At 38.6% G+C, this 72,089-nt stretch overlaps 2 non-coding genes and 1 pseudogene across 2 annotated transcripts; all 3 read left to right on the top strand.

Moving 5' to 3' along the window:
* The first annotated feature begins 11,449 nt into the window (after positions 1-11,449).
* On the top strand, positions 11,450-11,556 carry LOC123459680. The gene has a single exon (XR_006636438.1). It is a non-coding gene; the product is annotated as a U6 spliceosomal RNA (small nuclear RNA).
* Positions 11,557-41,954: 30,398 nt separating this feature from the next.
* Positions 41,955-42,877, top strand: LOC101610154 (annotated as a pseudogene).
* Positions 42,878-69,733: 26,856 nt separating this feature from the next.
* LOC123459689 lies at positions 69,734-69,838 on the top strand. Its single transcript, XR_006636447.1, has one exon. It is a non-coding gene; the product is annotated as a U6 spliceosomal RNA (small nuclear RNA).
* The last annotated feature ends 2,251 nt before the right edge of the window (positions 69,839-72,089 follow it).

The following is a 72,089-nucleotide window of genomic DNA, read 5'->3' as shown; positions in this document are numbered from 1 at the left end:
ATTCAGGATCCCCAATATATAAAACATTAATTGGTTCTCCAAGAAATATTTTCATTCCATGCAGTGATAGAAGTTAAGTCTAAAAATATTCAGTTCATCCAGAAGAAATAATGGTATATTTTTGTTTTTAAATTTATTTATTTTTATTTATTTATTTGAAAGTGACGGGGTGGGGCAGATAAAGAGAGAGAAAGGGCATGCTAGGGCCTCCAGTCACTGCAAACGAACTCCAGATGCATGTGCCCCCTTGTTCATCTGGCTAACGTGGGTCCAGGGGAATCGAGCCTTGAACCGGGGTCCTTAGGCTTCACAGGCAAGCAGTTAACCACTAAGCCATCTCTCCAGGCCATAATGGGATATTTTCAGCTGCAGTCTGAGTCCAAGCAGGAAAGGAACGATGGGTGAGGTCAGAGGCTCAGAGGTATTCCATGCTGCTGCAACTTTTTGTTGTGTTCAAGTGTTCAAGGCATTAGTTGAGAGCACCATCACTGTGGAGCCCATTCTGTTTCATCTGCCTGAGGGCTTCTTAAATTCTTTTCACCCTTGACCCCTTTTTGCCCAAGAAATTTTAATTTGATCTCAGCTATATGGATCTATTAAATTGGCATAGAAATCAAAATTTACTGATAGTAAATCATAAAGAAATTTATTTTCAAGCATATATATATATATAATTATACATATAATCATTATACATATAATTATATATATAATATAAATACATATTATATATTATATATATGATTTTATATATATACACACACACACACACACACACACATATATATATATATGTATATATATATATATATATAATTCTACCACTTATTAATAATGAAAATAAATTCAAACTAATAAGATGGATGTGCTTCTTCATTTTTGCATACAGAATTAAATTGTGGCTGAATAGTCAATAGTGCAGGTCCTAGAGCATTTTCAATGCTTTTCAGAGTTGACTGATATTTGATTTTATAATAATTAATGATGAGAATGTCACTTTGCATAATTATATGCTATAAAATGGGAGAAATATATTTATAGCTTTTTTAGAAGTGGCTGGAAATTCTTCTCTAATTACAAACCAAAATTCAATGAACAATGTTGTTTAGAAACTTAAGTCAGCATCTCATGTGCAATTTTTAAAATCAAACTTTCAAACACAATACAACCTAAAGATTAATTTGATACTTATAAGCTGAGAAATGGTGGTAATAAAAGATTGAAAGTCTTTGTTTTCCATAATTAAGTTGTGATGTTTATGTCACAGTAGGGAACTGTAAGAACACAATAATTCATTACCTCCAGTAGTCTTGATTCTTAGGAGAAATGTTTTAGGTAGTGTTTGTTGGCATTGCATTTGCAGTGCAAAGTGGGTGTTTTGTGTGTTCAGAGACAAGAGTGAAGTGAAGTCATGTGATGCAACATGTGTGAGTGCAACATGTGTGAATGCTGTCACATATCCTATAGATATGGCATATGTTTGATCTGGAATTGATTTGTGCCCATTGCTCATCCAAAAACCTTCACTTGACAGTATTACCATTGCATTTGTTTATATGATCCCTATAGAGAGCAGCAAATTACAGTATAAAACTCTGGAGTTTAGACTATTGATTCAAACATTAATCTCAACTAGAAATTTGCTCAGCTACACTAACAATACAAACCTTAATCAATTATGTAAGCATCTAAAAGTCAAGTTGACATAAAAATTATCATAACACTTCTAAATATATAATATTTCCAGTTTTTATTTATTAAATATGGACTTGCTGCAAAAATAAATATAAAGAAAAAAGATATAAAGTAATAATGAAATGAACATTTATCACCTATTGGCATAGATTGTTCAGGCCACCATCACAAGTACCCCCCCCCACACACACATAATAAGGTGGCTGAAAAACAGAAGCTCATCTAGTGGTTATGGGGGCTGATAGTCTAGGGTCACAGTGGTGCTCACAGGGTGGGTATTGCTGTGAGAGAAAAATGTTCTCCTGACCATTTTCTTTAACATATGGCTATCTTCCCCATCTTCACACAGATGTTACTCCTTGCCTTCACAGTGTTCAAATTTCCCCCATATTATAGAGTTCAATTTTTCAGTTCATGTCCAATCTTGATATACTCACCCTAATTTTATTATGTCTTTAAATAGTATACCTCAATATGAAGTGATATTCTGAGGTTCTGGAGATTAGAATTGTAACATAAGTATTTTTTCTTCTAGGGCACAATCCAATCCACATTACTTATTTTCCACCTTGTAAAGTTACAAGGATTTTCTTTCCTAAGGATAACTAATATCTCAAATTCAGTTATGAGCATTCCCAATTATCTGATCATTTTAGTAAATTATTTTTCCTGAGACTGATCCATGTTGGTGTTGGGAGCCATGAACCAAACCTGGGCCATGTTAACAGAGACTGCCACATAGCAAGCTAAAGTTTCTACTTCCTCACCTAATACTCAACTACCAGAAACAAAGACTGCCATATAGCAAATTAAGTTTCTACTTCCTCACCTAATATTCCACTACCAGAAACAATGGGATCGTACACCTGGCCAAACATTCCCCCATTCTGCTGGTAGCTATTGAAGAAACAAAGGCATTGCGGTTTAACCAGTAACTCTGTGATCTTTGCCCTAACTATGTCCCCTTCCCCCTACAACTCCTTGCTCTGACTACGTCCCATTCCCCCTACAACCCTACATAAACCTACATGTAAGACTAAACTCTCGAGGCCGTGACAAATGTCTAGCATAGTCTCCTTATTGTGTCTGTTTGTCTTTCACCCAGGTTAGCTTCTCCTTGAGTCCTTTGTTCAACTCCCTGCTGGCTGGGGCATGTTGGTATAGAGGTTATTTGTGAATGGTTTGCTAGAGTACCCCCAGAACTTGATATGTTACTCATTTACTATACAAGATTATACAAAGAAGTTACAAGGCAGAGATGTGTCAGTCCAGATACACAGGATACTTGGGTCTCATGCCTTTCTAAGGGTGCCACTCAACAGAACCTCTCATGCATTTCTTACTTGATAAGCTTTCCCAACCCAGGGATTTTGTGGATGCAAAATCACATGAGCATCATTGATTAAATCACTGAGATTAGAAATAAGGCCAATGTCAAAGCCCTTTTCTTTTCCCAAGTTGGCCAATAGATTGAAAGTTCCAACCCTTTAATATCATGGGGGTTTTCCACAAAAATTGGCCTCCACTCCCAAATTTGGGCACTTAAGGGCCTCATAGATCAGTTACTTCATACAAAGTTCTTATCATTGTGACAATTCTAAGAACTTTAGGAGCTATGTGCCATACTTCAAGGACAAAACATCAAAAACATATCTGATATGATATGATATATGATATATGATATCTTTTCAAATATATGATCAGTATCATAGGAAGTGTTTGATTCTCATAGGAGCTACCTCTGGCTGCAGCAAAACACCCAGCAGAGCTTACAGTGGAGAGGTGGCTGGAGGAGTAAGAACCAAAGTATAAGTGAATCCTGTTGCATTTCCTGACAGATGCTAGTCAAATGACATGCACATTTCTCAAGAAAACCAAGTCACATTTATAGAGTATGTAAACTGAATCATGACTAAATAAGATTTTCAACCTAATTTCAAGCACTGTTCCAGAGCTGTATTAACAAATGTTCCATGAGTAGTCAGTCTGTTTACCATGTTCTGCCTTCTATGTTATGACTAACTAGCTTCAAAATACTTAATATACCCTTTCCTGTGAAGTTACTGTTGTGGAACTATCTCAAGATTTTCACTTTTTCCTATTCTCTTTTGTAATGTATTTTCCTATATTTAAAGAAGTTATTTTCAAATTCAAGCAATGTTATATTTAACAAAAACAACTATGCAGTCATGTTGTATAATAAAATTTTAGAGAGCAACAGGTAATATATTTGACAGTAGTCCCAAATCTCATAAAGTTACTGAAATATCCCTATTGCCTAGTGATACTGTAGCTGTCAAAACATTGTAACTCATTGCATGACATTATTGTTTTTTGTTATATTTGTCAAACAACCCTACTGTGCTTCAATATTAAGAAATTCAAGTGCATATAAACCATGTTTAGTACATATGCCCTGATAATGGTAAAGAACATTGATGCTATGAGTCTATGGATTTGCTATACTTTTAAATAAAAATATTAGACAATCTTCTTTGGTTTGTTTAAAAAAAAATAAAGAGCATTGCAACCATTATATAAGTCTGACAGCATCCTTAACGACTCTAGTCACCATAGATAGGAAGTGATCTATATCATCTAGGATTGTGAAAATGCTAGGATGCTTGTGAGTCTATGAAATTGCTTAAAGATGCTTTTCTCAGAATATTAGCCTGTTATTAGGTGGTGTTTGACTACTTTTTTTTATACTAATACAATCATATGACAACCTCTCTCCCTTGCATGTGCCATGTGTTTATATTTCGCTAATTATTCTTATACATAATGGCCTAGAGTCACTTTTTCATAAAATCTGTATGCTGAGGTTGCCTTATTGACTGGGAATGATAGCTTTTCAAATATTGGAGCTTTTTTGAGTATGACAGTCAAACTTTTTGAGTTGATAGCATATTATATTTACATGTACAGTTTGTAGCTTTAACTTCAAAGTGAAAGCGGTGGTATTTTCACCTCAAATATCAGTAAAGTTTTGAGCTTACTTTGCTACTTTGTATTTATGCTTAAGAAGCCTCTAATTGGAATAGAATGAGGCTGAATTCTCTTACTTCCAGAGAAGGACCCATATTGTCTCTGTTATTTGAGTGTACAGAAGTTCCAGAAAAAATAAATCACAGGAATTAAGAAGCATTTCAGTTGCCAAGTTCTGTTCTGATTCAATATCAAGAATTTCTACTGTTTGTAGAGATTTAGGGCTCATTCTCTTTTGCTGGTAATTTTGTGACCTTGAACTGTCCTTTCCAAGATGCACATGGTGGTTTTTGTTTTGTCCATCTGGTCTCTTATATTTCCAGTTGGTCCTAAGGCATCTGATTGTCCATCTTCTCTATTGAGGTCATATAAGCCTTATATCTGTGCCTTAGGCAGGACTTAGGAGGGCTCTAGCCAATTATTTCCAATTCCCACTCTGAGCCATGAATAATATTCATGCATTTTGCTCCCACTGTTGATAGAAATAAAGCTTGCTTCTATTTCCATCATCTCTCTTGCCCTTTCATGCCTCAGGCTGATAGACCCCTCATCTCAATTTTAGATTCCCTATAAAACCTTTCTTGATTATCATCATTACCATATCCCTCAACCCCCAAATGCCAAGAAATGAACAGATCCTGAAAACCTCTGTATCCCACATTGATGTGAGAGAGACTTGGGACAACATTTCCAAAAGTAATTGTCTCTTCCAAGTTTTCCAAACTCCAATCATTTATATTTCTGATAAAACATTGGGCCAAGGGTCTGAAACAAATTTAAATATATTTTAAAGAAAAATCCTGCAAATTTTTACTTGAGAATTTGACACACAGATCACAAATTGTTTTCTAAATGGTATTTTGTATCTTCAATCAAATCTGAGAAAGAGTAACTCCCATATAAACCTTTCAGGATGTATTAAGGATAAAAGTGCCTAGACTTTCAATAAATGCAGTCCTTTAACTTGGGATATTTTCATAGAAAAAAATATGTATGTTTAAAGATTTTCAAGACAAACTTTTCAATTTTGAATAATCTATAAAAGGTGCTTAATAACAATTTTGACCATTTTGGTTATTGAATTCATTTTCAAATAAGTTTGGCAAGGAGATGACTTACAAAAGACTGAATTTTTCCCTACTGGATTCTGAACAATATCTTTTGAAATAGAAAAGCAAATTATTTCTTCCTTCATCTACCATTGATTCTTATTTAACTTATCACAAGTACCTCATTCCATTCATAAAACCCCAAAATTAAAGTATCACTTTCTTACTTGAGATATATTTAAATTCACTTTGCAATCCTATCCAAATCTAAACTTCCAAATACATATACTTTCATGTCTAAATTTTTACTTCAGTTAAGGATGGGGCCACTATTGTTTCTTAGGACTGGGTCACTGAATATATAAAAGTGCTAAATTTCTCTAGTCAAACATTACATTAAAAGATAAAACAATGTTATGTTGGAGAGATGGCTTAGCTATTAAGGTGCTTGCTTGCAAAGTCACAGGACCCTAGTTCTATTCCCCAGTATTCATGTAAAGTCAAATGCACAAAGTGGAACATGTGTCTCGAGTTCATTTGCAGTGTCTAGAGGTCCTGGCATGCCCATTCTCTCTTTCAATCTGCCTCTCTCTCTCTCTCAAATAAATTAATAAATAATAAAATAATATAAATCCAATATTACCCAAACTCCTTGATGACAAGGTTTATTTTATGTTTAATTCTAAGGCTTGATGGTGTTTCCTCATATCAGCTGGTGAGAGTAGTTGCATGCCTCTTTTCTCAAACTCAGTTCAGTAGTGTCACATGCATTGGTAGGTTGAAATAAGACATGGTGGCAGTGATTCCAATATAGGCCTTGGCAATTTCTTAAACCAAGGTGCTATCACTCACTCTCTCTCTCTCTTTCTGATTTTAAATAGTTTCTTCTTAAACATGTCACTTATCCTGCCATTTATTTGATTAGTGTGATGCTACAGGATATCAAAGATCAGGGTAAAAGATTGAGATACGTCTTTCTCGATCATTGTTTATTGAGTGCCTTGTTTGTGATATATCCCTTCATTTCTTCTCTGTATTTCTAATCATGAAAGCTCATTTCCATAGATTCAGATATTATAGAATGAAGTGACACTATTTCATTTATTCCTTTTTGGCCCACTTGTTGACGATTTCCTTCTTGCCTGTACCCACTTTACAGATACGTTTAATGTTACTTATAGCCCTATAAGTTGTGACACCATTAATCTTTAACTCAAACCTTCTGTCCGGTGTGAATTCTAATACTTTCTAAACTAGAAATGCTGCTGCATCAAGGCTGGTGGTGTTTCATTTTATTTATGTATTTCTTATTGACAACTTCCATTATTGTATAAAATATCCCATGGTAATTCCTTCCCTCCCACCACTTTCATCTTTGGAACTTCACTGTCACTCATATCCCCTCCCCCTCTCAATCGGTCTCTCTTTTATTTTGATGTCACCATCATTTCCTCCTGTTATGATGGTCTTGTGTAGGTAGTATAGAAGGTCATGGATATCCAGGCCATTTTGTGTCTAGAGGAGCATGTTTTAAGGAGTCCTACCCTTCCTTTGGCTCTTACATTCTTTCCACCATTGCTTCCACAATGGACCCTAAGCCTTGGAAAGTGTGATAGAGATATTTCAGTGGTCTTCACTCCTCTGTCACTTCTTCTCAGCACCATGATACATTGAGTCACCCCAAGGTCATTGCCATCTGAAAAGAGAATGTTCTCTAACCAAAAGAAAGAGTCACATTAATATATGGGTACTAACATTAAAAGAAGTTCTCACTGGACAGTTTGGTAAACATAGTATATATATTTAGCCAGACAGCAGTAGATGTTATGCCTCTAGGTCTCATGACTATCCCTGTTGTAAGTTTTCTGTATCAGGGATGTATTCCCTCCCCTGGAGCAGGACTCCAGTCAAATTATAGGGCAATGTGTTACCCCCATAACAGATGTGCCACTGTTGCACCTCTTGGCTCATTTGGCCTGGCCAGCCAAATATAAGGCTTGCAGTGTCCACTGTTAAGTATCTTCACTGGTGATTTCTCTCTCATCCATTGAATAGCATGCAGCAAGGTCTTTTCCAGCTTTCTGTCAGCTGGTCTACATGGAGGAGGTTTTCAGCTTAGCTCCAGCAGGATTTCTCAGTGACTTTGCAGCTCAAGTATAAATGTTGTCTCAGAATTGTGCTAAATAACTAATGTTAGTATGTCTCCTGACATTATATGAGATTTGACATGTAGAACAAAGTGCCTGCAGAATGCATGCTCTGAAATAGGGAATGTTGTGTGTCTATTCTTAGGTAGAAGTGAGTAAACATCTATTAACCCCCCAAAATACATTGACAACAGACCCATGAAAGGATTCTACCCAAGTCCAGCTTGGCAAGCCAATGCATGTACTGAGGCAACTTCTTGGAATCTTGGAGACAGATCATAGGAACCTCCTTTTCCCAGTAACTAAGTTTATTATTATTATTTTTTTTTATGTTACAGAGAGAGAGAGAGAGAGAGAGAGAGAGAGAGAGAGAGAGAGAGAGAGAGAATGGCATGACAGGACCAAAGCCACTGCATTTGAACTCCATACATTTTTGTCACCTAGTGTGTATGTGTACCTTGTGCTTGCCTCGCCTTTGTGTGTCAGGCTTAGGTGGGATCTGGAGAGTTGAACATAGGTCCTTGGGCTTCTCAGGAAGTGTCTTACCCACTAAGCCATATCTCTAGCCCCCTAATAACTTTTATAGCCTTTGGAAGAGGCTTCTTGTATCCTTTAGTTTCTGAACCTAATAATCTTCTTTAGCTAGCTAAGTCCTTGAGCCTTCCTCCTCCCTCCAGGAAAGAATGTTTTAATTCAAAGGAAGCAGCAGCCCAACATGGGATAATAGTTGTCCATTTATTGAAATAAGCCCTCTGCTCATGTTCAAATTGACTTATTAAAAGTTAAAGCAAAATATTTAACTTTGAGTTACAGGTGATCGTCCTAGCCAGGCATGTATGACCTTGTTTTCTCTTTCCTTCAAATCACAGTGGTTTCTACTTTGTATTTGATACTAAGCGTAATGTGTTGCCAAATAATTCACCTTACTGACACTATTTCACTAGGGACAAAAAAAAATTGAGGGGAGTATTTTGATTTATTTTTAAAATCCAGCCCTCATGAGCTGCATGTAAGGAATGCTAATGTCTGCTTGCCCTTCTATAACTGATTCATCATTAAGAAGTACTTTGGGCCAAATAAAATGCAAGCTGCAACTCACTTCCCACCCACCTTTGCTAGCTTTTAACAAGGCACAGTTTTATGTCATGGGAATTGTATCTTTTAGCATCACATTTCACTTTCAAAGGTTAACTTGACAGATGTTAAACTATTCACAATTTATTTTTGAGATAAAAATACTTTACCCAAAGACTATACATCAAGAGGAAATATATAATACACTGATTTAGTCATGAAATGCGTTTTCTTTCTTATATATGGCCAGTTTCCTTTATTTCTCACAATAATGTACTTATATTTGACGTGCCATCTTTTTCTGTTACTGGCATCCCAAATACAGCAAAATACTAAAAGCTGATTATTTCTATATACTGGGATGGAAAACTATTATATACTATAGATTTGGTACAAGAAACATTTTTTTAAAATTTGTTATTTTTTTGTTCATTTTTGTTTATTTATTTGAGTGTGAAAGAGACAGAAAGATACAGAGAGAGAGAGAGAGAGAGAGAATGGGTGTGCCGGGGCTTCCAGCCACTGCTAACGAACTCCAGATGTGTACGCCCCCCTTGTGCATCTGGCTAACATGGGTCCTGGGGAATTGAGCCTTGAACCGGGGTCCTTAGGCTTCACAGGCAAGCACTTAACCACTAAGCCATCTCTCCACCCTGAGAAACATTTTTTAAAACATAATTCTGTTGTTCTCCATATAGATATATTAAGCAATTTTGCCCAGTAATCCCACAAAAATAATTCAGAAATATTTATGGCATGTCATTGTGATAGAAATATTTATTGTATATTTCCAGAAATATATTTAAAATCATAATATATTTAAAATCATTGATCATTGGATATTATTAATCAATTATTTTTATGAGAATTCATAATAATTGGAACTGATATTATGTTTTGAATAAATGTTTAACATTTATGAGTATTTTACTCATGGATTTAATCAGAAGTATATGCTTTTATTCTTTACAATTTAGTTTTAATAAAAAATGAGTTTTCATATTTATGTATTGCAATATGGCATTTTGATACATGAATATATCATGTGGTGATCAAAGCAGAATTTCTAGCACACCCAGCATTTCAAAAACTTACAAATTCTTTGAGATAAGAATATTCAAAATTCTCTTTTGTATTTTGAAATATAAAACACGTTATTATTAATTAGTCAACCCTCTGTGCAATGTGACGCCAGAACACAATCTATAAAATTTTAAAGCATACTTCAAAAGCAAATTAAACTCTGATGATTCCTATCTCAAAGTTACTCACATAAGAACCTTGAATACTGAACCATCTCTCCACCCCAGGATAAGTATTCTCAGTAAGTCTAAATGATATAGAGTGCTCTGCTTTTTAATATTTACTTTGAGCCATGGCAATGGACAACATTCTTTTCATGATCATTGTAATGCACTTATAAAGCATGTGCTTGTGAAAGAAAAGTTAAAGTAATTAAGTATTAGATCCCAATAGGACATTGACAGAGAAGTAGTTATTTCTGTAAGCTACTTATAAAATATAGAATCCATAGCCTTTGTATCTTACTATTCTCTCTGTAAATTTTTTATCACTTTGGTAAAATGATAATGGATATAATTTTGACTGTTAGTGTGAATTGATGTCAATCCTACAGATATGGAAGACAACAGGAAAACCTCATATGCTTTAACTAATTAGTAGAGTAAGACCTGACAAAAACTTCAATATAAATACACATAAAATTTATAAACAAAAATTGTGTTATATATTTTTATGCAACTGACAAGGAAATCATTTACTCTGTCAGTTACTTCTCTCATTGCTGTAATCAAATACCTGACAAGAGAACCTTAGGAGAGGATGAATCTTGGCTCATTATTGAGGATATAACCCATCATTATAGGTCAGCCATGCAAGCAAGAGTGGTTCTTGGCTTTGGAAGTTGTAGGAATAAGAAGCTTCTTCCTCATCTCTCTGTCCAGGAAGCATAGGGAGGGCCAGAAGCAGGGAAGAACTATAAACCTTTATTGCCACTTTATTTATTGACCCACTTCTCCAGCTAGACCCCATTGCTTAACAGTTCTACAACACCTCAAAATAGTGCCGTGAGCTGAGTCTGTAAAGAACATTTTGTATTCAACCCACCCCAGAAACTCTATACTCTGCTTTTGTTACTAAATATATCCAAATAGTACGGAGCAAGTCAGTAGCCAGGGGAAGAAATACAAAACAGAAGTTTGAATAATCACAGTAAAGGGTGAAAAGCAATAAGGGCAAGGCTACATAATGAAGGTAGAAAGTAGAGGATATAATGGCTTATATCCACTATTCTGTTTGTGTTCCATTACCATCATATAAAAACTTTGTATGATGGGGACACTACAAGATATAACTTAAGTCCACCAGAACAACAAGTTCTGTCCAGCACCTACACAGAACCAAAACAACATGACTTACCCAGGGCAGATATTATGTGGCAGGGGCTGCTTGGTGCTTTTCTGTATTAGAGGAAAAGTGCTTGCTTCAGTAGCATATATACTAAAATTGGAATGATACACAGAAGATTAGCATGACTCCTGTGCAAGGAAGGCAGGCAAATTCATGAAGCATTCCATATTTTTCCAAAAAAGCAGGAACCCCATAAAGCACCCCATCATTGCAGGGTGCTTTATGGGGTTCCTTCTTTAAACTTGAATGGTCTTAATTCATCCATCCAGAGACACAAGTTAACAGGGTGGACCAGAAACATGGAACCTTCTATATGCTGTCTTCAGGAAACCCAATCCAACTCACCACTAAAGATAGACACCTCCTCAGTGTGAAAGGTGGAAAATGACATTCCAAGCAAATGAAATAAGAAACAAGCAGGTGTTGTGATGTTAATATCTGATAAAATGGACTTCAAGCCAAAAGTAATCAAAAAGGACAAAGAAGGCCACTTCTTACTCATCATGTTAAGGATTCAACATGAGGATGTCACAGTCCTAAATCTACATGTGCCAAACACAGGTTCACCACAATTTATAAAACAAAACTTAGTTGACAACAAAACAGAAATAAACATGAACATCATCATAGGGACTTAGTCATTAATAGCCAGATCATCCAGGCAAAAAATAAATCAACAGGGAAATAATAGAGCTCAATAACACCATAGATCAAGTAGATCTAAAGGATATCTATAGAATATTATACCCCAATTCTACAAAAGACACATTCTTCTCAGCAGCCCATGAGCTTTCTCCAAAATGGACCATATATTAGGACATAAAGGATACCTCCATAAATTCAGGAAAACTGAAGTAACTTCCTGCATCATATCAGATCATAATATATTAGAGGTAGAAATTATTAAGAGAAACATAATGAACTCCACCAACTGCTGGAGACTGAACAACACACTTTTAATCAATGAATAAGTTGTGGAAGAAATTGTAAAATTCCTAGAATTGAATGATAATGAAAACACAATTTACCAAAACTTATGGGACATAATGAAACCAGTCCTAAGGGAAAAATTCATAGTGCTAAATGCCTGTGGTATTATTTTTATAATCTACTCCTTCTAGACATAATTATGGAATTTGCTGACTGAGTTAACCGCAGAAGAGAAGGGGGAAGAAACTGAGAAGGACTGAGGTGGTATTTGTGGCACGCACAGGAAACCCTATATACACATAAGTTTACCTCTTAATTCTCCATAGTCTAGGATGGGTGCATCTTCTTTCAGGAACCCTGGACATAGTTTGGTACATTTCTATATTGGTTGTTTATGTGACTCCTACTTGAACACATGGACAATGACAACATCTCAGATTTCTTGTGCATAATGTGATAAACACTGCCTGCAGCTCTTTGATCCAACACTGACTATGTCTCTCCTGTGGTCTATGGCTTATGTTTATCAAACAATGAAAGTTCCTTTAAACATGGGAAAGCAAGCCTATCATATCAATGAAATCTCCCACTGCTGCTACCAGCCAAGATGCTGGTCCTTCTTAACATATCCATCCTCCTTACCAATATGAAAAGGCATGAACTTCCAAGAATAGTTACTATTTGTTGAAAGAAATTTCATTAAGTGCATATTGATATACATTTTCCACATTATTACATACTGAGATTTCAAAAAGAAGAGACTCAAGAAATTTTGAGTGTGATCCATCTCCTCTTCTAATTCATTAAGATATTTGCATATGTTGAGGACTTTTCAATTTATATTCAAGTAGACATCCTGATAATTATTTTTCTTTGGCCCCTCAGTAAGATTGTAAGCTATAAGAACCTCCTTTTAACATCTGATTCATTGATAAAGAGTAGTAATGCTCCTACTGTTTTTGCTAAGTAAAGCCTTACAATTCTAATGCTGATTTTGGCTTTTATTCTACAATTTATTATTTTTCTGAGGATGTTGAAAGCTCATTAAAAATAGTGCATTAAATTAAAATGTTACTATCCTAGTATTAAGACATGGGATTCCAGGAATTAACTGAAACTTTATTGGATTTCAGTATTCCTCTACCTTATAAGAAAACTGATGAGAAAGGGGATAGACATAAAAAAGAATGACTTATAGCTTGGTTATCTGATTATAAACCATGATATAGGATTCTTTTTCTTGGGACATTAAAAAAAAAAAAAAAAAAAAAAAAAACTTTCCCAATATGTGTGCATCTATTTCTGACAGTACAATATGTATTGAAGAAAACTCCAAGTCTTTTAGACTGAGACAAGCTTGGTAGAGGATACCACCATGTTTGATAGGGATGATAGTTTTTAATTAGTATTATATCTGAAAAGATGGCTAAAGTACATTTTGGAATCTCACCAATTTAAATATTATAATTCTTTGTTTAAAAGAAAGATGCAAGAGATTTTTCATTCTCTGATAATTAATTAATCCTCATTATATAAGACAAAATATTTTTGTATCAAAGTTAGATCATTTTATCTCATATATCTTTCCATGTTAGCCATGTTAGTCTTTCATATATATGTCATTCCAAAATAATGTAGATATAATTATTTTTGCAAACAGGAAGAAATGCAATTAATTTAATTGTAATTACCTGCCAATAGAGTATACAATGTCTGGAAATATATCTATTAGCAACCAAATGCAAATTCAGTGTTATCCCAGTGCATTTTTTTCTTCTCATATGAGTTTGAAGGCTCATGAAAGCAGAAGGGAGAACTACATGTAGGGAGGAAGAGCATCAGCAAGAGAAGTAGGGGGTTCAGGGAGCTCAGTGGGTGGTATACAATGTGTAATGATATACATGTATGAGAAGTGACACAATAATACCATGTGGGGCTGGAGAGATGGCTTAGCAGTTAAGCGCTTGCCTGTGAAGCCTAAGGACCCCGGTTCGAGGCTCGGTTCCCCAGGTCCCACGTTAGCCAGATACACAAGGGGGCGCACATGTCTGGAGTTTGTTTGCAGAGGCTGGAAGCCCTGGCGTGCCCATTCTCTCTCTCTCCCTCTATCTGTCTTTCTCTCTGTGTCTGTCGCTCTCAAATAAATAAATAAAAATTTAAAAAAAAATACCATGTGTATACAAACCAATAGGATATTTAAGAAAAATCTCAGAAATAAGCCAGATGTGGTGGTGCACACCTTTAATCTCAGCACTAAGGAGGCATAAGTAGGAGGATCACCAATAACTTGAGTCCACACTGAAACTACATAGTGAATTCCAGGTCAGCTTGGGCTAGAGCAAGACACTACCTTGAGGGAAAAAAAAAAACAACTCAGAAATAATTGGCAATTATTAATTATGAATTTAGGTTTGGCCTTCTCATAATGTGATCACTGAAAATTGCAGAAGTAAAGTAAAGCAGGATCAGTATATTAAAGAAAGGCAAATTAACATTCTTACCCTTTTACTTAAGTTATATAGGAACAGGATATTTTTATTTCTCTTTTTCTTCTGACTTATAAACATCTATAATACATTCAATGTTTCTTACTTGCCTCTTGAACAGAACTAAAACAAATATATACACATTGCTCTAGTTTTATAAACCACTTGCTTCCTATTTACTCTGTCATCCATTTCTAAATTGCCTTTTTTTGTTTAAATTCCAGGTGTATTGATCTGTATTTTTTTTTTTTTTTTTTGTGGAAACATTTATCTTTTAGGTGTTTGCCTTCTTGATGTTTATAAACCAAGGCAGCTATTCCTAAACTCAGCTGAAGCATTTTAATACATGATTATCTTTCTAAATCAATGACTTTAACTATCTTCAAATCTCCACTGAAAATCAATTTCATTTCTATTACCTTTGTAACTCTCTTTATTAAAGAATCTTGGAAATCGCTGATGAAACAAAAGTTCAGAAAACCTATATAATGAATTTATTAATGAACAACTCAGAATGGGAGTAGAACGGTTTTGTCTACTGACTAATACAGTACTGTTATTAATGTAGCTACACATTGAGTTGCTTAAATTATAAGGCTGATAATCCAAAACAACTATAAGTACTTAGGGATATCTGATTTAATTTTCTTCTGTGACACATGTGAAGCCATGTAAACTAGTAGTTAGAAGGATTTTCTGAATTCCTATGATGTTATAGAAGCAAGAGATAGTAGAGTAATGTGAAAGGGCTTAAACTTTAGCATCACATCAACCTGGCTTGCAGGAAGCATGTGTTTGCATATGAAATAACTACTGGTGTTAAGGCTCCATTGCTTCACTTCTATGCTAATAAGAATGTAAGAGTTTGGTTTTGACATTCTTCTGGCATGTGGGTAGTACATACTAGTACCCAAATATTCATCAAATTTTATTAGATGATAGAGATGATATAATGTTTTCTGACTATATAACTATTCAAATTGTCCATGGAAATAACCTATAAACACATAGAAATTGAATTTACACATAATAAACAGTAATAGGTTTCAGAGGAGATCTTATAGATTTAACACATATACATATCCCTGTACTTATGATGTTAATCATGATTTTGAAGTCTATGAGTATGTAAAGTTTTTTTTTCCCCCTGATCATTTGTAATGATGTCCTTTGCAGTTCCTTTCCCCAACCATAGCTGACGACATTTCTATTACCATGATTAGTTTTATATATTTGAGATCTTCCTGTATGTCTACTGATACATACACTTACACTCAACATGAAAATGCTGAGATTCATCTACTGCCACTATAAATTTGTTTTTCCTATTTCATCCATAAGTCATCTTTCAGTGTAAGGAAATGTTGTAAGTTAACCATTCACCTTCTGGATGGTGTTTCGATCATTTGCTGCCTTGCATTACAAATAATAGTGATTTTGTGAATATTTAAACACAGCTCTTTGTGTGGTCATGTTTTTTCTGTGGATATATAATTGTATGGCTCATGATAGTTAACAAGTTCTATATATCTTACCTTTACAGTGACAAAAAAAAAAAAAAAAAAAAAAAAAAAAAACAACAACAGTACTTCTAGCACACAAGCCCAGGCTATTTGCAGCTGTTGACTAAACCCGGGGCCATCACATTTTCACACAGAATTTGTTTGAGGTTTCCCATCGGACTGGAAGAGACATTCTTTGAACTCTTTTTCAGAATCCTCCTTCAGGAGTCAGACATAAATTATGGCCTTCGGGTTGTCACACACACCTAATCTACCTTTTATTTGTGTGTATTATAAGCTTGTTGCACATAAAATCCCAGCTTAAAGTCTGTTTTTTAAGGAATTTAGCTCTTAGTCATCTTTGGCTAAAATCATAGATATGGAGTTAACCATGTGGTGCCACAGGTCAGACTGTCTGAGAGGAGTGAGCCACTGTTGCAAATCCCTGATTCTTATGGAGCTCAGTTTGACCGAAGATGGATTGTACTGAGACTTAACCCTGGTGATGGAGTTTTATGGCTGACAGCCTGAACAGAACTAAAAGCAAATGCTGAAGTTTCTGCTTTGATTTTGTGTGAGGTAATTCTGTATCACTGTTCCATGAGCAGGGTGCTATCTATGAAGAAAATAGACTGTAATGAAGAAAAAAGAACCATGTCTATTAGCCAGTAGGTTTGCATCAGTCTGAAGAATGAAGATGGGACTAGATAAGATAGTCCCATCTTATGAGACATAGCCCCTTTTTTTCCAAAGTAATACTGACTTTGCTAGAACAACTCTTTATTGGATAAACCTTTAACTGCATTGACGTTCATGTCTTATGCTGACACCCTGGATGAAAAGAACCATTTTTATAAGTTACCGCAGGGTTATACATTCTCACATTCATTGACAAATTGTGTGGCCTTTGTCATTAACTCTGAATTGCCTGTTTTCACAGCATCACAGCAAGTAGGTAATAAGCACATTTTTTTTTCCATTGTACTTGCATACATCATTATTCCTGTGAGTACATTATTTTCATCAACCTATTAGGCATACTTTTTTTCTCACTGTGACCAAATACTTGAGAAAAAAACAACTTAATCTGAACAAAGATGCATCTTTTCCTCAGTGTCAGAGGTTCAGACCATAGTCCTTAGCTCCGTTGGGTTTGAGCTCATGATGAAGGATAACAACAGAGATCAGTAGTATTCAGTAGGGGTTACTCACCTCATGTCAGAGAACAAAGAAAAGGAATATAGCATGGGCTAGAGCAAGACTGAGTACCAAAGGACATGCTATAGGTGACCTAAATATTCCAAATGGGACTTACCTTGTGCTTTTCAATACCTCCTAATAATAATATCATAATATGTATCTGTAAAGGGATCAGGTTGTTGATTAGGTTAGAGCCTCAGAATCTAATTACTTCCTATGTAATAGTAACCAAAGTTCAAGTACAGTAGTTTTTGGTAGGCATTTCAAATTTAAGCCATAACAACAAGCTCCATCCCTATTGAAAATGGGTGAAACATTGAACAACCTAGCTGCTTATTTGTTCCAGGTCCTATCATCTACCACCCTCTTCCAGGGGTCAATAAATCCACTCCCATGTATTTGATGGGTAATCCAATATCTACTCTCAAAGATCAGGTCCTTTGAGAGTCGGACACAGAAAAGGAGCTAGTAGTACAAAGGTTCAAATAACACCTTGCCAAAAAAACAAAAACAACAACAACAACAACAACAACAAAAAAAAGAAAAACAATGAACAGTATTGGTGGAAGACCACACTAGGCAGCAACCTTTTTGCCAGCCCATCAGAGAGATCCAGGTCAAAGACCAGCAATTAATTCAACCCCAAGCTCTGTTGAAAGTCTATGTTATCACGTTACCTCCTTTCACTCACTGGTTAGGAGAAAATCATGACTCTGAAAGCTAAGGCAAATTATCATAAAGCTAATACCTAGAAAATATCATCTAAATATAACTACTTATAAGTGGGTGATGTGTCCTTTCTTTCAATAAATTCCAAGTGACAGTGTCAATCACATTACAATGGTCCTGGTAAATTCTATAAAGTACCAAAGCATTTTCCATAGTGGCCATATCATTCCTTATTGCTTGTAGCAAACTCAGCTGAACTCTGCTTACTCCATTCACTTGCCAGAACTATGACCAGTGTTTTAATTTTATTTTTAATTTTTACCACCTAAATCTTTGTTTTTATCTTTCTCTTTTTATTTATTAATTAGTTTTGTACTGAGCGAATACAGTCACTTAGGTACCATTATTAGGCTCATCCATGTCTTACCCCCTACCTTCAACCCCTCCTGTTGAGGTATATGGGTCATGCATTCTGGAATTCCCACAGTTATGGTTAGGATAAATGTCTCTGTAAATCATGACCCAACATGTGGCTCTGACATTCTTCCCATCCACTCTTCCGCAAAATTTCCCTGAGCCATGTTGGATTCATTTTTGGTCTACTTCAGTAATGAGGTGTTGGGAGCCTCTGGGTCTCTGGCTCTCTGGCTCTCTGATTTAGAAGGAGTTGATTTTTCTCTGTGTTGATCTCCTTCACCCTTGTTCTGGTACCCAGTTCACCAAGAAAACAGCACCCTTGCTTGTTTCGCCAATTGTTCTTACGTTCAGCTGGGGCCCTTTTGAGGTATGATGGGGTGGATCTCTCCTTAGGATTTACATCTATCTGAGAAAGAGAAGCAGATTCTCCAATGGAGAGTAAGTTAGCACCAGACAAATGAGATAACCCTTACATTTTATAGAGAATTTAATAGGTAGAGGCCCTCTTGTAGCCCACGATTGATGGTAGCTTGATAATGGAGAGTGGGCTATGTTTGGATATGGTTCTGACTTGTTTCCCAGCTCCAGCTATGGGTCCTGTACCACTGAGGGTATCAGTTAGACAAATCCAGAGCAGTTGATCCCCCACCATGGCTGTGTGCCACTATTGTACTTGAGTAGGCATCATGACAGGTTATTTGCTGCTAAATAGGTTAGACAATGAGTTGCTTGGACCAATATTGGTCATTTTTCCCCAGTTGCCCATGCAGCACCTTCTGGCACTAGACATGCTGACTGTCTGGGGACTGACTCACTTCCACCTTCCAGCCATGCCATTCCATTTTACATGTCAAACACAAAAGGTGTCTTCAGCATTAGTGCCTTTGGTGGGTCATCAAGTACTCTGACAGAAATCTGTTTTCCTTTTAGGAAACCTTGTAGGTCTCTATGATCAAAAGCTCATTGTGGATGATAGCCCCATGCTGGTACTAGGAGTTACAGGTCAGTGGCCACTAAGACAAAGAAGAAAAAGATAACTAACATAAAAGAGTTAGAGAGGAGAGAGAGAGAGAGAGAGAGAGAGAAAGGGGGGGGAAGCTGTAGAAGATTAAGGACAGTCTTTATCATATCCCATACCCTCCCCAGTATATTGTGGCTCAGGTGTTCCCTCTAAGGGCCTGGTGAAGGTTCAGCCTTTTGGTCTGCTCTTAGGATGTAGAATTTTATGGTACCATTGCCTTTTGGGTCTAGATTTGTGTTTCCCACCCCCTCATTGTCCTCCCCTCCCTCCCCACCCCTCCTATTGACTAGTCCATGAGATGCTTGCTGGGTATGTAAGGCATCTTGAGTAGGTTCAGGTTAGGTGCTGTAGATGAGTAAGACTGTGCAGCCATTTTTTTTTTTTTTTTTTTTTTGTGATTGTGTAAGTTCACTGAGAATGATCTGTGCCAGGTTCAACCATTTTTCCTCAAATTTCATTGTGTCATTTTTTCTCACTGCTATATAGAATTTCATTGTGTAGATATACCATATCTTAGTTATCCATTCTTCTAGTGATGGACACCTGGGTTGATTCCAGCTCTTAGCTATTATGAATTGATCTGCTACAAACATGATTGAGCAAATATCTCTGGCCTGTGGTTTGAAGGTTTTAGGATAGATATCCAGTAAGGGAATAACTGGATCTGTTGATATTTCTATAGTCAGCTTTTTCAGGAGTCTCCAGATTGCTTTTCACAAAATTTCCTCAGCAAATGAAAGACCTCTTTTTTTTTTTTTTTTTTTTTTGTCTTTCAATCGTTAGACTTTTCAGTTCTAGATAAGTCCTTTGGAAGATTGAAATATTTGCAAATGTCAAAAGTTTGATTTCTCATAATGGTAACTTCATTGGTAAGAATATTTAAATTTGATGTGCTCAAGCTGTCATTTTTTATGTTATGGATCATTTAGTTTTGTGTTTTATTTGACTTCCTTTTTAATATCTAAGTTAACAAACTATTTTTTTATTTTTATATGTTTTCTAATACTTAGACCCACTTTTCAAATTTGTAATGTTTTGTGTATGAAACAAGTAGAGATAGAGGGATCTTTTTTTTATTTCAGTTACATATCATGCATGTATTGACGGTAAAGAATCTAACTCCATTCATTGAAGGTCAATCATTGAGCAGAATTTGTGCCTACCCATGTCCACTGAATTTCTTCTATGATATTGAAAACTCAATTGACCATATACATATGAAACTACTTTAGATATTGCTTAAATTTATTTGTGATTTTTTTCATCAATAACACACTGTCTTGGATGTGTAGCTTTATAATCATTCTTGAGGAGACGTAACATCCACATTGAAACCACTTCCTCTTTAAATTATCTTGCCTATTATTCATTTGGTTCATTTGTCTGCTTGGAGTGTAATTTATATGAACACATTATGTTACATGGAGAGAATTATCTACATAACAATATTAAACCTCCGAGTGTTTAATTATTAATTATAAACTAATTTGAATTCTGAGCTGATCTTTTCAAGAACAAGGGATATGTTACAAGTCATTTCCCACCATGCTGGATGTTGCCGGCAAGCTTCAGCACCCAGCCAACTGTGCAATTGTAAGGGGAACTCCTGATCCACCACAGGGGACAGTGCAACTAAGCTGTCATTATCAATTTGCTAGCTGTTGTCCTTTCTGTCTTCCCAGAGAGAAACCATTGGTATGCAAGAAGCTCTACCCACTCAGAAATTATATGCATGTAAGGAGAAATTCTACCCAGTTGGAAATCACAGGCATACTAGGAGAAGCTCTACCTAGACAGAAATAATAGGCATACCAGGAGGAGCTCTATGGGATCATGAATGTAATGACCTCTTTGTGTCTAGAAGATAGCATTCTAAGACACTCCACCCAATCCTCTGGTTCTTACATTCTGTCTACCCCCGCTGCTGCAATGTTTCCTGAGCCGTAGAGTATATAACAGAAATGTTTCATTTAGTTCTCAGCACTCAACAACAACTTATGTTCACTCAGTACTTTGACAAGTTTTTGAGTCTACCCCATAGTCACTACTGTCTGCAAAGAGAAGCTTCTCTGACTAAGGGTGAGAGCAGCACTAATCTATGAACATAAACAAAATATTTAGATGGCAACTTGGTGAACAGAATATATTAATTTAGCCAAACAGTAATAGCTTCCACACTATAATTTTTTAATATTTAATATTTTAATTTTTGATATTTAATTTGTATTAAATTATTTTAATTAATTCAATAATTCTAATAAATATATATATATATATCATATATTTATGTATATATGTACGATAGTCTTTTATCAGGAGACCTCGCCCTGGCTCCTGTTATCCTGGAGGCATTCCTCAGCAGGGTTATGGTATTGACTTTGGGGTCATGAAGCCTCGGTCAGTCCTTATAGGGTAGTGGGGTGGAGAAGTGTGCCTCAGGGTATTCCTATACACCCTGTGGCTCTTATAATCATTCTGCCCACTCTTTAGCAATGTTCTTAGTACCAGGCATGAATTCCCACCTGTGGTGCAGACACCAAACCCAGTCAGAGAGCAATTGGTTACTTCCATAAGAGACATACCACTATTGGCCAAATGGGCCAGTCCTTTCTGGATGATAGATTTTATAGCTCAGATAATTTACTGCTGGTTAAGCTTTTCTCCCTCAGCATACTGTGTAGCACTTTCTAGCACTATGACAGCAAGCCAGCCAGCAGGGAAGAGGTCTCCAGCTCAGTTACTGTTTGATTTCTCGATGTCCTGCAACCAAAGCCTGTGGTATGTTCAACAGTAAGGTCTTATCATCTAGTTCTGATGGGCAGCCAAAAGTACTGTTAATAGTCTGTATTATTTTGGGGGAGCCTCATATACTTCTTTGACCAACAACTTACTGGGAAGTATCCCTCTCTTGGTAACTGGAAAGTTCTTTAAAAACTTATTGCTTCTGGGAGTAGAATATCCTCTCCTGAAGGGTACTTCTCCCCAAACTTTTTTTTTTCCAACTGTAAATTGGTTGAGTTTATTTATTTATATTTTATTATGGACATAGTATGGATACACCATGTGTTGATACCATTCTTTCCCTGTTCCCTGTCCCCATTCCCCTGGGGAACATCATTAGTGAGGGTGCAGGTACTACCCATGGGGTTGTGGGTTATGCATTCTGGGAGTAGAAGTCACTTACTAGGTGGGGGGAAGGCAATGCCTCTGGGCATGACATCCCAACCTGTCACTATTAAAATCTTTCTGCTCTCTCTTCCACAAAATTCCCTGAGCTATCCTGGGTGTGTTTTAAGTCTACCTCAGTGATGAGCTTTTAGGAGCCTCTGGATCTCTTGCTCTGGACCTCTGCTTTGGCAAGTGTTGAGTATCTTCAGTATGTTTCTCCTTCATCCTAGTGCTGATTGTCAGGCTCACCATGGAAGCAGGACTCTTGCTCATCTCCCCAGTTCCTCTGTGGTTTCAGCTAGGGCTTAGCTCAAGTGCAAGGAATAGTTTATCTCCTCAGGTATCACTAACTTCTGAAAAACAAAAACAGATTCTCCAGTGGAGAGTCAAGTCAGCATAGGTTAAATGTGATAAGCATTATTATGTTAGGGAGAATTTGATAGATGTAGTCCTTCTTTAAGCCAAAGACTAGTTGGAACTTCACATTGGAGAGCATAATCTTTGTCTCTATAAGATTCTGACCTGGTTCCCAATTTTAGATATAGTTTTTGTTTCCACTGAGCAGGTCTCTTAGCCAATCAGAAAGATATTAGTGGGCTGGGGAGATGGCTTAGCGGTTAAGCGCTTGCCTGTTAAGCCTAAAGACTGTGGTTCGAGGCTTGATTCCCCAGGACTCACGTTAGCCAGATGCACAAGGGGCTCATGCGTCTGGAGTTCCTTTGCAGTGGCTAGAGGCCCTGGCATGCCCATTCTCTATCTATCTATCTGCCTCTTTCTCTCTCTGTCTGTCACTCTCAAATAAATAAATACAAAACAAAAAATATTTTAAAAAAAGACAAAAGAAAGATATTAGTTACCCAACAAGTCTGGGTGCCACTATTGCACTCATGTGTACATCTTGTCAGCGTGTTTGCTTCTGATTAGCTTAGACCCCTGGTTGCTCAGAATGTTGTTGGCCACTTTCCCCCAGTGGTCCATGTAAGGTTTTCCAGTACTAGGCAGGCTAACTGTCTGAGGACTTGCTCACTTCTGGATTCCAGGCAGATATCTCCATGTTCTATTTCAACACAATATCATGTCTTTAGAAATAGGACCTTCCTTTTACCTGAGGCAGATAATCAAGTGTTTTAACAGTAGCCTGTCTTACTTTTGGGACCATGTAAGTCTTTCCAATCAACAGTTCATTGTGGGTAGTTACTGATTTCTAATACCAGGAATTATAGGCCAGAACTATTTTTTTTCCCCCTTAGGTTAAGCATCATCCCACTCTCTCTAGGGCCCAACTTTTCAGGTGCTCCCCTCATACTCCTGTTGAGGGTTCAATCCCCCCCCCCCACCACCCTTATATCCCTGTTGTCTGGGCCTCCAGTTGCCTATCATGTATGTCAACATCTTGAAATGGTCCATATTAGGAACCACAGATGAATAAGACCATGTGACATTTGTCTTTCTGTGATTGTATGGGCTTGCAGAGTATGATCTGTTCCATTTTTGTTTTTTCACAAATTTTATTATACAGTTTTTTTCTTTTTTTAAATTTTGTTTCATTTTTATTTATTTATTTGAGTGTGACAGAGAGAGAGAGAGAATGGGCACGCCAGGGCTTCCAGCCACTGCTAATGAACTCCAGACGCATGTGCCCCCTCGTGCATCTGACTAACGTGGGTCCTAGGGAATTGAGCCTCGAATCAAGGTCCTTAGGCTTCATAGGCAAGCGCTTAACCACGAAGCCATCTCTCCAGCCCCAGTTTTTTTTTTTTTTTTTCTTATTGCTGAGTAAGGGTATCTGGGTTGATCCCAGTTCTTAGCTATTATGAATTGAGCAGTTATAAACATTGTTGGGCAAATATCTCTGTAGTGCAGCATGGAACATTTAGGGTAAATGCCCAGTAAGTGAATCATTGGGTCTGTTGGTAGCTCTATATTCATCTTTTCCCAGTACTGTTTTCTGTAGTGGTTGTACAAGCTTACATTCCCACCAACAGTGAATGGGGTTATCTTTTCTCCACATCCTTGCTAACGTTTCTTGTTTTTGTTATTTTTGTGTTTTTTTTTAATAATGCTTATCATTATTGGACTAACATGGAATCTCATAGTTCTTTTAGTTCACATTTCTCTGATGGTTAGGGATGTGGAACATTTCCTTAAATGTGTGTTAGCAATTTGCATTTCTTCCTCTGAGAACTCCCTATTCAGTCTTCTGCAGCATTTTTTGACTGGGACATTTCACTTGTCATTGTTTAGGGTGTTCTTCTTCTTCTTCTTCTTCTTTTTTTTTTTTTTAGTTTTTTGTAGAATCTAGATATTAGACCTCTGCCAGTGGTATAGGTGGCAAAATTTTCTCAAAATCTGTGTGTAACCTATTGGCTTTGTTTATGATATGATTGTCTCAGCCAAAGCTTTTTCGTTTCATGAGGTCCCATTGCCTGAGTGATTGTTGAATTTCCTGGTCTACTAGGATTCTATTCAGAAAGTTCTTTTCCACTCCTCTATTGTGGAGATTGACTCCTAATTTATCCCCCAGTAGAAGTGTTTCTGCTATTATACTGAAGTGTTTAATCCATTTGGAGTTGATCTTCTTTCCTTCCTTCCTTCCTTCCTTCCTTCCTTCCTTCCTTCCTTCCTTCCTTCCTTCCTTCCTTCCTTCCTTCCTCCCTCCTTCCTTCTCTCACACCCTGTCTCAGTCTCTGTCTCTCTCTCTCGCTCGCTCTCTCTGCCTTTCTTTCATTTTACTAACAACATATTTTATGTGGACACATTAAGTGGTGGTATCCTTTTTTTTTTTTACCTTATCCTGGTCTCATCCCACTGAAGAACCTCCTCAGTGGGCTTGCACGTATTCCCCATGGGGTTCTGGGTTATGCTTTGTGGGAAAAGCAGTCAGTTTTTGGTGGGAGGCAATGCCTGTGGGCATGATATCTCTACATATGGCTCTTAAAATCTTTTTTCCCCATCTACTGCAAAGTTCCCTGAGCCATCGTGGGTTTATTTTAAGTCTACAGCAGTCATGAGCTCTCAGAAACCTCTGGATCTCTTTGGTAAGTGTTGAATATACTCAGGGTCTGTCTCCTACACCCTAGCGCTGGTGGTCAGGTTCACCATGGAAACAGCCCTCTTGCACATCTCCACAATTCCTTTGTGGTTTCAACTGTGGCTTGGCTGAAGTGTGAGGGATAGTTAATCTCCTCAGGCATTGCTACCTTCTGAAAATTAAAAAAACAACAACTGATTCTTTAATGGAGTGTAAAGTCAGCATAGTTTAAATGGGATAAACATTATTAAATTTAGGGAGAATTTGATGGATGTAGCCCCTCTTTTAGCCAGAGACTAGTGGAAGCTTGACATTGGAGAGCATAATCTTTGTCTCCATAGGATTCTTACCTGGTTCCTAGTTCCAGATACAAGTTTCTTTACACTGAGCTGATCTCCTAGCAAGTCAGAAAGTTATTGGTTAACCACCAATACTGTGTGCTAGCATTGCACTGGCATGTACATCCTGTTGTGGTGTTTACTTCTGAGTGGCTTAGACCTCTGGTTGCTCCGATCATTGTTGGCTACGTTATCATAGTAGCTCTTGTATCATTTTCCACTACTAGCCAGATTAACTGTCGGGGGACTGGCTCTCTTCCAGATTCCAGCCAGCTCTATCCTTGTTCTGTGTCAGTAGCATATGGTGTCTTCAGCAATAGGGTATTGCTTCTTGCCTTAGGTGAGTATTGAAGTGCTTTGACAGAAACCTGTCTTGTTTTGGGGACTTCATAGGTCTCTCTGATCAACAGTTCATTGTGGGTAGCAACCAGTTTCTGGTACTGGAAGTTACATGCAAAAAGACCAAAAAAAAAAAAAAAAAGTTAAAGTTAGACTTCATCCCACCATCTCCAGAGTCATTCTTTTCATCTGTCTCCAAGGATAAAGGTTTCCATGGTACCAGTTAATTTTGGATTTAGCTTTTTTTATGTTGAGTAGAATTCCATTGTATAAATGTATCACAAACTTTGTGAACCATTCTTCCAATGATGGACACTTGGGTTGATTCCAGTTCTTAGCTATTTGAATTAAGCAACTATAAACATGGTTGAGCAAACATCTCTGGAGTGAAGCATGGGACATTTAAGATAAATGCCCACTAAGTGAATAGCTGGGTTTGTTGTTAACTCTACATTCATCCTTTTCAGGAATCTCCACATTATTTTCAATAGTGTTTGTAAAAATTTGCATTCACAATAACAGTGAATGAGGGTTCATCTTTCCCTACTTCCTCACCAATATTTGCTATCATTTAATGAAGCAATTAATGTTTTATTAAATGATAAGGATGATTGCCATTCTTACTGGAGTAAGGTAGATTCTCAAAGATATTTTAATTTGCATTTTCCTAATAATTAGGGATGTTGAACATTTTCTTAAGTGTGAGTTATATATCTGTATTTCTTCCTCTGAGAATTCCCTATTCAGTTCTCTGCCACATTTTTGGAGTGGATTGTTTTATTTTTGTATGGTTTACTATTTTTAGTTCTTTGTAAATTCTAGATATTGGGCCACTGTCAATGGCATAGCTACAGAGAATTTTCTCCCATTCTGTGGGAAATCTATTGGATCTGGTAATGGAACTTTTTAACTTCATGGAATCACATTGTTTGAGTGATTGCTTAATTTTCTGGGCTTCTGCAGTTTTGTTTGGGAAGTCTTTCCCCACTCCTATATCATGCACTTCTAGATTTTCTCCCAGTAGAAGAGTTTCAAATGTTATACAGAGGTCTTTAGTCCATTTTGACTTGATTTTTGTATATGGTGAGATTAGTGGGACTAGTTTCATTTTCCTACATATAGTTATCCAATTTTTTTCAACATCATTTGTTAAAGATGCCATCTTTTCTGCAATCTTTGTTATTGACACCTTTGTCAAAGGTCAAGAAGCTGTATGTAGTTGACCTGGGTCTTCAATTCTATTCCACTGGTCTGTATTTCTGTTTTTATGCCACTACCATGCTGATTTTTGTTGCTGTTGTTTTCTTGAGATAGGGTTTCACTCCAGTCCAGGATGACCTGGAATTCACTATGTAGTCTCAGGGTGGCTTCAAACTCATAGTGATCTTCCTCCCACTGCCTCCCAAGTGCTGGGATTAAAGGTGTGTGGCACCACACCCTGCTCCATGTTGGTTTTTTACTATTGCTTTGTTTAATATCTTTAGAGCAGGTATAATGATACCTCTAGAGGTGCTTCTTTTGCTGAGGATATGTTTGGTGCTATTCCTTATGAATTTTGAGATCATTTTTTTCTATCTTTGTGAAGAATAATGCTAGAATTTTTACTGGTGTTGTATTAATTCTCTATATTGCTTTTGATAGAATTTCCATTTTCACATCAATTCTACCTATCCAGGAGTAAAAAGGTTTTTACATCTTCTCAAGTCCTCCACAAATTCTTTTTAGGGTGCTTTTGTTTTTGTAATACTATTTTATTTTATTTTATTTTATTTATTTTTGGTTTTTCAAGGTAGGATTTCACTCTAGCCTAGGCTGACCTGTAGTGCACTATGTAGTCTCAGGGTGGCTTTGAACTCACAATGGTCCTCCTACCTCTGCCTCCCAAGTACTGGAATTAAAGGCATTGGCCTCCACACCTGGCTTGTACTACTTTTTTTGTTTGTTTGTTTACATTGGTTTTTCAAGGTAGGGTCTTTCTCTAGCCCAGGCAGACCTGGACTTCACTCTGTATTCTCGGGGTGTCCTTGAACTCATGGTAATTGCCCTAAATCAGCCTCTTGAGTGCTGGGATTAAAGGCTTGTGACACTACACCCAGCTGTAAGTCTGACATTTTTAATGATGGTTTACTACATTATATATGTATGGTTACATCATATATTAGTACAATCTTTTCCCTCATTCCTGTACCTGTTCTGTTTGGGACTCTCCTCAGTGGTGTTGCAGGTATTCCCTATGGCCTTGTGGGTTATGTGTTGTGATAGCACCAGTCAGTTATTCAGGGAAGGAAATGCCTCTTGCCATTGTGTCCCAACCTGTGGTTCTTCCTACCAGGACTATAAGAGATCTTTTGATTTTCTTAAGTTTTCCTCAATTTCTTTTTTGAATGTTTTTATGTTTTCATTATATAGGTTTTTAACATTCTTGGTTAGTATTATTCCAAGGTATTTAATTTTATTTTTAATTTTTTTTTTTTTTTGCCAGTGGATGATTTGTTTGCAGCAACAGTGAGACCATGGCATGCACATATACATACAGATGAAATGAAGAGGCAGGAGAGAATTAAAAAAGAAGAAAGAAGAAAAGGAGTGACAAAGGTATCAAGATGAAAGTTCAGGCTGGGTGAGCCAACAGTACTCACCATTGTCCTCTCTGGATCTAATAGAGGAGGTTATGGGCCACATATCATCAAACCTAGAAAGGTCTCTGGATATTTTTGTTACTATTGGAAATGGGGCGCCTCACTGATTTCTTTCTCTTTACATTTGTCATTGCCTATGGAAAGGCAACTGATTTTTGTGTGTTGAGGTTGTATCCTGCCACTTTTTTGAATCAGATTTAGAATTTTGTCATAGAGACTTTCATGTTACTTATGTATAGGATCATCTGTAAATAGGGCTTTCTTTGTCTTTAATTTGTACCCCTTTTATTTCTGTCTCCTGTCTTATTTCTAGGACTTCTAGTACTATGTTGCAGAGCAGTGGTGAGAGTGAGCACCCTTGTCTTATTCCCAATCTCAGTGGGAACTCCTTGAGTCTTTCCGCATTAATATTATTTTTTCTTTAGGTGCTTTATATATTGCCTTTATGCTATTGAGATATAAACCCTCCATGCCTATTCTCTACAAGTTCTGGTGATTAAGTGTTAATGTATTTTGTCAAAGGCTTTCTCTCCATCAGTTGAGATGATCACGTGGTTCTTGTGCTTAAGTTTATTTATGTGATGTATTATTTTGACTGGTTTCCATATATTGAACTATTCCTGCATCCCTGGGTTGAAGCCTGCTTGATCAAGGTAGATAATGCTTTTGATGTGTTGTTGAATTTGGTTTGTGAGGATTTTGCTCAGGATCTTGGCATCTAAGTTCATCTGGGATATAGGCCTGTAGTTTTCTTTTCTTGTGACATCTCTGTCTTGTTTTGGTATTAGGGTGATGCTACCTTCATAAAAGGAGTTGAGGAGCCATTCCCTGAGAAAGAGGAAGAGAGAGAGAGAGAGAGAGAGAGAGAGAGAGAGAGAGAGAGAGAGAGAGAGAGAGAGAACAAGAATGGGTGCTCCAGGGCCTCCAGCCACTGAAGATGAACTCCAGATGCATGCACCACCTTGTGCATCTGGCTTATGTGGGACCTGGAGAATCAAACCTGGGTCCTTAGGCTTTTCCGGGATATGCTTTAACCACTAAGCCTTTCCTCCAGCCCCAGGAGGTTTTAATCTTGTTTGCTTTTACAAAGAACAACATTTTCATTTCATTAGTATTTTAATTTTTTTTCTTAGTTTCCAATTCATCAATTTCTGCTTTGATCTTGATTATTTCTTTCCATCTTGATCTCCTTGGGTTGGATTCTTCTTGGTTTTTTTTTTTGGTTTTTTTTTTTTTTCAATGCCTTTAGGAGGATGGTTGGGTAATTAATTTCAGATATTTCTGTTTTTGTTGTAAAGACATTTAGTAGTATGAATTTTCCCTTTGGGGCTTCCTTTATTGTATCTCATAAGTTTTTGTAAATAGTGTTCTCATTGTCATTCAGTTCTAGAAATTTTATAATTTCTTGTTGGATTTCTCCCAGTACCCATTCTTTTTTTTTTTTAATTTATTTACTTGAGAGTGACAGAGAGAGAAAGAGGCAGATAGAGAGAGGGAGAGAGAATGGGCGCGCCAGGGCTTCCAGCCACTGCAAACGAACTCCAGATGCATGCGCTCCCTTGTGCATCTGGCTAATGTGGGACCTGGGGAACCGAGCCTCGAACTGGGGTCCTTAGGCTTCACAGGCAAGTGCTTAACCACTAAGCCATCTCTCCAGCCCTCATTTTTATTTCATTATTATTATTATTGTTTATTTTTATTTATTTATTTGAGAGGTACAGTCAAAGAGAGAAAAAAAAGCAGACAGATAGAGAGAGGGTGGGCTCGCCAGGGCCTCCAGCCACTGCAAACGAACTCCAGATGCATGTGCCACCTTGTGCATCTGGCTTACATGGGTCTTGGGGAACCAAGCCTCAACAGGGGTCCTTAGGCTTCACAGATAAGCACTTAGCCACTAAGCCATCTCTATAGCTATACCCATTCATGTTTGAAAAGTGTGTTGTTCAATCTCCAGGAGCTGATGGGATTTCTGATGCATTTCTTGTTGTTTATTTTTTGCTTTAAATCATTCTAATCTGATATGAAGCAGGTAATTATATCTATTTGCCTGAATTTATCGAGGAATGCTTTGTGGCCTAATGCATTATCTATTCTGAAGAAGGTTCCATGGGCTTCTGAGAAGACTGCATATTCTGTAGTATTGATATGGATGTTCTGTAGATGTACATTCTGTCTAGTTGATCTATGTTGTTTTTGAGCTTGTATATTTCCCTATTGATTTTCAGAGTGGATCTGTCTATGGATGAGAGTGGAGTATTGAAGTTCCCAACTATGATGGTGTTGGTACATATTTCTGTTTTGTTGTTGAGTAGATTTTGTTTTATAAATTGTTGTGCACCTGTATTTGGTGAATATAGAATTATAATTGTGATATTCTCTCATTGGATCATTCCTTTGATGAGTGACAAGTAGCCTTCTTTGCCCTTTTTGGAAAATTTTGGTTTGAAGTATATTTTATCAGATATTAATATAGAAACACCCACTTTTTAAAGAAGTTCCATTTGCTTGGAATATCATTTTTCACCCTTTCACCCTGCAAAGGTGTTTGTCTAGGTGGTGAGGTGGGATTCTTGAAGACAGAAAATTGAAAGGACTATTTTTCTGATCCACATTGTTAACTTATGTCTGTTTAAATTTTTTTAATATATTTTTATTGACATCTTCTATACTTACATACAACAATCCATGCTAGTTCCCTCCACTCCTTTCCCCTCCCCTCTCTGCCCTTCCCACAATTTCTCCTTCATAACTCTGCTTTCTGTCATATCCCCTACCTGTCTCCATTAGTCTCTCTTTTAATTTGATTTCATCATCCTTTTCTCCTCTTATGAGGGTCTTGTGAGGGTATTTCTAGGCACTGTGAGGTCTTGGATATTGAGGCCAAATTCTTTCCAGACCGTTGTATGTAAGGAGTGGTACACTTCCATTGACTCTTATATTCTTTCTGCCACCTCTTCCACAATGGACCCTGAACCTTGGTGGGTGTGAGATGTTTCAGTGCTGGACACTCCTCTGTCCCTTCTTCTCAGCACTATGTTGCCTTTTGGGTCATCCCGGTGGTATCACCATCTGAAAAGAGAAGCTTCACTAACCAGAAGAGACAGTAGCATTAATATATGAGGATGAACACTAAGTGTAGTGCTTTCAGGGAAATTTGGTGAGAGTAACATATGCATTTATCCAGAAAAAAGCAGGCTTTATACCCCTAAGGCTCATGATCTCACTACCATAGGCTTTTGATTAAGTTTTCAGTACGAGGCACATATTCCCTCCCATATAGTGAGCCTTCAGTCCAATTAGAGAGAAATTGGTTTCCCCCAGAACAGACATACAACTTTTGCACTCATTCAGTCACTTGGCTTGTCTGGCCAAACTTGAGGTTTCCACTGTCTACTGTTTTCACCACTGATTACTTCTGTCTGCCATAAGACTGCATACAGGGCAGCTTTTTCAAGCTTTCAGTTGGCTGGGCTACAGGGAGAAGGTTTCCTGCTCAGCATCAACTTGATTTCACAGTGACTTTGCCTCTCAGGAATGTGAAGTCTCAGCAATAGGGTCTTACCATCTCTTTCTCATGGGTAACCAAAGGCATTGACAATAGCCTGTAATGTTTTGGAGGCAACAGGGACCTCTCTTGGCAAAAACTTACTGGAAGGTATCCCATCCCAGGCACTGAAAATTTTATAGTAACAATCTATGGCTTCTAGATGTGCCATTATTTAAGAAATTAGATTTTCCTATGTCTTCTTAAGAATACCTTGAATTTTGATTCACCCTCCCTCATGCTCTACTTTGATACAATCTCTTACTCTGACCTCTCTTAAGCTTTTCCCCTTCCTGTAACTTATTCTTCTACTTAGATATATACAATACCATCCTCTTAAGACCTTCCCTCTCCTCCCTACCTCATAGCCTTTTTCTAGCTTATGGGCCTCTGCTACTAATTTTTTGTTCCAGATCGCACACAAATCTATACATGTGTAGCTAGGATCCACATATAAGATAGAACATGCAACATTTGGCTTTCTGAGCCTGAGTTACCACACTTACTATAATTCTTTACAGATCCATCCATTTCCCTGCAAACTTCATTTTCTTTACCACTGAATAGAATTCCATTGTGTAGATATACCACACCTTTTTTATCAATTCACCTGTGGATGGACATCTAGGCTGGTTCCATTTCATAGGTATTGTGAATAGAGCAGCAATAAACATGGCTGTGCAAGTATCTCTAAGGTAGTGAGAAGAGTCATTAGGACATATGCCTAAGAGTGCTATAGCTGGATCATATGGCAAATCTATTTTTAGCTCTCTCAAGAACCTACACACTGAGTTCCACAATGGCTGTACCTGATTACATTCCCACAAATAGTGCAGAAGGGCTCCCCTTTTACCACATCCTCAACAACATTTATTATCATTTATTTTCTTGATGTTTCTTTAGATGCTTATATGCCATCTGTATTTCTTCTGGTAGGAACTCTCTATTTAGTTCCATAGCCCATTCTTGATTGGGTTGTTTGATTTCTTATTGTTCTGTCATTTAAATTATTTTTATAATCTGGATATTAATCTGCCTAATGTGTAACTGGCAAATATTTTCTCCCATTTTGTAGGTTGTCTCTTTGCTCTATTCACAGTGTCCTTTGCTGTACAAAAGCTTTGTAATTTCATGAGATCCCAGTGATTGACTAGGGGTTTTATTTGCTGAGCAATTGGGATTATATTCAGAATTTCATTACCTATGCCAATATTTTGAAGGTGTCCCCTACCTTTTCCTCTAGCAATTTCAGAATTTCAGGTCTGATATTAAGATCTATGATACACTTGGATTTGACTCTTGTGCATGGAGAAAGACAAAGATCTATTTTTATCTTTCTACATATAGATATCCAGTTTTCCCAGCACCACTTGTTGAAAAAGCTGTCTTTTCTCCAATGAATATTTTTTGCATTTTTTTCAAAAATCATAGCTGTAGCTGCCTGGATTAACATCTGGGTCCTCTATTCTGTTCCACTGGTCTACATGTCTGTCTTTGTGCCAATACCATTATGTTTTTGTTAGTATGGCTTTGTAATATAGCTTAAAATTGGGTATTGTGATACCACCAGCCTTCCTATTGTTGCTCAAAATCATTTTGGCTATTTGAGGTTTTCCCTCTTCCAAATGAAATTTAGGATTATTTCTTTCTATTCCTGTGAAGAATGCCATTGGAATTATAATGGGGATTGCATTAAGCATGTAGATTGCTTTTGGTAAGATTGACATTTTCACAATATTGGTTCTTCCAATCCAAGAACATGGGATATCTTTCCATTTCTTGCTTGATTGTTTTAAAGTTCTCATTGTAGAGCTCCTTCACTTCCTTAGTTAAGTTTATTCCAAGGTACTTTATTTTCTTTTGTGGCAACTGAAAATGGGAGAGATTACCTGATTTCATTCTTCACATGTTTCTTGTTAGTATACAGGAAAGGTACTCATTTCTGTGTATTTACTTTGTATCCTGCTATGTTGCTAAAAGTGTTTATCAGCTCTAACAGTTTGCTGTTAGATTTTTTAGGGTATTTTATGTATAGAATCATACCTTCTGCAAAAAGTGTTAATTTGATCTCTTCCTTTACAATTTGTATCCATTTTATGAGTGTCTCTTGCCTTATTGCTCTGGCTAAGATTTCCAGTACTATAGTAAATAAAAGTGGAGATGAGAGCACCCATGTTTTGTTCCTGAATTTAGTGGAGAAGCTTCAAGTTTTTCACCATTTAGTATTATGTTGGTTGTAGCTTTTTCATAAATAGCTTTGATTATGTTGAGATATGTTCCTTCTAGCCCAAGTTTCTGTAATATTTTTACCATGAAAGAATGTTGGATTTTGTTGAATGCCTTTTCTGCATCTATTGAGATGATCATGTGATTTTTGTCCTTCAGACCATTTATATGATAGATTACAGTTATTGATTTGTATATGTTGAGCCATCTCTGCATCCCTGAGATAAATCCAACTTGGTTGGGTGAATAATTTGTTGATATATTCTTATATTCTTTTTGCCAATATTTTGTTCAGAATTTTTGCATCTATGTTCATGAGGAAGATTGGTCTGTAATTTTCTTTTTTCTTTTTGTTTGTGTTTACCTGGTTTGGTATGAGGGTGAGGTTGGCTTCATCATATATATTCTTAAAGTGTGTCCTTATAATTGTCTGAATTTCTTTGGTATTTGTTGTAATGGTGCCTTTTTCATCTCTAATTTTATTAAGTTTTGTCTCTTCTCACTTTCCTCTGGTCAAATTTTCTAAGGGTTCATCAATCTTGTTTATCCTTTTGAAGAACCAACTTTTTGTTTCATTGATTCTTTGTATTGTTATTATTTTTGGGGGGGGTTCTATTTCATTAATTTCTGCCCTAATCTTTATGATTTCTTCCTGTCTACTGCTTTTTGGTTTGTCTTGTTCTTCTTTTTCCAAGGCCTTAAGGTGGAGCATTAAATTGTTTATTTGTGAACTCTCTACTTTCTTAGTATAGACACTTAGTGCTATAAATTTCCCTCCTAGGACTGCCTTCATTGTGTCTCAAAGGTTTTGGTATGTTGTATTACCATCATCATTTGATTCTATGAATTTATGCATTTCTTCAATGGCCCACTGATCATTCAATAGTGCACTGTTTAGTCTCCATGAATTTCTGTATGCTCTGTAGCTTTTCTTGTTGCTGATTTGCAGTTTAATCCCATTTTGGTCAGATGGAGAACAAGCAATTATTTCAGTTTTCCTATATATATGGAGATTTGCTTTGTGTCATAATATATGGTCTATTTTAGAAAATATTCCATGTGCTGCTGAGAAAAATGTATATTCTGCACCATTTGGATAGAATGCTCTGTAGATATCTGTTAGGTCCCTTTTTTCCATGACATCATTTAATTCAGATGGCTCTCTGTTTCTTTTTTGCCAGGATGATCTGTCAATTGATGAAAGTGGGGTATTGAAGTCTCCCATTACAATTGCATTTGATGTCATCTGTGACCTTAAGTCTAATACTGTTTGTTTGATGAAACGGGGAGCCCCCATGTTAGGTGTATATATGTTTAAGATTGTAATGTCCTCCTACTGGAGAGTCCCTTTAATTAGTATAAAATGACCTTCTTTATCTTTCCTCACTATTGTTGGTTTGAAGTCTATCTTGTCAGATATTAGGATAGCAATCTCTGTTTGTTTCCTAGGCCCATTTCCTTGAAATACCATTTTCCATGCTTTCACCCTCAGGGGTTGTCTCTCTTTTATTGAAAGAAGAGTTTCCTAGAGGCAATAAATGACAGGATCCTGTCTTTTAATCCAGTCTGCAAGCCTGTGACTTTTGAATGGTGCATTGAGGCCATTGATATTAAGAGTTATTATTGAAAGGTAGGCATTTATTCTCACCATTCATCTTATTTTGTAGTTTTTCCTGCTTTCCCTTTACTCATTTGTTTTAACTGTTATATGAGTGTGGTTTATTTTTTCATATTTCCTCCTGTATGTGTTTTGCTTTCTCTTCAGCATTAAGAATTTCTTCAAGTATTTTCTGTAGAGCTGTTCTAGTTGTCATAAATTCCTTTAGCTTGATTTTATTGTAGAATGTCCTTATTTCTCCATCAATTTGGATACAGAGCTTTGCAGGATAAAATAATCTTGATTGACAGATGTTATTGTTCAGAACTTGGAATAAATCATTCCAAGCCCTTCTGGCTTTTTTTTTGTGGTTGTTGTTTGTTTGTTTGTTTTTTGTGTTTTTGAGGTAGGGTCTTGCTCTAGCCTGGGCAGACCTGGAATTCACCATGAGGTCTCAGAGTGGCCTCAAACTCACAGTGATACTCCTACCTCTGCCTCCCACGTACTGGGATTAAAGTCGTGCACATGGCTCCTTCTGGCTTTTAGAATTTATGGTGAGTAATCTGCAGTTATTCTGATGGACTTGCCTGTGTAGGTGATTTGCTTTTTCTCTCTAACTGCTTTCAATATATTTTCTTTGCTTAGAGTGTTTAGTAGTTTAATTATAATATGGCAAGGAGAGGTTCTTTCTAGATTTTGTCAGTTGGGTGTTCTAAAAGCTTCTTATATCTGCATTGGCATTTCTTTCCCAATTTAAGGAACATTTTCTTCTATGATATTGTTGGAAACTTCTACTAAGCCTCTGGATTGAAATTCTTCTCTTTCTTTTATACCCTGAATTCTTATGTTTGATCTTTTCATAGTGTCCTGGATGGCTTGAAATTCCCATTCATTCCTTGCTCTTAGCTTGTCTTTCTCTTTGTTGGATTGTCTTAGATCTGCTACCTGGTCTTCTAGTTTAGATATTCTGTTCTCTTCTTTATCCATTCTGCTGGTGAGGGTTTCTACAGAGGTATTTTTTTTTCTTTCTTTTTTGTTTTTTGTTTTTTGATGTAGGGTCTCACTCTAGCCTAAGCTGACCTGAAATTCACTATGGAGTCTCAGGTTGGCCTTGAACAATAGCCTCCCAAGTGCTGGGATTAAAGGTTCCACAGAGTTTTTTATTTTATTGACTGTATTCTTCAGAGCCAAGATTTCAGCCTGGTTTTTCTTCAGTATTTCTATTTCCTTACTCTTATCTTGAAATGAATTCTTTATTTCATTAAGTAGTTCTCTTTCAGAAGACTGTTTTCATTTTTAATTCCTTTTTGTTTCCTTCTTTGATTCCCTTCATTTCTTCTCTGATTTCTTTGAGCATAGATACCATCGTTTTCTTGAAATCTTTATCAGGCATTTCATCTAAAACAATCTCATTGGTGATCATTTCTGATGGATTTACAGTATTTGATGGTACTGTATTGTCTTTATTCTTTCAATTTCTTATATTATATTTTAGCAACTTTTGCATCCTGAATTGATTTGATGCTTGGGTTTCATACTTATCTGCAGTGTTCCCAGACATGGCAATTCACCTCTATATACCCTAAGGATATAGTTCAAGGTGCCATGTGTAGCTCTTGTATCCCAATCAAGCCACAGAAGTAATCCTAGGTGTTGAGTTTGCTTGCTAAGCAAGTATGCTAGTGGCTGGGTGGAATAATTTACTGGAAAATTCTAAACTTCAACTGAGTAACATTCACAGTCAATAGTAAGAATGTGGAAAGGATTGAAATTTTGGTCTAAGACATGCCTTGCAGTACTGAAGGCACAATTTGATAAACCATTCTGATCAGAGTTGAAAGATCGGAATGCAGTAAGAACTATGAACTATGAGGTTTGTCTTATGAGGGGAAAAACTTTGTTGGGACTGTTCTAAAAGCAGTTTGTTTGAGAGGCTTGCTATGTTCTGTCTCTGTCCTGAGAACTTGTGTAAGCTTTTACTACATAGAAATGGACTGGTTTGAGCAGATGGAAATGGCACAGAAAACAATGAAAGCTTTGGCTAAAGACAACAGCAAAGTTTAGCAATTGTTTCAGACATTACAACTATTGAGATTGGGTCAGCTCTTCTGCACTGGGAGAGGAGGAAGAATGCTGAATCTTTTGAAAAAGGGCCCTAAATGCTAAAGGAGTACACTGCTCTTCAAAGCTGGCTTTATTCTCCCCTGTATTAACAAGTTGATAACCTACCTGATATTATGAAGTATAACAAATGCAGGACAGAGAGTCATTGGATTCCAGGTTTTTAATTTGGAAATGGCCATGGGCAATGTGAGGCAGGGTTTATGAAAGTCCTGTCATGGAGATTGATGGAGCCATGAAGATGAACTGTGGGTTGTAGTGGAGATGCAGTGAAGATGCCAGGACTATGGGATGGCTGAATATCCTGGCATGGGATGGGGTTTTCCCAGACTAGGAGTGTCTCACTTGGAAGGGCAGAATTGGGAGCTCCAGAGACTTATCATTCACTGGAATGGTTGGACTTGGAACTATAGAATTTGATGTTTTCTATGTTGTTTTAAATTTTGTACTGATTCACTCTTTTTTTGTTTGTCTGTTTGTTTTGCTATGCCCAATCCCATCTTTTGCAGTATGAATGTTTATTCTGTGCCATTGTGAATTTTTGTTGTTCTTTCACTGCTCAGTTAAGAGATTTTGGGACTATGGGGAATTTTTAAAAGCATCATGATTAATAAATAAAAACTATGGGGACCTTTAAAAAAAAACCAGCACAAAGTATGCAATTGTGGGGATTAAAACAAACAGATAGTCATATAAAGCCAAAATCCCTAAGGGTGTGTTTTTTTCTACACCCTTAATCTGGTCTTCTGGGAGATAGAGATTTCTGTTCTGAATTGGGTTTCAGGTCAACATGGATGTGGATTAGACCCTGCCCCCAATAATGACAGAAGCATGCCCACCTTGATCCCTCCACATTGTGCTGTGAAGCTGTACCTCTGATCATCTCTGCTGGCTGTGCCACCACTGGGGCCTGAATGCTGGAGGTTTGTGGTTCTGATGATAGGGGATGGAAGAGTTCAGACTTCTGGAGTTGTTCACACTTTCAGTAGCTCTTTATTTATCTCAGCTGTCTTTCCTTCAGATTTTTTAACTTTGCAAGGAGGCTGATGGAGTTGAGAAATCTATTGCTTGGTCTTGGCCACTTCTGCCACCACCTAGTCCTCTTGCCATTTTCCTCCTTTCTGGTGGGTCTTGGTCTCTCCAGCTTCTTCACTGTGTCTAAGAATAAGCTATAATCCTTCCTTTTTCAGAAGAGTGCATTTGCTGGGGTTTTGCTTAAGTTCCTCCCTAGCCTGGTTTAGCATGGCTCCTAAGCCACCATCTTACCTGGAAGTCCTTAACTTGTGTCTTTTGGTAGGTGATTTAAGACTATTAATATTTAAGTTTGTAACTGTGAAGTTTGATTTAATACTTGCTGTGCTAGTATTCTTTATGGTGTTTTGGTTTTCTTGGACTTTGTACTTTTTTAGCCTACTATAGCTTTGGTTATTGTGACCATCTTATAGGCTATTGATACTGGTTTTTGACTTTTCTTTGTGGAGATTTCCCTCTAGTATTCTCTGTAAGTTTAGCTTTGTTCATACAATCATAGACTTGGATTTTATCACAGAAAGATTTTCTGTCACCCTCTATTTTCAGGGATACTTTCTCTAGGTAGAATAGTTTTGTTGGAAGCCATAGTTTTTTAGATTTTGAAGTACTCCATTGTAGGTCATTCGTTTGTCAGGTTTCCCATTGAGAAATCTGAGGTAATTCTGGTGGGATAGTCTTGCTATGTAGTGTGTGCCTTCTCTGTTGATGCTTTTAGCACTCTCTTTCCATTATTTAGAATCTTAATAATAATGTGTTTTAGAGAGTTTCCTCTTTGCTCCAGTCTGTAAACAGACTGGAGTTCAGTTAGCTTCTTGTATCTTGGGATTCTTTTCTTCAGAGGGTGGGGAAGTTTCCTTTGATAATTTTCTTAAATAATTCTCAATGCCTTTGGTGTGAATTTCTTCACCTTCTGGTATACCCATGATATGGATGTTAGGATGTTTTATGGTATTCCACAGTTCCCTTATGTTCTATTCACACATTTTTTGAAGTTATTGACATTGTTGGATTCCAGAACTGTTTCTGCTGTTTTGTCTTCTAGCTCTGATGTTTGGTTCTCTACATGCTGAACTCTGTTCTTGATTGCTTCTAGAGAGGTTTCCACTAGTTAAATTTGGTTTATATCTTCCGTGGCCTTTTTCTTTTCTTTTTGTAAAGATTTAATTTTATTATTTATCTATTAGGAAGAGAGAGAGAGAAGAGAATGGGTGTGCCACGGCCTCTAGCCACTGCAAACAAACTCCATAAGTGAGTGTGTGTGTGTTTGTGTGTGTGTGTGACCTTGTGCATCTAGCTTATGTGGGATCTGCAGTAATTAGGCATTGCAGGCATGTGCATTAACCTCTAAACCATCTTTGCAGCCCTTCTGTAGCCTTCTTCTGTATAGTGTCCATCCCTTGTTCAAGTTCCAATTTCAGGTCATGTTTTGATTTTTTTTAAATACTGCTTGGAATTCTTGCATTTACTTATGTACTCTTTAAGCTTAACCAGTTGTGTGTTGAAATACTTTATTTTTTGGATTACCTTCAACTCATTTCACTCTCTTCTGTGGTCTCTCTGTTTTTTGTTTTTTTTTTTAATTGTTTTTTGTGGTAAAGCCTAGTGAAGACAGCTGTGTATTTCACTTAGCTGGTTGTTGGTTTTTTTCATATGCTTGGTCAGGGTCACATATCCTATGTCTTCATTTTGGGGTTCTATTCCTGTTTTTTCCTCTATGTTTTCATTGGACACTTCCATTGTGGGATTATCCAACCTTCTTGGAGATTTCTCAGTTTATTGTTTCTTTTGTTTTGTGGTCTTCCCATTACAGTGTGGGAATCTTATTTAATTAATGAGGAAGCAAGAAGTTTCTCTTGTAGTTTTCTCAATGAATGTTACTTTTTATGTTTGAATACAATATGTTAATGATGGCTTTGTATTTTTGAATGCACAAGTTGTGAAGAACATATGTATACCCACTGCTCTGGGCTGGTGCTTAATACCAAAGTTAGGATTGGAGGTCTGGGATTCCTTTGACCTGGTCTAAGCTGTGGCTACAGGGCTAGGCCACTTGCCCTTGGTATTTTACTATACACAGGTAGGCAGGCAGTGGTTCCTCCTGGCATAATTGCCTGATTTTCCTATGTTCCCCTTCTTAAGTTGAGGTGATAGCCCAAGTAGTCACCTGGAGTAGGGCATGGCATTGCAGAGATGGTGGATATAGCTGTGTTACACAGCTGAGTCAGGATTAGGGAGTTGGAAGGTGTGGGGGAGACAAGGGCACTGGACAAGGGAGCCTGTAGTTAGCACAGGGTTTGGAGGGTCTGTGAGCATGGGAGTGGAGGCAGCCTTCAGGCCAGTCCACCAAGGATGCACAACAGGAGAGCATGGAGGGATATTGGAGCACAAGTGGGCTCAGTTGATTGGGCCTGTGGGAGCCTGGCATGGGCTGGATGCTGGATGGGAGGGCTTCAGGAGACTGGTAAAATCTGTTCAGTCTACTTACAGATGACACACACAGTGAAGCATAGGCCTCTGGGAACCAGGGAAGTGCTTGCTAGCCAATGCAAATGCAGTGGCTTGGGCATAGTACTTGTAGGAGCCAGGGAAATGCACAACGGCCACCTTCAGAAGCAGTGTGTGGGACACCAACAGACACCATATTCGTGGGCTACTTACAGATTCAGTGGATGAGAGATCCTCTGGGAAACAGGGAAGTTACAGAGACCACTGATAGACACACTGTATGTGTCCCGACCTCTTTTAACATTATATTTCTTTATTAGCTAATAAAGAAGAAAGTGTCCAGCATTACTTCCTTTTTCTCTTACATCTTAGTGAAGCTGAAGTGGTCGCAGAGGCTCTCCAAGCTTTGCCATACCACCCAAGGACGACAAGAAGAAGAAAGATGCCGGGAAGTTGGCTAAGAAAGACAAAGACCCAGTCAACAAATCTGGGGGCAAGACCAAAAAGAAGAAGTGGTCCAAAGGCAAAGTTCGGGACAAGCTCAACAACCTAGTTCTGTTTGACAAAGCTATGTAGGACAAACTCTGTAAAGAAGTTCCCAACTATAAGCTTATTACCCCTGCTGTGGTCTCTGAGAGAGTGAAGATCCGTGGTTCCCTGGCCAGGGCAGCCCTTCAGGAGCTCCTTAGTAAAGGACTTATCAAACTGGTTTCAAAGCACAGAGCTCAAGTGATTTATACCAGAAATACCAAAGGTGGAGATACCCCGGCTGCTGGTGAAGATGAATGAACAGGTTCAACTCAACTGAGTGTACATTTGGAAAAATAAAATTTATTAAGTCAAAAAAAAAAAAAAGAAGAAGAAGGAGAAAGTGTCCACGTGGTTTTTGATTTTGTTAACCCTTCCCCATCACCTCTTTGCCTTGATAGTTTTTCTAGCAGTCTTGAGCAATAGCAGATGTGGCCCTCTGGTGTTACAGCTCTTCTGAAGTCCTGTGGTAGTGGGATGGTTAGCTAGCTGTACAAATATTACAGTGCCTATATCGATCTAAAAATAAGGAGGGAGGGATTTCTTAGCCTTTTTCAGCAGCTGGCATTGCAGCTTTCAATTAAGTCTAGCTGTCAAGATTTCTCTCAGCCCTTGACAGTGGCTCCTGTTACAATTCTTGGGTCTTGAGTCTCTAAGACCCTTGACTGTGAATCTTGACAACTCTCTGCGGCACATTTGGTGATCATGACCTGCTATTACTTTTCTGGCTCTTTATAACCTTCTGTCCTTCTTCAGCCTCAGCTCTACATCCTCTCTGATTTCAACATCCTCATTGATACTGCCCTGGGATGCTCTTCTAAATTGTTCTCCTGCTGCCAACTATCATGAAGCTGGCTCCTGTCTCATTGTAAAGTTTGGTCTGATGACAGGAGTCTGCTGCATTTTTCTTGTGTTAGCAGATAAGCTTGCACTAATAAACATAAGCAAGAAATAACCTCCTAAAGAAACCTTTTATTGGGCCTACTGTGGCAACACCAAGGGAAGTGGCACAGTAGGCTGCCTCCTAGCCTACTCACTAGATGAACTGAACAACCTGTTTATCTAGTCAGAGAAAGGATGTTTGTACAAATCACAGCAAACAGAGATGAAGGTTTGTGTTTGGACCAATTACAGCATACCTCACATACAAATGGATGATTTTGCCACTACCAATTTCAGCCTTGCTTCTTTAGCTTTGGTCACTCCAGTCCCTGTAGGCCACCAGGAGAAGTGATTTCCTTCTGACCTAGTTTGATATAGTTGCAGGATAATGTAGAATTAATGAAACCCTGTAAGAGTAAAAATTCTGGTACAAGCCATCTGAAAAAGTTCTGGTGGAGGATGTGCCTTCAATAAGTGGATGGAACTGTAATATTGTGTTTCTTCAAGGCATACACAGGATGTTAAAAATAGCCCATCATGGCATGAGACTTGTTCAGCTGACTATTATTCATCTAACCAGAGAAAAAGAAATGAGATAGTATTAATTGGAGTCTCTAAGGAACAGCATGTTTGTGTTTTAATTGCTGGTCATGCATATTGCGAAATAATGGCTACTGGCTGTGTCTTAATTTTTTTTTTTATTTATTTATTTGAGAGCGACAGACACAGAGAGAAAGACAGGTAGAGGGAGAGAGAGAGAGAGAATGGACGCGCCAGGGCCTCCAGCCTCTGCAAACGAACTCCAGACGCGTGCGCCCCCTTGTGCATCTGGCTAACGTGGGACCTGGGGAACCGAGCCTTGAACCGGGGTCCTTAGGCTTCACAGGCAAGCGCTTAACCGCTAAGCCATCTCTCCAGCCCCTGTGTTTTAATTTTAGTACCAAGTTTCCATTTTCATGGATTTGCCCACCCATAATGACACCAGGTGTAGATAGGGCAAGGGAATTGGACTATTGTACTCTGTTTTGCCATTTCTGATTTTTTGCCTATAGATTCAGATAACATAACTCAGGGTTGCAATCATCTTTGAAGAGATATAGCATTTTTCAACTAATCATTGAGATGTGAAGGGAACCAGATTGCAGGGTCTGCTTTAAGGATATTCTTAGTGGAAAGAAGACCTACTTGAAGTTTTCTGTTTAACATATTTCATCTTTATCAATAATGCTTGTTAAGTAATATTATCCAAGTTTTTTCCTTATTTTCACTTATGAGTTCATTATTTTTAAAGTAGACACACACATACACACACACACACACACATATGTATGTATGTATAATCTATCTATCTATCTATCTATCATCTATCTATCTATCATCTATCTATCTATCTGTCTATAAAATGAAGGTGCCTGATTCATGACTAAGAGAGGAGTATGTCAGGATAGAATGTCAGGATGATAAGAGTGTATTAGCTCTTCAGAAAGACCCTCAAATTAAAAACCTATAAATCATTTATTTATGGAGTCCTTCATGTAGATTGATATTACAGGTTAACTTGTAACAAGTCTATAAAACGTTGTCTTCTTATGGTGTGATTGTTGCTCATTTGGTCAATAGTCACTCAAAATCTGAACTAGGAGTGTGTGTGTGTATGTGTGCATGTATGTGTATGCATGTATGTATGTTGTTCTCTGTTGAAAGTCACACATCCAGAGAATCTGAGCATTGCTCTGCATGCTGTGGAGAATGCCATTCAGCCTCTAGCCATCAATGACAATCTTGTTTTTTGTAAAATTCTATCTACAGGTATATGAAATATTTTGAGAAAGTAATATTAAGAACATGTATATTAATGATGACTCCATCTATTTGTTCATTCACCTTTGATAATAACTACCACCTGTGTATCCTGAAATTTGCCTCATTTAAAACTCTTTTGTGCTTACTTATAGTGAAATTCCAGTTTTCCTTCATATATTGCTGATATATAAATTTTAGCCCTGTTTTTTGTGTATTGTTTAGGTTTTTATAATTTTTTTAATTTTTTTTAATTTTTAAATTTTTATTAACATTTTCCATGATTATAAAAAAATATCCCATGGTAATTCCCTCCCTCTCCCCTGACACTTTCCCCTTTGAAATTCCATTCTCCATCAAATTACATCCCCATCTCAATCATTGTACTTACATATATACAATATCAACCTATTAAGTACCCTCCTCCCTTCCTTTTTCTTCCCTTTATGTCTCCTTTATAACTTACTGGCCTCTGCTACTAAGTATTTTCCTTCTCACACAGAAGCCCAATCATCTGTAGCTAGGATCCACATATGAGAGAGAACATGTGACGCTTGGCTTTCTGGGCCTGGGTTACCTCACTTAGTATAATACTTTCCAGGTCCATCCATGTTTCTGCAAATTTCATAACTTCATTTTTCTTTACCGCTGAGTACAAGTCCATTGTTTAAATGTGCCACATCTTCATTATCCACTCATCAGTTGAGGGATATCTAGGCTGGTTCCATTTCCCAGCTATTATAAATTGAGCAGCAATAAACATGGTTGAGCATGTACTTCTAAGGAAATGAGATGAGTCCTTCGGATATATGCCTAGGAGTGCTATTGCTGGGTCATATGGTAGATCAATCACTAGCTGTTTTAGGAACCTCCACACTGTTTTCCATAATGGCTGGACCAGATTGCATTCCCACCAGCAGTGTAGAAGGGTTCCTGTTTTTCCACATCAACCAACATTTATGATCATTTGTTTTCATGATGGTGGCCAATCTGACAGGAGTGAGATGGAATCTCACTGTAGTTTTAATCTGCATATCCCGGATGACTAGTGATATAGAACATTTTTATAGATGCTTATATGCCATTTGTATTTCTTCCTTTGAGAATGCTCTATTTAGCTCCATAGCCCATTTTTTGATTGACCTGTTTGATTCCTTATTATTTAACTTTTTGAGTTCTTTGTATATACTAGATATTAATCCTGTATCAGATATATATCCTTTGCAGAAACGTGAGTTTCTTGGAGAAAACAAAATTTAGGATCCTTCTTTTTAACCCAGTCTGCAAACCTATGTCTTTTCGTTGGGGCATTGAGGCCATTGATATTAAGAGATATTATTGAAAGCTGTGTATTTATGTTTGCCATTTTGTGTGTGTGTGTGTGTGTGTGTGTTTCCAGTTCTACCTGTGCTCCCTTGTGTTAACTAGTATTTGAGTATTGCTTATTTTTTCTAGATTCCTTATAGGTATGCTTTTCCTTTTCTTCAGCATGGAGGATTCTATCAAGTATTTTCTGTAGAGCTGGTTTTGTCTTCAAATACTCCTTTAACCTGCTTTTGTCATGGAATGCCCTTATTTCTCCATCTATTTGAATGGATAGCTTTGCAGGATAAAGTAACCTTGGTTGATAGTTGTTACCTTTCAGAACTTGGAATATATCACTCCAAGCCCTTCTGGTTTTTAAAGTTTGTGTTGAATAATCTGCTGTAATCCTGGTGGACTTGTCTTTGTAGGTAACTTGATTTTTCTCTCTAACTGCTTTCAATATTTTTCTTTGGTTTGTGTGTTTGGAAGTTTGATTATAATATGGCGAGGAGAGGTTCTTTCCAGGTTTTGTCTGGCTGGGCTTCTAATGGCTTCCTGTATCTGCATTGGCACCACTTTCCCAATTTGGGGGAAATTTTCTTCTATGATTTTGTTGATGATATCTACTATGCTTTTGGAGTGGAATTCTTCTCCTTCTACTATGCCCTGAATTCTTATATTTGATCTTTTCATAGTGTCCCGAATATCTTGAAATTCCCACTCTTACTTTTCTATAAGTTTGTGTTTCTCTTTGTTGGACTGTATTAGATCTGTCACCTGGTCTTCCAGCTTAGATATTCTGTCCTCTCCCTCATCCATCCTACTGGTGAGATTTTCTACAGAGTTTTTTTTTTTTTTTTTTTCATTAACTGTGTTCTTTGTTGCTAGTAATTCTGACTGGTTTTTGTTTGTTATTTCTATTTCCTTATTTATGTCTTGTATTGCATTCTTTATTTCATTAAATTGGTGTCCTGTGTCTTCTTTGATTCCTTTGATTTCCTCTTTGATTTCTTTTTTGTTTCTTTTGATTTGTTTTTTGACCTCTTTGAAATCTTTCTCAGGCATTTTCTCTAACTCGTTCTCAGTGGAGGACATTTCTGATGCATTAATACTTTTAGGTGGATTTACATCGTCTTGCTTTTTAGTGTTTCTTGTGTTATAATGTATATATTTTTTCATCTTGGATTAAGTTAATGCTTTGGTTTTCTAGCTAGCTGGGTATTCTTAGCTGTATCAATTGATTTGATGTTATAAATCTTCAGAGTAGGAGCTTAAGGTGTTAGGTGTGGCTCTTAAGACTCTCAGAGTATCTACAAAGGTGTTTCTAGGGGTTGAGTTTCCCTGCTATGGGAGTATTCAAGCAGGCTGAGGGGAATTAAATACAGGTAGATTCTAAAATTTAACTAAACACTATACACATTCAATCAAAAACAGCCCCAAGTTTGTATGCAAGAGTAGTTATTATAATGACCAGATCCTCTATCAACAAAGAGGTTAAGATTTCTGGTCTGTTGAGGGATCCGAGTCACCTTGTGACCAAGTGAGACCCTTCCCTGGTGCAATCCCAGTTACCTTGGATGATTTGGTCTCAGTCATGTTGCTTCCTGGGTCGTGGGGCTGCTGTTCTGATTTCTGTAGCTGGGCACTGGCTTTTCCTGTGGGGCAAACCAAGCCTGGCAAGTATGGCCCTGCAGATCAGCACTCCTGCTGCTGGAATTGCTACTGCTAAAGTTGCTGCTGTTGGGTCTGTAGCCACTGCTGCTGAAGCTGCTGCTGCTGGGCCCATCGCGCTGCTGCTGCCTCTGCTGCTGCTGTAGCTGCCACTTCTGGAGCCACTGCTGCTGCTGAGGCTGCTGCTGCTGCTGGGTCCACTGCCACCGGTGCCACTGAATCTGCTGCTGTGGGATCTGCCGCTGCTGCCGCTCCTGGATCTCCTGCTGCTGGGGCTGCTGTTACTGGTGCAGGAGCTGCTGATATTGCTGCCGAACTCTGCTCCTGCTTGGGTCCTGCTATCAGCTCCTGTTGGTTTGTCCGGGTCCCAGGACACTGCTCTGTTCGCTGGAGCTTGGCTCAGGCAGTGGGGAAGGTTAGGGAGCCACAGCTGCTCTGGTACTCTCGCTATTCCACGTGTTCTCCTACCTTGTGGTCTGCTCCTCCATTGCTCACTGCCACTCTCCCTTCACATTTCCTGAGTTGCAGAGAGAGCTGGTGTGAGTGGAAAATCCCCACACCTGTCTTTCCCTGCAGCTGGAGCCGGCGGCTTTCGGGTGCATCACCGCCATGGTTGGCAGAGATGCTGGGGCCGCTTTTGCGGGCTCTGGATGCTCTGGCTCTCTTCTGCTTCTCTGCTGCTGCTTCACTTTCCTATACACCTCACTTTTTAGTAAAAGTGTGTATTTTGCTGAGTTCTTTTGTTCTTTTTCCCCCCTAAGCTGCTTTGGCGTGGTACCTATGCCACCATCTTAACCAGAAGTCCTCGTTTTTTTAATTTTTTAATTATTCATTTGTTTATTAGAGAAAGAGAAAAGAAGACAGAGAGAGAGAGAGAGAGAGAGAGAGAGAGAGAGAGAGAAAGAAAGAAAGAGAAGAGAGTATGGGCACTCCAAGGCATCTTGCCTCCATAAACAAACTCCAAATTCATGCACCACTTTGTGCATCTGGCTGTATATAGGTACTGGGAAACCAAATACAGTCTATGAGGCTTTACAAGCAAGTACCTCTAAAAGCTGATCAATCTCTCCAGCCTTAGTTTTTGTTTTATTTTTAAAATATGTTTTGATTTTTTTCCAATTTTTTTTTTTTTTTTTTCCTGTCCAGGCATGTTGTGTCATGCCTGTAATCCTGGTAATTGGAAACTATGGCAAGAGGATTGTGAGAAAAAGGTCAGCCTGTGTTATATATGAAGATCCTACTTCAGGGCTGGAGATGATGGCTCAGTGACTAAAGAGGCGCCTGGGTTTGATTCTCCAGGACCCATGTACAGCCAGATGCACAAAGTGGTGCATACAATGGGAGATTTGATTCTCCAGTACTCATATAAAGCCACACACATAAAGTAGTGTCTGTGTCAAGTTCATTTGCAGTGGGAAGAGGCCATGGCAGAGCCATTTTCCTTCTCACACTCTCTCTCATTCTCTCTCTTATAAATAAATAATATTTTTATAGTTTCAAATGTAATAAAATAATTTAATAAAAGATTTTCTATGAAAAACAATGCACCTGACTACATACCTAGAATGTCCAGAATATAGAATATTGACTCTCCAAATGCCGCACAAATGGTGGGGATGTTTAACAACAAATATTATTCCTCATTCTTGCTGGGAAAGGCAAATGGTATAGTCACTTGGGGAAGCAGCTGGGAGATTTTAGCCTTAACATGTTGATCCTGACATATGATCCAGTCATAGTACCCCTTTAGTATTGTCCCAAAGGAGTTGAAAATATAAATACACAAATGCTGCAAGTGGAGGTTAATAGCACTTAATCCTTGTTGCAGTCAGGTGTACATTGCTGGTCGAAATCACCTGACCAAGAGCAGCTTATGGGAAAAATATAGATTTGAGGGGACACTCCATGACAGTAGGGGAAAATCAAACCATGAGCAGAGTGTGGACATCACTCCCTGGCCCACATAAGGTGTACAACATGAACAGGAGGGTGTACCAAATACTGGCATGAGGAAACTGGCCATAACACCCATAATCCCGCCTCCAACAATACACTCCCTCCAAGAGGCATTAATTCCCAAATCTCCATCAGCTTGGAACCTAGCATTCAGAAAACTTACATTTATGGGGGGCACCTAAACCAAACCACCACATTTCACCCCTGGCCCCCATAAACTGATAACCATACATGATGTAAAATGCAATGCATTCATCTATCTTTAAAAGTTCCCATAATTTTTATAAATTCCAATGATGTTCATACATCCCCATAGTCTAAGATTTTTTAACTGAGCTATAACACAAAAAATAACCTCAACAACCCATAATGGCACAAAACACACATCCACATTGCAAAAGATGACAGTGGGCATAGCAAGGAAATATTCAACTAATACAAGATTTAAGACAACTAGGGCAAACATCAAACTCTGTAGCTTTAAGTACAACAAATCTAGTCAATGACAAATCTCCAAGTCTGATAATTCTAACCAGCAACACATCTCTTGTATTCCAATTCTGCCCCTCCAGCTAGGCTACTCACAGACCTGGAAAACTTAATTGGGTCCCGGCAGCTTTCCTTAGCAACCATCTCATGGTCCCAGCATCTCCACTGGGTCTCCACTGCAAGCCACAGTTCATCCTCATGGTCTTTTTGGTCTCCATGCAGGCATCCAGCAAACCTGCTTCACACTGTCCATGGCCATTTCCATACACAAGACCATGTTGCAAATTCAATGACCCTTTCTTTCCTGCATTTCTTATACTCCAAAATACCAGGTAGGGTGACAATTTGTTAATACAGGGGGGGAAATAAAGCAGACTTTGAAAGAACTGGACATTGCTTGAACACTCAGTCCCTTTCAAAAAAGTCTACATTCTTCCTGTTGCCTCAGTGCAGGTCAGCTGGCCCAATCTCAATAGTTATCACCTCTCAATTTGTAGATGAATGGGCAGCAGATTAAGCCCCAAAATTTCAGTTTTTCTGTGCCGTAGCCCTCTGCTCACTCCAGTTCATTTCCATGCAAAGCAATCCTGCACAGCTTCTCAGGACATGGGCATAACAACAAGCTTTTCACACCAACAGCTAGCCCAGTCTGCTGTGACCTCCCTGACCAGCAGGATAAGAACGACCAGCAAACAAAGATCCTTCTCGATCACACTTTATTGGAGAGCCTCTTGGTTAACAGGACAGTTGATGGCGAAGGGGCCGGGGTGCAGGAGTGTAGCTGCTTTTATAGGGTGTAATACTACAAGACACCTACGGATTGGCCGCCACCTGCTCACCCACCACCCAGAGCCAAGGGATAGGCCCAGGATGCATTACATCATGTGCACGCGCAGCATCAAGCAAGACTGTCACCAGGATATGACCAAGTAGGGAGTTGTGCGTCACAACTCTCAGCAGGAAGTCAGCGCCATCTTGTAATGGCGTCTGTAGCCACTCCCTGCAGCTCCTCCTTTTTTGTTTAATAAAATGGCCAAGCGTAAATAGAAAACATGCCTTCCCGATCAGGTCCGCACTCATGATGTGTTGACCGATCAAGGGAAGAAGTTCAACCTCCCCTTCCTCAGTGCAATGGGACAGGTCCCCTGAGAGTGCAAAGGCGGCAGTCAAACGAAAGCTACCATATTCCTGCCCATCCTCATGCAATGGGTACTCTGAGACCCCGAGGGTGCAAGGGCCAGGGGAGCTATTTTCCCTTTAAGGCTGCCAGCCAGATTTGGGGAGAGGAGGCACATTCTAAGGCAGCGAGCGCTTGTGAAATGACCATTTTATCTCTCCTAGTTTGGGTTCACAGGCGACAGACCAACCATAGGCAAAGCACACACCCTCCTAAGCAGCATACCAGAAACATTCCAGTTCCTACCCATTCCTTGAAATAGGAGAATGAAGATGATATCCAAGAAGTAAAGCCTTCTGCCAAGCTAAGATCCACTCGTGTGGAATTAATATGTACTATAGCTTGTCTTAATTCCTCCAATTCCCTATCAAATTCCTTAGACCAATTTTGCGAGAGGGCTAGCGACAAACTACGAGACAGATTAGCAGCTCTGGTGAAGTTTTCATAAGGGACACTAGTAACACACAATGCATTATACTTCCATTCACATCCCAGCTGAGCTAGCTGCCAAAGGACATCAACCTGTTCTTGGACTAAATCTATTCTTTGGTTTAAAATTTGGATACCACCCTTTAAGTGAGAATTTAGAGCTGTCTGAGTGTCTAAGGCCTCTGAGGTAGAAGTAGCCAAGTTATTCAAAGTTTCAGCCGTCTGTACTGAGGAAGCTATGGCCACACCCGCCGCAGTAGCGGCAGCAGCTATCGCAGCCACGGCTGCGATAACTGCTGCTGTGATGCCAAAATCCCTTTTTTTCCTAAATAAAGTCAGCGTGCTGGGCTTCCACAGGCACAGGGACCCAACGAGGGACCCTAAGGACCATAGCATTTTTAAACTTTGGAGCATCCCAGCATTGGGACAAGAGGCAGGAGGTATTGGAGCAACTACTAAAGGAGGAATTACTGAGGACAAACATAAACGGTGGGTGAACGCAAACTGGTGCCGGGGAGAAAGTAGCATTTCTTGCGTTAGTTTGGCACCCATGTCCAATGCTCATAATTCCCCCTGTGGTGTTGATAGTTTTGTATAAAGCACCCCAGTTCTCATCAGCTTCCTCCACCACCTGTTCCTTCTCACTAAAGACTGCAGTCACATTATTACAAGCAACTTGTCCTCCCTGTAATAACACAAAAGGTGTGAAATCAGTACAGCTTCCATTTGTTCCACACAAAATCCACTTTGAAAATGGATTATACCTTCTATCTTGTCTGAAAAATCCCCCAGTCCATAAGGCTGGATAGGGATGGGGACCCCTCATGTCCGGGGAGAAATTAAAGAGTTTTCCCTTACTAGTCCAGCCAACACCGGTAGACTGACAGTCAGACCACGGCCAGGTTTCCCCTTCATCACTTCCCCAACAATGAGGAGCAAGTCGTGGTTGGTATGCTTTGTCTGATATGTTTACACCAACCAGAAATGTTCCATTAAGCCAGATTGCCAATTCAGTATAGGTATAGTTACCAAATTTATATTGGGAAGTCTTATTCTCTGGACCATACCAATCATTACGTCTCTGTTGGTCATTTCTTTCCCAAATCATGTCCCCGTGGAACCAAGCAAAGGCTTGTTTCTTTAAGACCATACAGTCCTCATAAGTCGGATCAAGCGTAAAGCACAATGTTCCCGATGCCTGCAAACTCCGCTGTTCTCCGATAGAAATGGAAAAGGTGTCTTTCCTCACCATGGGAAGACCCAGTTCCTTCTCTGTTGTAAAGAAACGGGGAAAAACCACAGCGGAGTGGTATACTGGCATGGGTTTGGGAAATGCAGACATAATGCCCCAACGCTGTTCTCCCCTACATTCCAGGCACAGGATGAGGATCATCAATAAGGCTCTCCTTTTCTCCGTCCTTTTCTCCATCCTGGTAGGCATCTCCGTCTCCAGGAGCCTCCTGTTGGGGTCGGATAATTGTTTTCACCAAGCGAGCCGGAACCCAATGCGGAGAATCTTGGTCCTGTGGAAAAACACAAACAGCTCCCCTGGATCTTAACATCACAAGATCCGGTCCTTTCCATTTATTATCCAAGATGTCTTTCCACATCACCATTTCTTTCGGCACAGAAGTTAGAGATTTTCCATGTCTATCAGCTGCGCTGTCACCATGGAAATCCAAAATTAAAAAATTGAGTGTAAAAAGAGCTAAAGATATTCTTTCCTTGGGAGTAGCGTCCTCGGCTATCCCTCTTTTTTGTTTAAATAAAAGAGCTTTTAAGGTCTTATTAGCTCTTTCTACTATTCCCTGGCCCTGTGGGTTATAAGGAAGGCCAGTGGTGTGGGTTACCTGCATTTGAGCACAAAAGGCTCGAAAACCAGCAGATGTGTATGCTGGGCCATTATCAGTTTTTAAATGGTGTGGCTTTCCCCAAGCAGCCCAGGCCTCTAGGCAGTGAGTCTTTACATGAGAGGTCTTTTCGCCTGCCAATGGTGAGGCGAAAATAATACCGGAGCATGTGTCCACTGAAACATGTAGGTATTTTAATCTTCCAAACTCTGGAAGATGTGTTACATCCATTTGCCAAAGGTCTCCAGGGCGCAGGCCCCGAGGGTTGACGCCCACATGTGGGGAAGGCAAAAAGGTAACACAAGATTGACAAGACTTTACAATGTTTCAAGCCTCGTTTCTGGAAATGAGAAATTTGAGTCTTAAAGTATTTGCAGGCACATGATATAATCTATGAAATTCTATAGCTGAAGCCTTAGGATCTCCTAAGGAAAACATGGCCAGCCTGGTAGCCCAATCTACCAGGTCATTAGCCTGTGACAGGGGTCCAGGCAGCAAGGAATGGGCTCAGATATGAGAAACATAAAATGGGCAAGTTCATTGTAGAATTAAAGATTGAAGTTGTAAAAGAATATTAGACACTAAACTAGAGGAGCGAACTGAAGCTGCGATCTCTAAATTAGCCACTGCATTGGCCACATACAAGGAATCTGTAAACAAATTAAAGGAAGTGGGGAATGTCTGAAATACCTCCAAGACTATTAAGCATTCAACAATCTGAGGAGAGTCAGGTCTGAACATTCTTACTATAGGCTCCGATCCCTGTACCAGGTAGGCCCCACGACCAGACTTTGAGCCATCAGTAAAGATGGCAGGGGCTGATGTAAAAGGCTCCTGAACAGTGATTTTAGGAAAGTAAACCAAATTGTTTTCAACAAAAGACAAAATAGGGCTCTTTGGGTAATGATTATCTATGACATTTGGAAAGGCGCAGATAAGAATGCTCCAATCATCTACTGTGCCACACAAAATTTGGACTTGTTCCTTAGTGTAGGAAATGATAAGTTTATCAGGCAATTTTGCAAAATGTACTAAGCAATACTTAAGCCCCAAACAGGCCTGTCGAGCGACCAGCTGTGGGAAATACTGAAGAGTGCGAGCCCCTAAAGAGTGTCCATGAAGCCACAACAGCGGTCCCTCCTGCCAAAGTACCCCTGTAGGGACATCCTTAGTCTTAAGGACACATAAAAGTAATGGTTTAGATGGATCAAATCTATCAAGTTGTGCTTTACTAAGCGCCTCTTCAATCTTAGTAAGGGCCTCATGGGCAGGCTGCGTAAGCGTACGAGGAGAAGAGACATCAGGGTTGCCTTCAAGAATAGAAAAAAGAGGCAGCAATTCCGAGCGAGGCACATGAAGGAAACCTCTCAGCCAATTAATGTCTCCCAGCAGCTTTTGAAAATCATTGAGTGTATGTAAATGAGAGGTCTGTATACACATCTTCTGTGGCCCCACAGAATGAGGGCCAATGATGGTCCCCAGAAAAGTAACAGAATCTGTCTGTTGAACCTTCTCAGGGGCTATCAGTAAGCCATGATTCTCTAATGCTTGAACAACTCTTTGAAAAGAGGCATGTAGAACTGTCAACTCAGGGGCTGTTAACAAAATATCATCCATATAATGAATCATACGGAGAGAGGGGAACTCTTGACGGACAGAGGCCAAGGCGGTGTCCACAAATAGCTGACACATAGTAGGGCTATTAGCCGTTCCCTGAGGCAACACACGCCATTGGAAATGAGCATCCGGCCTCTCATGATTGACTGAGGGAAGAGTGAAAGCAAAACGTTCCCTGTCTTGTGGACAAAGCGGTATGGAAAAGAAACAATCCTTAATATCTAAGACCATCACTGGCCAGCCCTTGGGCAAGGCAGAAAGTGCCAGCAGGCCTCTCTGAACAGGTCCTAAAACCTGCATTTGGGCATTGACCGCTCTCAGGTCATGGAGCAGCCTCCATTTACCTGACTGGTTTTTAATCACAAATATTGGAGTATTCCAAGGAGAAACAGAGGGTTCCAGATGGCCCAGATCTACCTGTTCCTGTACTAACTGTTTTGCGGCTTCCAATTTTTCTTGTGATAGGGGCCATTGAGGGACCCAAACCACCTTGTTAGTTAACCAAGGGATGGGCACCTGAATTCTTTTGGAAGCAGCATTTTCAATGGCCCCTAAGAAAAACCCAATCCATTATGGTCTAATTTTTCTTTGGGAATAATTGGATCGGGGAGCCCCTGAAGGAACTTTCCTAGTCCCTGTTCTGGGACAAAGCCTTGTATTTTCATCATATTTTTACTAGCCTCCGAATAGTCATTAGTCAAGCGGAGGCGCAACTGGGATTGAACATCCCTTCCCCACAAATTGATAGGGACCGCTAATACAAAAGGCTGTATTTTTCCCTTTTGCCCCTCATCAGTATACCATGTTAGTTCTTTTGCACTCATCTGGGGTGTCTCTGCATACCCCAAACCTTGAAGGGTCTGAGAGGATCTTTGAAGGGGCCAAGACTTTGGCCAGGAGTCTAGTTTTATAATACTCCTGTCTGCACCTGTATCGACTAAGCCTGAGAACATCTTGCCTTCAATGATTAACTGTAACAGAGGTCTCTGATCTAATTCCCATGACAAGCAGGCCAGGTCCACCCCTGTGGACCCAAGACATCCTGTCCCCCTTTCCCTCTGTTCAGCAGGGAATTGTGAATGAGTGGAGGGCAAAGCCAACAGCTGAGCAATACGATCCCCCAGTGCAATGGAGATCGTCCCATAAGGGGAGTGGCAGAGGACTTTAATGACGCCTGTAAAGTCAGGGTCAATGACTCCAGGAAAGACAATTAACCCCTTCAAGGTTGATGACGACCGCCCCAGAAGAAGCCCCACAGTATCTTTATGTAAAGGGCCGCAAACGTCGGTCTCCAGGGCTTGGATCCCCATCTCAGGGGTTAGGACCAATCCGGAGGCGGCACAGAGGTCCAGCCCTGCGGAGCCTGACGTGGCTCTCCTGCATGAGAGGACGGAGGCGGGCCCAGTGCCGGGGCCGGGGTCTGCAGTGCCCCATAAATTTGTGGGCCCTGGGGACGGGGCCCCTTCATCCCGTTTTTTTGGTCCTGAGTAGATTGAAGGGGGGGTACAGGTAGACCATTAATATCTCTTATTGACCTGCACTCATTTGCCCAATGTTTGCCCTTCTTACATCTCGGACAGGTACCCAGCGGCCTCTGCTTCCACCCCTCCTTTACCGGCGGGGCGGATTGTTCAGCTCTGGGGCATTGGCGTCTAAAGTGTCCTAGCTGCCCACATTTAAAGCACCCTTTATTTTTCTGAGCCTGTTGGGACTTAGTGGCTGTGAGGACTGTGGCAGCCAGGCCAGCATTAGATAGTGGCCCCCCAATTTCTCGACAGGCTTTAACCCAGGCTTCCAGTCCCTGTTTCCGAACTGGGTTTATAGCTCGCTGACATTCTTTTGTACTTTGTTCATAGATTAATTGCAATACAAAAGGCATAGTATGATCTTCAGCTCCAATGGTTTTTTTCTGCGGCAGCCACCAGTCTGGCGGCGAAATCTGCAAAAGGTTCTGTGGGACCCTGTATAATTTTAGTCAGGTTACCAGCTATTTCCCCTTTATTAGGGACTTCCTTCCAGGCCCAATAGTGAACATTATTAATTTGTTGGTAAACTTCAATTGGGAAATTAACTTGGTTAGCCATGTGAGGGCCAAGCCCCAAAAGCATATCCACTGTCCATTCTGGATGTCCACTCTCAATATTTCACCTAGCCTGTTCCTGAGCATTGTCTATAACTATGGCTTTCCACTCTAAAAATTGGCCTTTTGTAAGGCAAGCTTTACCCAATTCTATCCAATCAGTGGGAGTTAAAGGATCTGTAGCAATCCTGCACAATAGTGCAACAGTATAATCCGCAGCTGGGCCAAAGTCTTTTGCTGCTTGAACTAAGTCTTTTAATTGTCTGTAAGGAATTGGATCATACCTCCTCTGATGGGTCACTGGATCCTCAAATACAGGGAAAACTGAGACTAGCCGCGACCATGTTTTTGGTTTTATGAAGTGGCATGTGTCTCTAGCAGAGTTATAGGGGGGAGGTGCAGATGGCTCTTTCAAATGCAGAGAACCATCTCCCTGGGCCGGAGGTGCAGACGGCTCTTTCAAATGCAGAGAACCATCTCCCTGGGCCTGTTTTCCTTTTGTTAGTAGGGGGCGCCTAGGCAGAGATGAATAGTGCCCTTTTGTGACTTCCTTGATTCCTTCCCCCCCCTTTTGTAATGGTTCTTCCTCCTCCTCCTCCTCTAGGTCTGAGTTGGAGGTGATTTCCTCATCTGTCTCAAAAACACTTAAACGTACAAGCTCTTCAATAGGGGGATACAGCCTGGTAAAGGCCCCTTTAGTCCCTTTCTCAGGCAAGTGATGACTTATTTCCCCCATCTCTTCAAGCTCCTCCTGCACGCTTTTATCTTTATCTTGTATATGTTTCTCCTTCTTTATATCTCCTTTTTTCTTAGGCCTAACTTTTGACTCCCCTGAATCAGACTCAGAAAGACTATCCTGATGTCTTGCTAGAGCTTCTCGTCCCCTTTTAATGATTTCTATGTGGTTTCCTTTACTTAAACAAGAATGGATAAGGCGCCAGAACGGCATCGTGCCTTTTCCTATTCTATCCTCCTCCTTTGCCCGTTCTAAATCGCGACCTAGCTTCTCCCACGTAAGGAGGGAAAGATCACCTGACACCGCGAACCATGGCGTGATCTCATCTAGGTTTCTGACTGTTTTCTTAACGGTCGCAGATGAGATCTTAATGTCCCTCTGCTTAAGCAATTCTTTTATGGGTTGGACAAAATTATCGGGTGCAAAGTTTGTACTCTGAGAATTGCCCATGGCGCACGCTGTTATCTACCAGCGAATTTACCGGCCAGAAGAAGAGGGCAAGGCAGCGTGCAACAGATCGAAAAACCCTGTTATCTACCAAGGTCTTTTACTTTCGATTCGTACCGCGAGGCTAATACAACAAGAAAAACAAACCACACAGGAATAAAAATGGCAAGAATCAAATACGGGTCTAGCATGACTGGGGTAACTTACCACGGTCTTCCTCTCCATGTGTCAAGTTCTGGATCCTCTTCAGCCCCTCGCCCGATGCCCTTCTGGCACCCGAGGTCCCGGGTTTTTCGGCACCACTTTTCTGCGACCTCCCTGACCAGCAGGATAAGAACGACCAGCAAACAAAGATCCTTCTTGATCACACTTTATTGGAGAGCCTCTTGGTTAACAGGAAAGTTGATGGCGAAGGGGCCGGGGCGCAGGAGTGTAGCTGCTTTTATAGGGTGTAATACTACAAGACACCTACGGATTGGCCGCCACCTGCTCACCCACCACCCAGGGCCACGGGATAGGCCCAGGATGCATTACATCATGTGCACGCGCAGCATCAAGCAAGACTGTCACCAGGATATGACCAAGTAGGGAGTTGTGCGTCACAACTCTCAGCAGGAAGTCAGCGCCATCTTGTAATGGTGTCTGTAGCTGCTCCCTGCACCAGTCCAGGCAAAGCTCTTTCTCACCCTCATAAGCCAAATCTCACAGTCCATAAGGTCTTGCAGCTGAGACCAGAATAGTCCATAAAGCTATACTTACATCACTGCACACATCTCTTAGGCCAAGGTTTCCAATCCTTCCACATTCCTCTTGAAGGCCAGCTACAAAAGGCCAAAGCCACACAGTCAGGTGTCTAGCAGCAATGCCATCCCTCAGCACCACTTTGCTGTTTCAGTCAGGTTCACATTGCTGGTAGTAATCCCCTGACCAAGAGCAGCTTGTGGGAAAAAGAGGTTTATTTTGCCTTATAGGCTTGAGGGGAAGCTCCACAATGGGTGGGGAAAACGACAGCATGAACAGAGGGTGGACATAACTCCCTGGCCCACATAAGGTGGACAACAGGAACGGGAGAGTGTGCCAAACACTGGCAAGGGGAAACTGGCTATAACACCCATAATCCTGCCCCCAACAATACACTCCCTCCAGGAGGCATTAATTCCCAATCTTCCTCAGCTGGGAACCTAGCATTCAGAACACATAATTTTATGGGGGACACCTGCATCAAACCACCACAATCCCTACCTGTCAAAACTTACAATCAATTGACAAAGATATCGTTAAGTAGGAGAACTGATATGCTATGTCCACACAGCCAATCTAGTATTTTCTATTAAAATGAAAGACACTGTCATACATAAAGAAAATATGGATAAATCTGAAGTACATATTACAAAGTGAATAATGAGTCTGAAAGGAATATGATTTATCTCAATATTTTTGGCTTCTGAAAGTGGCAAAAAGATGGAGGCACAGTAATCATCAGTGGTTGTCAGGGCTTAGGAAGAAGAAGGGAGAAGTGACAGGGCAAAATGAGAATTTTGAGGTGATGAAAGTACTCTTTTTGTATTGCAGTGGTGGATGTAGGGTCACATATCATTACACATTTGTCCAAAGTGTAGAATGTTCATCAGTGAAAGTGAAACTGATATAATCTGTAAACTCTAGATAATAATAGCACATCAGTATATATCCATGAATTTAATAAATGTGTTTTTCTTATGGTGAATGTGGATAAAGGAAGAGGATATGCATGTGCGACATGAGTGGCTAATAGAAATCTTTGGGCTTTCTACTCAATTTGCATGATAATATAAACCTGACTTAAGTATAATATATAGTTGTATTTGTCAAAAAAGTGATCCAGCACATTTTACTATGATAAAATTGTTAGAATTTATTAATCACATTGTTTATGCATTGTATTTGTTGTTATACCTTTGTTCCCTCAAGTCCCCCTTTTCTTTTTTTCTATTGGAGAATGACCTTTTCTTTGATTTAAGATTAGTAATCTATTTTATGTCTTAGGTTATTGCTGCCCAAAAAATTCAGGGTTGATTACTGCAACAACCTTCTTACACACATCATGCTCTGTGTCATCTTCCCTATGAAGAGAAGTACTTTATTCCTTTCTTATTGCTTCCTTTTCTCTCTCTATTGCTAAACATTCAATTTGTTTATCTTTAATGTTATTTCTAATGTATCGTACCTCTTTTCTTTCTTTCCCTTTATTTTTATTGTGATAGATAGAAAACTCATAAAAATATTTGAGCAAACTTGATTCTGGAATCACTTGCATTTTATTTCAGGTAAAATTCATCTTCTGTGTATGAAAATAGTTTTATTGTAGTCTCAAAACTTAGAAAGAGTTATCTTAAAAGTTTCTTTCTTTTAATACAAAAGAATTGTATGTTGGGGTGCTAGAGTAGTGGCTCAGTAGCTGAAGCACTTTTAGGAAACATGGGCATATGAATTTGGATCTCCAGAACCAATACAAAGCTGAACATTTGGAGTCCTACTGTGTGAAAGGAAGCAGAGACAAGACAATCACCCAGAATCTCACAGGGCAGCTAGCCTGGTAAACACAGTGATCACTTAGAGATCCGGACTCAGCCGAGCTTGAAGGCAATGATTAACTCCCATTATTGTTTGACTTCCATTGTGTGTTGTGGTATGTGCATACACACACAACACACACACATACACACACCAAAATAATGTTTTGCTTTGTCTTTTATTCTCTCACTCTCTCTTCTAAATTCACCAGAGGCAACTTTAACTTCACTGTGATAGTAGATTTTTGTAGAGCCATTTTATAGAACTACAGTTAACATGTAATTGTTTGTATATGTTTAATGCAGAAAAATTGGTACATTGAGAGATAAGTATAATTCATTGCATAATTAAAGCCAAATACATTTCTATCATCTCCCAAAGTTTCTGTGTGTCTCTATTACTATTATCATTATTTTTAACTCTAATTCTTGTTCCTAAATGAAAACTTGATTTTTCTCTTTGAAACATATAATTTTTTCTCGTTTTTGATAATTTAAAATACATCTTACCTAAATTTGAACTTATTCCCAATGGGAGGCTTGACTTATCACACTAAACCTCCTTTCTCCATTAATTTTCATCTCTTTATTCATACCACTTTTAGGACATCCCCCTCTTTTATGATGTCAGTGTTTATACTATATTGACAATTTAAATTCTAACTTCCCTTTCCTATTATTTAGGTCTCATTTGTTCCAACAGACTCACTCACCTGTCCATGTTGCCTATACATCATAGATTCAATAAACCTTAGATTTTAAACATTTAGAAAAGAATCTGCATCTATGCAAAACAGGATAAGATTTTTGTCTCTTGGCATTATCCCACATATAGTATAGCAGAATTTCTGTGTGTACATCATTTAAATTGTATTAGGTAATATAAGAAATTTAGAGTTGCTTTAAATAATATAGGAGAAATTATATTAGTTACATGTAAATGCTGTATTGTTCCATGTAAAGGAATTCAGTATCTGCTTATATTGGTGTTTGTGGATGGACTTGCAATTAATCTTCCACAAAAACTGGCAGATATGTCTTTTCATTTCTGTCTATCTATTATCTATCTATCTATCTATCTATCTATCTATCTATCTATCTATCATCTTCCTTAGTGTGCTCACATAGCTTAATCTTTATAAAAATCTCTGGAACAGAGCTTCAGTCATTTTTGCAAATGGCTGGCTTTTCTTCAAAGCACCATTTCTCTGTATATTACTATGTTTTCTCATTACTATTGATGTTCATTTCCTATTTTAATGAGTACTGTTTGCAACCAAATATATAGTTTATTTTATGATTTTTTTCTTGTAATATAATGAGAATGTCATCTCTTACATCATTAAATATTTATAATGTTCTACTATCTGATTCCTGTGCTCAGCTAATTCTGTTATAACTCGTATATATTACACAGTTGTTTTTGAAGGATGGTACTTTTCCAATGTCCAGTGTATTATTATTTGAGCTTCTAAACTCTAGTTTCCCTTGGATTATCTTCTTGTATGATGGGTTATATGCATTGAGTAAGGACCTAAGGCCAGATCCATTTCTGTACCAGACTTGGTGAATTGCAAGTTAAGACAAAAGGCCCCTAGGGTATAGAATCAATTTTTGATTACTTCCACTGGCTATTGAACCATGAAAAAATTATTCTGCCATGATTTAAAATATGTAAACCCCAGTGAACTGTTACATAGGCAGAAGCTGTCTACGTGTTTCTCAAGGAGAGAGGAATTAGCATCCATGGTAAAGTGGCCTGCTTCACTGGCTCCCTCTTCATGCAAGCTTTTGTTCAGCCCTTTCCCCAAGGATGTGTATCCTGAAGAAATTCTCAATACTTGATTCTTGAGATTAAGGCACAATGGCTATGTCCAGACATCACAGAGGTGGCATGCTAAAAGTGGGAGACAAAACACTTAAAGCTTTTCTCTGACCATTTATTTTATTGATTCCTTATGTGTTGTTATTTTTCTTCTGTAACTTTATTTTCTCCTAAATCTCTTTGATATATACAAGCCTGAGTTCAACACAGCCTTTTTTGTCCTGAAGATTTGTCGGGTATTTTTTTTTTTATTAATTTTGTTCTTAAATATATTTCCTGGAAACATCTTTCCATCTTTATTTTGGCAGTTATTTTAGGCTCAGTTTTTGCAGGCTTCTACATTGCATAGTTTGATGTTTTGATGGAATCCAAGAGACCTGAACTGTCTCTCACCTCAGCACTGAGGTCACTGAGTGTCTGTGTTGTACCTGCAAGGCTTTGATGTTGATACCCCAAACCTATCACTCCCAGCTGTGTTTCCCACACCATAGTTTTTTACGGGTAGTATTTTAAAATATAATGTATCTTTAAATTTATTTTTAAAACTATTTAGGATCTGTTTGATCCAATTCTATAACAACTATGCACTTAACTCATTTGCAAGTCATTTTTATTTCAAGTTATAAGGAGTGAGAGTAAGAGGAATAATATCAAGATTTACTCCTATTTCATGTCCTTCTTCATATTTTATTGATTTGAGTTCACATGGTTAATCCTGCTCTCTGCCAAGGGTTTGAGTTCAAGGCCTCTCTTTCCAACTCTTACTTATTCTTGTGCACTCAAATAATAGTTGGAAAACTAGGAAAGTCTTGGATAAGTTAAGCATTAAGCAGAAATTGGCTTTCAAAAGTACTAAGAGAGATCTAGCATTTGCTTTTGGTGGGCATGTGTGGATAAGAGGAATAGTTTGCCTGAATTTTGGAGTGTTTAATCATAGTCAGTTCCTATGTGCAAACAAGAGAGAGAAAGAGAGAGAGAGAGAGAGAAAGGAAGGGAGTCACAGTTGGCAGATGCCTAGCACAGCTGCTTTATTGCCTCTAAAAAATAGGACTGCTGTAATCTCACATCCAGGGTAAATGAGATAGCTAAGCTTGTATACTACAGCCTTCAAAAATGATTTTTACTCATCATCAGTAATGAGAAAGATGCCTAAATGACTTTAAGGGACATTTGAAATTTATGTGGTTTGACATTTTAAAAATTTTAGAAACATCTAAAGTAGCATGGATTACTCACCCAGTGAGGTTAAAACACACTACAGCCCAAACTATAAATCCATGTCTGGGGAGATTTATTTTAAAGCAACATCTCAAACTAACTACTAGCTTAAGCTCTCTAGTGATTCCCTTTGAGAATGAAACAGTAAAATTTTCAAGGAAAGAGATAACTGGTATACTCAAGATTAAAATTTTACTTAGGAATACATCAGGATATACTGTTGCTTAAAGGGCTATTTACATACAAACAATCCTGCATATGGAACTCAATGATTTCTTTTAATTATAATTCCACATTTATAATTTAGTAATAATGATAGTAGCCATTTCAAGCTGTGCTCTGTTTTGTAACTATTTCACCACCTGTTACCCTGCTTATTAGTGCATTTCAGGTACAAGGAATTTTTGAAGTGAAAATTTAAAAAATCAGTTGGAATTGATATTAAAAGAGTTAGAATGTTGCCAGTAATGAAAAATATTGCCAAATGAATATCCGTTTTTTCATTGACATCATGTCAAATATTTTAGCTTCCCATTAGAAATCATTCAGTATTACACTGTGGCTAACACCAACCATAATATTAGTGAGTTTTTCTGAAAGATACTTGGAAAAAAGGGAAAAAAATGAGCAGATGAGTATTTTTCTTTCTTTCTTGTCATTATTTTATTTATTTATTTTTTAAAATTTTTATTTATTTGGATAGAGAGAGAGAGAGGAGAAATAAAATGGCATGCTAGGGCTTCTACTACTGCAAATGAACTCCAGATAGATGCACCACCATGTTCATCTGGCTTACGTGGGTTTCTGGGGAATCAAACCTGGCTCCTTAGGCTTCACAGTCAAGTGCCTTAATCACTATGTCATCTCTCTGTCCACTCCCCTTCTTTTAATCTTGAGGCAGGATCTCCTCTAGCCTAGGCTGATGTAGAAGCCACTCTGTAACACAGGTGGCCTCGAACTCACAGTGATTCTCTTACCTTAGCCTCCTGAGTGCTGAGATTAAAGGGGTTTTGTTCTCAGGAAAGCATCTTACAGTTAATTGCTTTTATCACTGCTTTTTATGACATTTTTTCTGAAAGCCTTTCCTGATTCATTGAGCCTTTTATTAAAGTCAGAAAGAGCAGGTACTGCATGTCTTGCATGGAAGACCCTTTGCTTTCTGGAAACTGTCACAACCAGTATTCGTCCACTTAATAGACATATAGATTTTATGAAACATTTGAACTGTGCCATCACTTTATCTACTGTTAGGAATCTGATGATAACTCACAGTGGTATCCTCAGCACCATTTCATTGGCATAACTGTATTATACTAATAATCATATAATACTATATTTATGGGTTTACAGACTGTATGAATTTCCTTCTCATTGCTGTGAACAAATATTTGATGGAAATAACATAAGGAAGGAAACCTTTTATTTTGGCTTACATGATGAGGGGATATGTTCCATCATGGTGGTGGGAATGTGCACAGAAGACCAGAACTCACATCTTATCCAAAGGCAAAAAATGGAAAGTGAATATGAAATGTGGCCCTTCTATAGAGCCTCAAGGTTTGCCTCCAGTAACTTACTCCATCCACCAAGACTCCATCTCCTAAAAGATGTTTAACATTCCAAAACACTGCCACCAGCTAGGGAACAAGTGTTCAAACACATGAAGCTGTGGAGGACTTTTCACATTCAAGTCAAATAGACATTTCTTCACTACTGTTTGCGTGCACAGGTAAGGGTGACTGTAATCTGTGAAGACATGTATTTATCTAAGAATTCCTGACATCTGGTTAGAGTTTCTTCATAAGCTAGGGCTGAAGAGATGTCTCAGCAGTTGAGTCTACTTCATACAAAGCCACGAGAGCTTGAGGAGGCCTGAAACTTCTGAAACTTGAATCTCCTAAATCTAAGTAAACAGTTGGGTATGGTCATACACGCCTGTAACTACTCTCCTGCAAAGAGGAACAGACACCAGGGAGTTGTCCAGGATTATAGAAAACAACATGATTTGGCATGAGTAAAAGTGAGTGGAAAATGGATGCAATAGGATACCAGACATTCTACTCCAACCATCTCCTGAAAGCAATCCCCACTGCAGAAATGTACATGAAACCTTCCATTGGCACATACATTGAAATATGCTATGTATTTCCCATACACATACCACTTTGCATACACACATTCACACAAGGTTACATACCTGTGTATATATCACACATTCCCCCCCACACACATACCACTTTATATACTCACATTCACACCAGGATACATACACCTGCATATGCCAAATATTCCTCTATACACATACCACTTATTCACATAAGGTTGCATACATGTGTGTATACCACATATTCCCCCATACACACACCACTTTACATGCCCACATTCACATGTGTACACACATATGCATAATTCATGCAATTCCCATGATACACACCAGTTTATATTCTCACATTTACACGAAGATACATACACATGTGCTGCAGTCAGGTTTGTATTTCTGGCAGAAATCAAATGACGAAGAGCAGATTGTGGAGGAAAAAAAAAGTTTATTTTGGCTTACAGACTTGAGGGGAAGCTTCATAATGGTAGGGGAAAACATTGGCATGAGCAGAGGGTAGACATCTCCTCTTTGCTATTATCAGGTATACAATAGCAACAGGAGAATGTACCAAATGCTGGAAAGGGGAAACTGGCTATAATATCCATAAGCCTTCCCCCAGCAATACACTGCCTTCAGGAAGCATTAATTCCAAAGTCCCCATCAGAGAGGAATCTAGCATTCAGAATACCTAAGTTTATGGGGGACACGAGAATCAATCCAACACATTCTGCCTTTGTCCTTCATAAACAATCATAACAGTCAGTGATGCAAAATACAATGCATTCAGTGCAACTTTAAAAGCCCCCATAATTCTGATCAATCCCAAAGATGTTCAAACATTCCCATAGTCCAAGATCTTTTAATTGAGCCATAATACCAAAAACAGCACCAACAAAGCAAACAAACAAACAAAAACACATAACAGCACAGAATAAACATTCACATGGCAAAAAATGGCATTGGAAACGGCAAAGGAATATTCAACCAATACAAGATTTAAACAGTGCAAACATCAAACTCTGTAGCTCCAACAACTCTAGTCAATGATAAGTCTCCAAGTCCAATAATTCCAACACTGACAATTCTCTGAAGTTAAATTTCTATCCCTGCAGCTAGGCTACTTACAGTCCTGGAAAACTTCACTGGGTGTTGGAAGTTCTCCTTAGCAGCCATCACATGGTCCCAACATCTCCACTGGATCTCCACTGTGACCCACAGTCCATCCTCAAGGCTTCATTGGGTCCTTATGCAGGCATCCAGCAAACCTGTTTCACACTGCCCATAGCTATTTCCAAAACACAAGACTGTGTTGAAAATTCAATGATTCTGTCTTTCCTTCATTTCTATACTTCATAATACCAGGTGGGGTGCCAATTTGTTAATCCAGGGGGGAATAAAGCAGACTTTGAAGAATAGGACACTTCTTCAGCAATCAGACCCCTTCAAAATATTGCATTCTTTCTATTGTCCCAATACAGGTCAGTTAGCCCAATCTCAGTGATTGTAATCTCATATAATTGTAGCTGAAATGACGGCAGTTTTGGCCCAATGATTTCCTTTTTTTTTCTGTGTCATATCCCTCTGCTCACATCAGTCTGTTTCTACACAAAGCAACCCTGCACAAGTTCTTAGGACATGGGTATAACAGCAAGCCTCTCACACAGACTGATTTTAGCCCAGTACAGGCAAAGCTCTTTCTCACTCTCACAGGCCAGACCTCATAGCCCATAGTTTATACTGCATTCAAGTCTTTCAACTCTGACCAGAATAGTCTATCAAGCTGTACTTATAACACTACAAGGTGTCTCTTAGGCTAAGATTACAAATCCTTCTACAATCCTCTTGAAAATCAGCTACAAAAAGACAAAGCCACATAGTTAGGTGTTTAGCAGCAATGCCACTCTTCTGGTATCAACTTTACTGTTGCAGTAAGGTTCACAATGCTGGCAGAAATCACCTGATCAAGAGCAGATTGTGGAAAAGAAAAGATATAGTTTGGCTTACAGACTCAAGGAGAAGCTCCACAACGAAAGGGAAAAACAATGAATAGTGCACTAGTATGGTCACACAAGAGAGTGTGAGTTTTATATTCTCTGAATCCATATTACATTGTATATTAAGAAACTCATATTTTTCTTCACTATTATTTATTTGCCTCTTGGTAATATTTAAAAGAATCACTGTTGGCATGAACATTGACATCACCTAGTTTTGCCAACATCAGGTGACCAATAGCAACAGGAGAGTGTGCCAAATGCTGGAAAGGGGAAACTGGCTATAATACCCATAAGTCTGCCCTAACAATACACTGCCTCTGGAAAGGCATTATTTCCCAAATCTCAATCAGTAGGAACCTGGAATTCATAACACGTAAGTTTATGGGGGACACCTGAATCCAACTACCACAATGTGCATACACAATACATTCCCCCTTACTCTTACCACTTTACATGCCCACATTCACACAAGAATACATACATGTGCATACACTACATATTCCCCCATACACACACCCCTATCATTCCCACATTCACACAAGGGCACATACATGTGCATATACCATGCATTCCCCCCATACACACACCACTTTACATAACTAAATTTACACAAGCAAAATTAAAAAATAAAACACATTATAATTTGATATCACTCAGACATGACATATGAAATTTCTTTGTTGAGATACTTAATATACTTCCCTATGCTAATTATTAGATTTGGATAATGAACTAATATGGTCACACAATAGAGTGTGTACATTTTATACTCTCTGAATCCATATTACACTGTATATATTCAGAAACTCTTCTTTTTTCAATATTATATATATTCCCCTAGTTAATATCTAAAATAATCACTGTTGGTTTCTATGAATATATATTCTGTGTTCCTCTTTGTAGTTTGTACATTGTTATTTTTGTATTTATTCAGATGTGTATATTATTCCTTTATTAAGATTTTATTAAAAAATTCAATTTCTATGCTCACTTTGGAAGAACATGAACTAAAATTGGAACAATCCAGAGAAGATTAGCATAGTCCCTGCTTAAGAATGATACACAAATTCATGAAGCATTCCATATTTAAAAATAATAATAATTTCCTTCTTTCATGCGATCTTTTTTTTGCTAATTCGGAGTTCCATTGCACTGGGTTTCACTGCAGCCTCATAATTGTGTTTGCTGCTATTTTTAAAAATATTTTATTATTTATTTATTTGGGGAAGAGAGGAGCATACAGGAAGAGACAATGGGCATTCTAGGGTTTCCAGCCACTATAAATTAACTCCAGATGCACCCTCCCCTTTATACTTCCGGCTTATGTGGGTCCTGGGGAATTGAACCAGGGACCTTTGGCTTCAAAGGCAAGTGCCCTAACCACTAAGCCATTTCCTCAGCACCTTTTATTGTTTTTATTTTTGGTTTTATTTCTAATATTTACAATCATTGTGTATCTTTGCATGTGTTTCCAATCATTCTTAGACATGCAACTTCAGTTATTGATTTTCACTCCTTTTGCATCAATCTTTACCTCTCATTTTGCCAAGATAGTATTAATTTCTTTTAAAGGGACTCATAGTTTTTCTTTATCTCCATACTTTAGTCATAATTTCATTATAGCCAACTGGATTTACATCTAGCATTTATTTAATATTTCATCAGGTATTTGTTTGTTATCAAGATCATATTGATTATAAAACATAGGCCTTACTTTTTAAATCCTGAATCCTTTATTTTTCACTACCAGGTAATGATGTGATACAAAATGTAAAAGTGATGGTATTATCTGAAGTGCAACATGATGACCTCTTTAATTCTGTTCATTTACTCAAAGACCTATTGAACTGAAAAGTACAGGAGTATTGTACATTAGGGTTCTGATTATTTCATGTTATCTCAGACTCTATGTGTTCTTAATACATGACAATTTTGGTATTAAAACTTTGAGTTTAAAACAAGAGTTTTTCCAGCACTTAAAAGGCAGAGGTATGAGGATTGCCATGAGTTCGAGGCCACCCTGAATCTACACAATGAATTCCAGGTCAGCCTGAGCTAGAGTAAGAGTCCCCCCCCCCACAAAAAAGGGACCCAAAACAGAAAATCTATTTCATTTCCTCTCTGCTTCTGTCTACATATGAACCTATGTCTGCACCTGTGTATTTACTTTTACAGTTTGTACTGCAGACATATTTCTCCTGTTGAGCAGTGTACTCTATCATAATGGGACATGTAAAGGAGAAATTTGAAACTCGTTTTTTGTGTATTAGCTACTTGAGTATGACTTTGTGCCTGTGGAAGGAATAAGAAGGCTGCTGTGTTAATCATATGCCCATCATTCTGAAAAAATACTGGAGAAGAGGATTCTTTTTGAATCACAGTTTAGATATAGTCCTTTCTTGTGGGAGAGATATAGGGCCTACATGCCTTGTTCTGGGTGGCAAGAGATTATGTCACTGTTCAGAGAGAACTAGACCAGAACTGAGGACAGGTATGCCTCTATGAGAATATGAAGACCACTTCTACATTCTCATAGGTTTGCCTATGCCAACAAGGCAGCCGTATCCCAAATGTTACACAATCTCCCAAAACAGTGCCATCAGCTGGCAAGTGGGTGTTTCTTAACACGTGAGCATGAGAAGTGAGGAAAGGGACATTTTACATTCAAACCATGAAGGCAGTGAATTGGTACAGTCCTGCAGTTCTGGATATCAATTTCTCATGTAACCTAGATGTCCATTTCCTACTACATCATGGTGTCACATTAATAAGATTAATAAGATGGAGCACATTTACCATTTGCTGATTACATGTCCCAGAGACACATCATTCCCCAGAATGATTCAATAAGGAAGCCTGGATCGATCTGCACACGTTTAAAAATGAGTGTTAAATGTATCATCCCCATCTATATACAAACAGTTTTATTTAAAGTTCACAATCATTTTGAATTGCACCTGAAACAAGTTGTCATGGAAAGGGTAACTAGTCTCTTCAAAATTTGGCAATATCCATGACTGTACAGGTGCAATTTGTAAACACTACATGGAAAATCCTGGATATTATTCACCACTTCCTGTACTCCATAACCTAGAGGAGTATTGTATGACTGTTTCTATTCTCTCATTGTTCTTTTAAATCTTTCCTTTGTAATCCTAAATCAGTCTCCTGCAAGTCTTCACTGTCAATTTAGAGAAGAACAAAAGCATATTTTTCTTGGAGCTCTGCTTATTCAATATGATAAACATTCACAGGCAAGGGAACTTGAATTTCAAACCAAATGAGAAGCAGAATATTAAGTATAAATTATACATATAAGCTACTTGGTTTCTATCTCTGGA

Source organism: Jaculus jaculus, chromosome 3 (genome assembly GCF_020740685.1).
Source record: "Jaculus jaculus isolate mJacJac1 chromosome 3, mJacJac1.mat.Y.cur, whole genome shotgun sequence".
NCBI lineage: Eukaryota > Metazoa > Chordata > Mammalia > Rodentia > Dipodidae > Jaculus > Jaculus jaculus.
Note: the sequence above shows the minus strand (reverse complement) of the source record. Positions and strands in the feature narration are given on the sequence as shown.